The sequence below is a fragment of the Phoenix dactylifera genome, chromosome 2 (genome assembly GCF_051530095.1).
Source record: "Phoenix dactylifera cultivar Ajwa chromosome 2, Ajwa_hap1_PhDact_Kaust_v1.1, whole genome shotgun sequence".
In the NCBI taxonomy this organism is placed as follows: Eukaryota; Viridiplantae; Streptophyta; class Magnoliopsida; order Arecales; family Arecaceae; genus Phoenix; species Phoenix dactylifera.
This window is the reverse complement of record NC_143191.1, coordinates 20,014,192-20,085,674: the sequence shown is the minus strand read 5'-3', so window position 1 is coordinate 20,085,674 and position 71,483 is coordinate 20,014,192. Positions and strand designations below refer to the sequence as shown.

Sequence of the window (71,483 nt, the reverse complement as noted above, 5' to 3'; positions counted from 1 at the left end):
CTTCTTTAGTATTTTCTTTGTATACTTAATTTGATGAATGAAAATCTCTTTCTTAGTTTGCTTGATTTGTAATCCGAGAAAGAAATTAAATTCTCCCATCATACTCATCTCGAATTCTCCTTACATTAATTTAGCAAATTCTTTACAAAGACTTTCATTAGTAGCACCAAATATGATGTCATCTACGTATATTTGTACCGCTAGCAAATTTTTGTCTTTTCTCTTAATGAAAAGTGTTTTATCTACATTTTCTCTACTAAAATTATTATTTAACAAAAATTTATTTAGTCGATCATACCATTCTCTAGGTGCTTGTTTCAATCCATATAGTGCCTTATGTAGTCTAAATACATGATCAGAAAATTCATGACTTTCAAAATCGAGAGGTTGCTCTACATAAACTTCCTCTTCTATATAACCATTTAGGAAGGCACTTTTTACATCCATTTGATATAGTTTGAAATTCATAAAGAATGCAAATGCTAGTAGTAGTCTGATAGCTTCTAATCTAGCTACGGGAGCAAACGTTTCTTTAAAATCTATCCCTTCTTCTTGATTGTATCCCTTACCTACAAGTCTAGCTTTATTTTTTTGTAACTACTCCATTTTCATCTAACTTATTTTTAATGACCCGTTTTGTTCCAATTACTGAATTATGCTTTGGTCTTTCAATTAGTGTCCATACATTGCTTCTTTTAAATTGGTTTAATTCTTCTTGCATGGCATTAATCCAATTTATGTCATGTTCAGCTTCTTCATAAATTTTAGGTTCTATTTGTGAAACAAAAGCAAGATAATTATTCAAATTTCTTAGAGAAGATCGAGTTCTTACCCCTTGTGACGGATCACCAATAATTAGATCTTTAGGGTGTCCATGTGCATACCTCCATTCCTTTGGCAAGTCTTGAGATTGTGGTGGATTATGATCATTTTCTTTTTTCCTTTCACCTTCCTTTTCTTGATTTGGCACGTCATTAAGATTCAACTTTTCAAATTCAATTATCCCTGCATCATCATCAAGAATATCTTCTCTCCTAGGGGACTCACTATCAGACTCATCAAAAATAACATTGATTGATTCTTCAACAACAAGTGTTCTCTTGTTGAAGACTCTGTATGCCCTGCTAGAAGTAGAGAAATCCTAAGAAGATACCCTTATCTGACTTGGCATCAAATTTGCTTAAATCTTTCTTGCCATTGTTTAGAATAAAATATCGACATCCAAATACTCTAAAATATTTAGCAGTTGGTTTCTTATTCTTCCAAAATTCATAAGGAGTTTTCTTTGTTATAGGACGGATTAAAATACTATTTAAAATATGGCAAGCAGTATTTATAGCTTCAGCCCAAAAGTACTTTGGAAGATTTGACTCACATAACATAGTGCGAGCTATTTCTACCAAAGTCCTATTTTTTCTTTCAACAACCCCATTTTGTTGAGGCGTTCTAGGTGCTAAAAATTGATGAGAAATGTCGTTTTCATTACAGAATTCTTCAAAGTATTGATTTTCAAATTTGGTTCTATGATCACTTCGAATAGCAATTAAGGTAAAATTCTTTTCAGTTATAATATTTTTATAATATTTCAAAAATGCTAAAAATACTTCATTCTTATGTGCAAGAATGAAACCCATGTATATCTTGAGAAATGCACAATCACTAGTCCATACTTTTTCCCTCTTAAACTTGTAGTTCTAGTAGGTCCAAATAAATCCATGTGGATGAGTTCAAAAGGTCTAGTGGTTGACACTACATTCTTTGATTTGAAAGATGATCTTGTTTGCTTTCCTAATTGATATGGGCTACAAATTTTATCTTTTTCAAAAATTAATTTTGGTACATCTCTTATCAAATCCTTTTTGACTAGTTTTGATATTAAGTCCATACTAGCATGTCCTAGTCTACGATGTCATAGCCAACTTGTTTCATTTTTCTTTTCTTCATTAGTGATTAAACATAATCCATTTTTTTTGGCTAAGTCATCAAGATCTACCATACAAATATTTTCATGCCTATGCCCCATAAGTACAATGCTTTTATCTTTAGGATTTGTGATAATGCATACTGAAGCTTCAAAGGAAACTTTAAGACCTTTATCATAAAATTGACTTATACTAAGTAAGTTATGTTTCAAACCATTAACTAACAAAATATTTTCTATAAAAATAGATGAAGTGATATGGATTTTACCCTTTCCAATGATTCCATTGTCTCCATAAGTTACCACTCTACCATCTTTAGATTCCAAGGTGACAAATTGCTCTATGTCACCTGTCATGTGTCTTGAATAGCTGCTATCTAGATACCAACGTCTATTCTTGTCATCGGCTGTAAGACACACCTGCAATCAAAATCAAGGATGCATTTTAGGTACCCAAACTATGTTGGGTCCTTTAGGGTTAGTGTTTGATGTTCTTTTTGGAACCCAAATTTTCTTGTATTTTAGCTTGCTCTTTTGAGATCAAATCAACACTGAGATGGCCTCCTCCTCGGTCCGCTTCTGAGGATCTCTAGTTGGCGGGGGCGAGCAGAAGAAAGGGCCTTTTTTTATTCTATTACTCAATTTGTTATAGCTGAATTTTCTGAAATTACGTTTGTATGCTTTGTGTCCTACTTTATTGCAACAATAACAAGTTGAATTTTCATTTTTGGCTTTAACAAATATATTCTTTAAGTATTTTTGTTTTCTATTTGTCTTATATCTTAAGCCTATTTTATCATATACAGCTTTTTGACTATCAAAAATCATATTTAGTTTAGTTGAGCTAAGTCTAAACTTAATGTTTAAAATTTTTCTGCATCTTCTTTTAGTTTAAAATTTTCAGTAATTAGATTTTTGGTTTCATTAGTGAACTTTTTACTTAATGTTTTATAGTCATTAGATAGTTTCAGCTTATCTTTCATAAGGGATTGATTTTCATCTTTTAAAACTTTATTTTTATTAATTAGCTTCTTATGCTCTTCAATAAGATGTAAAAATGCATCATGTAATTCCTCTACTGTAAAATCACACTCAAGTTCAGAATTTACCTCATCTTCATTGGCCATGTAGCAGATTTGAGCCGTGTTTTGCTGATCTTTCTCTTCCGAACTTGACTCCTCACTCTCACTCCATTCAGCCATGAGAATCTTCTTCTTGAGTTTTCTTGTCATCCATTTCAATTTTGGGCAATCTATCTTGAAATGTCCGGGCTTGTTACACTCATAGCAAATTGGCGTTTCTTTTTCTTTCTCCTTGTCCTTTACCTTTTCTTTGCTTGAGCTGCCTTCGAAGAAAGGCTTCCTTTTATGAAACTCCTTCTTCCCTCTCATGAATTTTCTGAATTTCCTCGTGAGCATTGTCATTCCCTCTTCGTCATATTCCTCCTCTTCATCAAAGTCCTCTAATTCACTATCTTGTTTTGGAGTTGTGGACTTCAGGGCAATGGTTTTCCTTTTCTTGACCTCTTCCTTTGAATTTTGCTTTATGGTCAACTCATGGATCATGAGTGATCCTAGAGCTCTTCTAACTGTAGTGTGTTGAGGTCCTTTGCCTCTTGAATTGCGGTTACCTTGGCCTCCCACACTCTTGGTAGAGATCTGAGAATTTTTCGCACCAATTCAGAGTTAGTATAAGATTTGCCTAAACTCTTTAATCCATTTATGATATCCGTGAATCTAGTGAACATTTCAGTTATGGACTCAGTTGATTCCATTTTAAATAGTTCATATCTATGTACTAACATATTTATTTTTGACTCCTTAACTTGATTAATCCCTTCATGTGTGACTTCTAACCTATCCCAAATTTCTTTGGCTAAGGTATATGTAGATATTCTATTGAATTCATTTACATCTAAGTCTAGCCCCTGTGTCTGTTTTTAGGAATGATTCTAGAATCCGATTCAATATAAAATGTGGGTCCCCGGTATACTGTACTAATATGTGTAGGTCCCTGTAATTCGAGTGAGATTGTCATGGCGCAAAAGCAGATATGGTCCGGTATTCCCTTGTTCCCCGTATTGGTTATGTTCCTTATTCCTCGGAGAATGTAAAAATTAAAGAATTTTTGGTTGATTTATGGTAGAATAATAAACATCTAAAAATGTCGGAGAATAAGATGCTAGTGTCGGAGATACCCTAGGAAACATGTCGGGAAAGCAGATGCGGGAGTGAAGTGCTCGGTAGCTGTTATGATCCAGAAAGCGATTGACTTTTATGCCAAGAGCAGTAAAGTACATTAATGGCTTTAACATTTAGTTGCGCTAGCCTCTTATCACTGTCATCCCAATCTATTTCAGGTTTAGGAATGATTGTGCCATCTATGCTAATTGTGGATGTGTGTGGTCCTTTAGTTATGATATTCCACAAATCATAATCTAGAGCTTGAATAAATATCCTCATCATAGCTTTCCAGTATGTGTAGTTTGTGCCATTAAACAAGGAAGGTCTATTTGTGGATTGCCCCTCGCTTATAGAACTTTCTACTTGGGTTGCCATGATCTTTGGCTCTTGATCGTGATATCAACAAATACTATGAGAGCACCTGCTCTGATACCACTTGTTGCCCAAGGTAACAAGCCAAGAGGGGGGTGAATTGGTTTTTCTAAATTTTTAATCCATTAATCAAGTTGATAGATGTATGGGTAGTTTGGCTTATGTCAATTGAATACGTGTAGTGAAATTAAAAAGCACACAACACAAACACACAAGAAATATAGTGGTTCGGTGCTCTCCTAAGCACCTACATCCACTTTCCAAGTGTCCCCTTGAAATTCACTATAATCTCGTGGATTATAGTTGGATTGTTTTCCGGGCTCACAATCCAAAAATCTTTACAATTTGATTTTCCGGGATCACCAATAACCTATGTCGGTTTTGCAGGCTCACCAACAATCTACAATGTTGGTTTTACGGGCTTACCAACTAACCTTACAATAAGATTAACAAGTAAAGAAAGAGAGCTCCTAAGAGAGCAAATAAAGCAGTTATGAACAACAAAGAAGAGTTTAGAGAATGTTTATCGCTTTGAAGGAGCTATTCTTTTCTTTGTCAAGCTTGCTTCACTTCACAAGGGTTGGTGGAGCTGTTGATGATTCTTTGAAGCTGCTCAACCACTTTCTTTTGGCTTTATTGATGAAGCAATTAAATAAGGCTTTCTTTTCTAGGGTTTTCTCTTGAATAAGCTTCTTGATTTACAAATGATGCTTTCCTCTAATGAATATTATCTCTTAAATACTTCCCCAATCTTTATTAGTCACTCTACAGCTGTTTGAATTGAAAAACTAGCCGTTTCTAGCCGTTGGGAGCTCAAAAAGTACTTCTGCAGAACTAGCCATTGGGCTGTCACCCGTGCTGGGGTCAAGCCAAGCTTTTCTAGGGTCGGCTCAAGTTACTGTTCATCAGTCTTGGGGTTGACTCAAACTTCTCTGGGGTCGGCCCCTGCTACAGTGGGGTTGGCCTTCTCATGAAATACATGTTAGATGTATGCCCTAGAAGCCAATCTGGCTGACATATTGTTAATTTTAGGGACATAATTTTCTACTTGACTATTTATTATTGAATAAATAAAAGGCATCTTATCATTCATATTATTTATGTGTCTATGAATCGTCCAAGAAATTAATAAGATGATGATGCATATTCTCAAGAGTTGAGAATTTGAGGCATGTATCATTAGTGATTAATTTCTAAATGCTCCTGATCAATGGATCATCACGAGGACGGTGATCGATCCGATCAGTGCACAGATCACTTTCCTTCTGGATGGACGAGACTTGAGTCCATAGTGTAGGGACACTGAAGTGATAGTGCAGGTGCTTGTTAGAGAACAAGGGTACTGAGCGTGACCAAGACAAGAAGTCACTTGGATGTCTATCCACTCGTCAGTGACTTGCTTGATGTTGCAGTAGTATGACTGGTCCTTTGACCTACGGTGCTTCAGCTACTCACAGTGAGGTTATTGTAGTTTGACTACACGTATACATGGTCTCTAGTCATATGGGTCCTTGTAGTGTAGATTGGCTGCAGTAAGTTCACTGTAGGAGTAGGGTATGCACTTACATGGAATCTATCGACCTTGATAGAAGAGGAGTGATCCTATGTGATTTGTTAGACTGAGTTCTAAGACCTTGGCCAGGGCAGTAATATAAAGTGGAGAAAGAGTTTTCCACTAACGAACTCGAGTCGAATAAATCTTGACATATGACAGACGAAGGAGTTTGACGAGTTATCCATGACCTCCGTCCTGTAGGAATCCACGATAGTAGGACTATATCACATGATAACTGCACCTAGAGGTTCATCATTCCATTCTGCTGGGTAGCCACTACACGCTGCTAGGTGTCACTGGTGGATAGTGGGACTCACAGGAATTATCTCGATGATCGATAAACCCTAATGAGTAGAGTTGGAATTGTTCCGACCCATTGAAAGGAGTTTTCAATGATATTGTGATAGAGATTGCAATATATCTCACTACCAGCCAGAATAGAACCTATGGGGTCACACACACTAGAAGTATTGATCGATCCGATGGTTGAATCGTGATTAGGAATCACAAGTAATCAATTCGATTGATATTCAGTTGAAGAAGGAACAATGGAATTAATTAATTGGACTTAAACACAAATCCTACTTCGAGTAGGATTTCTAGAGTCCTAATTGGATTAGGACTGGGAATCCTAATTGGAGTAGGACTGGAATTCTTACTTGGAGTAGGATTCCTACAATCCTAATTAGATTAGGAGTTTTGAATTAAAATTGGATTCCTATTTGGAGTAGGATTCCTAGAGTCCTAATCGGATTAGGACTTCGGATTCAAATTAGAGTCCTAATTGGATTAGGACTAAAATTAAATAAATCCTAATTAGATTAAGATTTTTTAAGTCCTAATTAATTTTAAGCTAATTAAGATGACTCCTAATTGGATTAGGATTGAAGAGTTCAATTGAGTTATGGTTCACTTAAAATCCTAATTAGATTGGGATTTTGAATAAAAGATAGATTGGGTTCACCTAATCCTTTTTGGAAAGGAAGTAGGTTCCCATCCATGTGGCTACATCCCCCCCACTTAATATGATTAAGTGGGGGCATGAGAAAAGAGGGAAAAAGACCCCTCCCTTGATTCTTGGCGTGAGAAAAAGAGGGCCCCACCCCTTTCCAAACAAGAGCATCACACGGCATTTTAAAAGGAGGGAAAGAGGGTATGCCCTAAGGGCTCGTTTGGTTCGCGGGAAACATTTTCCTTCCTAGGAATATGATTTCTGGGAAACAAATTCCTAGGAAGAGGATGCCTAGGAAAGTACTTTTGGCATGTTTGGTTGACCATGGGAAGGTGACAAATTTCCAAGATGCTTATGTTTGGTTGGCCATCCACTTTCCTAGGAAAGTTATATATAATTCCTATTATGCCCTTAATAAAAATTAGGTTTTTAATGCCTCTTTGATGCTTCTTTAATGCTGAAGGGACTTTTTGGGAAAAAGTAAAAATGGAGTGATTCCCGCCTCATGGGAAAGTAACTTTCCCATGTTTCTCATGGGAAAGACTTTCTCATGAAATGTGGGAATCACATTCCCATGGGAATACAACTTTTCCTTCTCTCTCCTTTGAAAACTCCAACCAAACAAGAGGCATCTCATTACTTTCCCGTTGACCACACTTTCCCCCCTTCTTTTCCCGCGAACCAAACGAGCCCCTTAAGTGCATTAATCCTCCTCTCCTAGCCGTAAAGGAGCATTAACTCCCTCTCTTGGAAGCCACAAGCTACCTCTCTCCCTCCTTGTTTTTTCCAGCCGCATGGGAAAACAAAAATAAGGGAGTGGCGTTGGCTTTATTCATTCATCCTTCTTCCACCAAATCAAAAGGCAGCAAGCGTGTTTCTTTTGATCCTTCTTTCTCCTATTCTTCTTCCTCTAGAGAGAGCAATCAAGGTGTTGTTTGCTGCAAGGAGAAAGAATTTTATCCATCAAAACATATCTCTGCAAGGGAGCTAGCACCCCGGGGAGATTGGAGCGTTTGGATTGGTCCTCTGCTTCGTGTGGATACCCGTAGAGGCCGGGCACTTGAACGGCTTCAAGCGAACCTTCATCCTAAACCACAAACTTCAGTTTGCGGTGATCATCTACCCGCATAAGGTGAAGATCTGATCTTCTAAAGGTTTTAAAAACTTTTTAATCCTTATCTATCTACGAACGGTTTTTGAACAACGTTCATGCGATGAACGGTTGATCCCGCGCATGCCTCTTCCGCTGCATCTGAATTTTTTGAATTTTCAGCGGCATGTGTGGGGTTTCTAACAATACAAAATCTTGTTTTTCTGACTGTTTTCACTGGGGTCGACTCATGCTTTCTTGGGGTCGACCTATGCTACAGTGGGGTCGGCCCTCTCAGGGTTCCAGAGACATGGTTTTTGAGCACTCATCCTGGGGTCGGCTCCACTGGGGTTGGCTTAAGACTTCCTGGGGTCGGTTCCACCTGGGGTCGGCTCAAGGATTCTTGGGGTCGACCTTCTCAGTAATTTCCAGAGAGTTGTTTACTTGGAGTCCATAAGTTGGGGTCGGCTCATGGTCCTTTAGGGTCGGCTCCTCCTAGGGTCGGCTCAAGGAAACTTGGGGTCGGCCCTAGTTATTGTTCATCTGTGCCATGTTTGCAAGGATGTGCCAGATCATCCCAAAACGTGCCAGGATCGACTCCACCTCTTCTGGGATCGACTCTACTCTATGCCAAGTGTGTCACTCTGTGCCAGTGCATGCCATATGTATCAGGATCGACTCCAAATCTCTTTGGGGTCGACTTAACTCACAATTTCCTGCATCTTAAGACTAGGCTAGTTCATAGGATCAATAGAACATATTTCAAATAAATTTGAGTATATGGCACGATAGAGCTTCATACCCTTAACAATAAAAATTACAGTTTTGCCCTTTAGAGTATACTTAACTTGAAACTTGGCCGAAATAGATTTAAAAGCCTCTCTATCATTCTCTACTACATATTTTATCTCGTTGTTAATCTTTGAGAGTTGTCTTGACCGCATTTTCTTAATGTATCGTGAATGTATTAAGGATGTATTATTCCTTAATGATGTATCAAGTTAATTTGCAGTGCTAATTTGATATGCCCTCAATGGTTGTGCTAATCATCAAAATAACATTATCATCCTCATAATGAAGTCCTTAGGACTCTATTAAATGATAAATGAAGATTTATCTATGAGTTCTTAAACTAGTTCGCGACCAAACGATATGCTATCACTAGGACAATAGCATTATCAAGAATAGGTCATTGTGTGCCATATACGTTGGTTATCCTCTTAACCAAGAAGTATAGAGATACTGATATGTCACACAGGTAAAGTATAGGAGTACACTTCACTAAACGTGACCAGTTCCATAACGCTCTACTGTCAAGAGATGTTCCGAGTGGATATGGGTATAAGTATCCCTCAGACCTAAGATCACCACGGTGATTTGCAAGCAACTCACTGTACTTTGGTACTGAACTATCTGAATTTCTAATTCAGTGATGGAAGGCTACTAGGTGCAGTCAAGTACTTTCGAAGTCGGTGCATGAGTCAAGATGGAATTGACCCCTCCTGGTGACAGGAGATAATGCCCTTATGTTCAATTTAGCAAAACCTTGGCCAGGGTAATCCTTATGACAAGTCACATGATTTGTAAAGTTGAAACATATTTTGGATGCACTGATTAAAGAGTTGACAGAACTCTGAAGTCATCCTGGGCATTTAGAGTCATAGGGATTAATTATACGGTAACCATAGTCCAAGGGTTTCAGAATATTGCTTTGCAATTATTCGGCCTATCCGGACGTCAGGTATCATTGCTAGATGGTCATTTCGATTAGTACAATAAGTCGTTCTTGTGCTACTGATTTAGGTTCGAACCTATGGGGTCACACGCATAGAAGTTCTAGGTTGATCAAATGGTTGATCGACGATTAAGAATCGTATAGGGGTACATCGGTCAATTCGATTGACAAATTACCCTAAGCAAAAGTTGCAGTAAAATAATTATTAAATTATTAAAGAATTAATTAGCAATTAGATTGCTAATGAACTCAATTGATTGAATGATTGAGCTTAGGTTAAGCCAAATTGAATAAAATTTAATTTGGGCTACATTAGGGTTTCACCTAATTGGATTGGATTTGATCCGAGTTGATTAGGCTCGACCCAATTAATCGGACTTGATCCAATTGGATTGGGCTTGACCTGAGCATATTAAAAGTTCTTATTTGATAAAGATTCTAAGTTCAAAAATTCAGAAATTGATAAGAAGAAGAATCCCTAAATTTTAGGACCCTAGCTTTCTTTCTTAGAGAAGAAAAATAGCTCATCCTTATCCCTAAAATTAGTGGCGCCTATTCTTTTTTATTTTTGGCCAATTTTTGGCATGAGAAAAGAGGAGGCATGGGGATATTTTTCAGAAAAATATGGCGCCTCAAATCTTCCTAAAGAGATTGGAATAAAATCTCTAATTTGTAGGGACGCATGACGCATCAAGCAGGGTGGCGTGCAACTGAAGTTTGGGACGCATAAACCCCCTAATTTTTAGGGATTCATGGAACAAAATTAAAAGAGAATTTGTTCATTTTTTAGCTGCCGGTTCATCAGAATTTTTTGAAAATTTTATCAGCCAAATTCATTGGCCAAAATAGGTGAGACATGTGGGGGGTCTTTTGGCTATAAAAAAACCCCCATGCCTTGGGTTTAAAAGATATGATCTTTAGAAAGGGTTCTAAATTCTGAAAAAATTCTAAGAGCTAGCCATCCTCTCTACTTCTTCTTCTCCTTCATCTTCATCCTTCATCCTCTCAAAGAAGAATCAAAAGTTGAGTGCTTCAAGGGAGAAAAGTTTAGCCACTGCAGCACCTCTGCACGAGCTAGTACTCCTGTGGAGGAAGATCTTTCTAGAGCTTCGCATGGACTATCCGTAGAGGCCGGACGCGTGTGCGGCTATACAAGGTGATCAAGGCATCATCAAAGTCCTCAAAGCAAAAAGGTATGAGATCTGATCTCATTAAACATTAGGATTAGAAATCAACTAAGTTGCTAAAATTCTGCATGACTACATGTAAGACATAAAATCATGCATACTTGTTTAGGATGAATGTTTAAAGTCCTGAATCTATTTTTGTTGTAGAGATATGATCTCTAGCATACATAGGAATTAAATAGTTTTAATTCATGCTTCCGCTGTAAAATTTTTAAAAATATATGCATGCAACCACTAGGGTTCCCAACACTTCCGATGCTTAAGTGAGAGAGGGATTTTAAGATATTTTAATGGAGAGATGTTTTCTGGCGAGGTCGTACTTGCCGAGGCCATACTTATCGAGATTACACCTGCCGTCGGATTCGGGTGCTTTAATCATATGTGTGGGTGGTCCACTTTTTTCCCTATCAGTTCTTTTTTTTTTTTTTTTGTTTTCTTGATCAGAAGATGATTAGAACCATTGGCCTTTGAGTATTGTACCATCTTGATAACAAATACAACATGGCAGTCAAGAGTTCTGTACTATCATGATTTAAAAAGTCCGTACGTATCGGATGGTCTGACATAGAATAACAGCGTTCTGCTTCTAAGCTCAAAATTTACATTGCATCCCGCGACTTTATCAGATAATAATCTTGACCCTTATATTAACCCAATTGATTGGCTCCGTCTCTAATGGACGGTCATTATATGAGCCACGGATCCTCATTTAACAGGATGTGATCATTACGAAGCGCTGAAAAGGTAACTTCCGTAACGGAAGAAAACCGCCGTTTCGGTTTAGACGCCTAGAACTCTGCGACGCTGACGGACGGTAACGTGACACCGGGCCCTTCCAGTCAACGACTGGCGATGAACTCTACTCCGCGTCGGAACCGCGTTGAGGGCAACATTGGAATTTTATATTGAGGAGTCTGGGAATGGGACAAAATCCAGCGCAAGATTCCCGAAAAAGCTGTTATTAATTATATAAATAAGACAAAAAGTAATGCCCTTTCCACTAAATTATGAAAATACCCGACTTTCAGGGGAGTACTTGGCGTAGAGGACAGTTTCTGGCACTTGGAATACATTGGTGGGTTGTTGGTCATCTCTGGACCTCTGGTTGCATGACGACCTCATGCTCACCATCGAACGACCAGAATTTCGATACCTGTTTCATAGCCGCCTTCGTTCTTTGCTTGGATTTGGAGGGGTGAAGTACACGGAATCGAGAGTATGACGGTGACTTCGCAGTAACATCATATAGCGAAGGCAGCGGGGACCACCAGGTCATCTTTGTCGGACCGGTTCGCGGGATCAGGTGTTTAAAATCGTCAATTTAGAAAAGTAGACTCCACGTTATCTGTAATTGCATAAAAGAATAGGGGTACTTTTGTAAAAGATCGTTAACGTTTGGTTTCAGAGCGCTAGATGCCCAGGGGTGGTTCTATATACACCCCCCCTATTGCTCAGGACACCCCCCAAAAATTAAAAAAAAAAATAAATACTCTCTACACCCCCCATTTGCTAAGGACACCCCTAAAAAATTAAAAATACCTAAATTACCCCCCACCCTCCCCACCCCCTCACCTAAATTGCTCTCTACACCCCCCAAACCCCCCCCCACCCCGCTCTTCCCCTCCAAAACACCCGTAACCCTTCCGCCCAAAAAACCTCGCCGGCGGCCAAACCCCCTCCGTCTCCCCCTTCTCCCTCTCGTCGCCGGTCGGTGCAGTGCACCTCGCCAACGCCCAAAACCCCCCCGTTCCCCCTTCTCCCTCTCGTCGCCGGCATTCTCCCGATCTCCGACCACCTCGCCGGCTTCTCCCGGAACCACCTCCCCGGCCATCTCCCGAGCAACGAGAACCTCGCCGGCGCCTCCACGACCACCTCGAGGTAGCTCCCCCCCCCCCCCCCCGCCTCCAGTGCTCCGTTCGGCACTGGATCGCCGAACAGAACCCTTCTGTTCGGCTGAACAGTGCCGAACAGAAGCCCTCTGTTCGGCAACCCTCAACCGAACAGAAGGCTTCTGTTCGGCTGCACGGTGCCGAACAGAAGCCTTCTGTTCGGCTGCACAGTGCCGAACAGAAGGGTTCTGTTCGGCACCGTGCAGCCGAATAGAAGCCTTCTGTTCGGCACTGTGCAGCCGAACAGAAGGCTTCTGGTACCAAATCGCGTGCCGTGCTGAATTTTGTGCCGAACATTTATGTATGCAATTGAATTATTTTCTTTGATATAGCCTAACATTGAATTTCTATATTTTCAGACATGGATCCCCGTCCCGCCAGAGTTAGACCTACGGCGTCAGCTAGGAGACGTCGTGCTAGGATTGCTTCTCCCGAGCCTGCTCATATGCCATCGGACTCTCCTGAGTCAGAGCATGATGATATGCCCGCTAGGGGCGAAGACGATGAGTCCGTTGGACCATGTCCAGGAGGTCCAGAGGATGAGTCCGTCCTGATCAGTTTCAGGACGCATATAGCAGCTTCCATCTGGAGGCAACAGGTATTGTTTATTTGTTATAGCATTATATTTTGTTTATTGATGTTTTATAAAGTAGTAGTAATTATACATTTATATTACAGGAACGAGCTCCACTAAAGTGCATGAACCATACTGCCAAGGTTGGTGAATGGAAGTGGTGGTCTTCAAACCAACCAAATACCAGGTTCAGAGCACTATTGAGGCAGTCGGGCCTCGTAGAGTTAGTACAGTGCTCTTATCGATTCATCGATAAGATTCTGATTTCGGGCTTCGTAGAGAGATGGCAGCCCGAGACGAACACCTTCCATATACCATTTGGCGAGATCACTATCACGTTGGATGATGTATCCGCCATTTTAGGGATTCCTGTCGCAGGTTCCATCCCGTACCACGATGGACCATTTAGTGGTTCTACGTGAGTCATTGGACTTTTTGAGCATCGATGAGGTACGTATCATATTACCATTTGCTTGTGTTTGTCAGTACATTTAATATGCGATATAGTATAAAACTGAAATGGACCTTTTGTTTTACAGGTTATTTGGGATCCCCATCATCGGCTTCGGGGAGATCGCCCATATATACCCGTCGCATTTTTTAGTGGCTCCATCAAGTGCCTTGATATCGTAGAACCCTATCATCCAGAAAGGGTTCTTAGACAGTTTGGTCGTATTCAGACCATCCCTCGAGCGCCACTAGCCCCTACGCGAGCCAACAGAGGTTCCACAGCAGGCTCGTACCGGATACATTACTCCTATATGGATCAGCTTTGGGAGCGGTGGGAGGACCACGTGCTGAGCCAGGCGAGCAGGAGCCACCCAGTTACCCGGCCATCAGACAGCATACCGGGATACATGGAGTGGTATCTCCGTATCACGCACGTTGCAGTTCAGCCTCCTCATCTGCGCTCGAGTACTCATTCTGGAGCTAGGGGAGGTCATGATGATGCTGACATGCACCGGCGGCGTAATGCAGCTGCACTCGGTATCAGTACCGACATTGTACGGATGGGTCCCTCAGAGGCTACGTCACTAGGTGCCGGGCACCTATATGATGCTATTTCTCAGATGCATCAGGTACTTCTGGGTGATGAGCCTGGCCCGAGTACAGCACCCTCTCATTCGGATCCAGGACCCTCTCATTCGGACGTACAGCAGTACACGCGTCGACGATGGCGTCATAGGGATTGATGATGGAGCCTTTGTAATCTTTGTAAAGCCTTTGATATTAATGAAAAATATATATTTTTGGTACATTTACGTGTAATCTTTGTAAAGCCTGGCCCGTTCTATTTTACACAGGTATAACAGTGCACATAACAATCAATCTAACAATGCGAAGACAGATATTTTTTGATTTATATTGATGATGGAGTTTCAAAAATTGTACATATATAAACAATCAATCTAACTCTACTGTCTTGCCTCCACCTCCCCCTGAGGAGATGGAGTCCCGTGGGGGGTTTGACCCTGAATCTGATACGACTGATGTTCTGCCTCCACCTCCCCCTGAGGTACCTCCAAATGTTGTTCCAATCAAAGCTGACCCTGGACAAAGTTCCCCTCCAAAAAAGGCAGCAAAGCCTAAGAGGGTGCCAGTGGCAAGACCTGGCCTTGCAAGGAGAGGGCAGCCGATTAACCTCTTAACCAAGAACATCACAGAGCCCTCTTTTCCAACAAATATGTTAATCATCTGCTCAAGCTTGTCACCGTTAAGTTCTTGTACATCAGAAAGGTCTATTAGTTCCCCTGTTTGATTTGTTTGCTCCCACCAGCTCTTAAGTATGTTTCTGTTTACATCTGAAATCTCAACGGAAACAACAGTCGTCATATGTATTCCCAGCTGATGATGGAGTTTCACAGTACATGACTCTAAGAGCCCAAAAAAATTTACAACTTTCAAAAATTGTACATATATAAATAATCAATCTAACTCTACTGTCTCGCTAATTATAACATTAGGTGAGATGCTCTCTTTGAACTGTTGAATCCGTGCTTCATATGAATTTTCCCATCCGGTAGCACAAGGAAGATGATATTTTCGCCAGTTGGTCGCTACTGGCGGAACGGGATGTCCCGGCAACAAGAACACCTTCAAAATTAGAAATAAGAAAATATTAATAGCTACAAAATTATAAATAAGCAAAATTAAATAAGCAAAATTAAATATTCGCAAGTGTTGTGAACGTAGTACCTCAACAAAATGATTTCCATTTACGAATCCGATAGCGATATCTTTGCGGGATAGAAGAGGTACTGGCACAGAACGGAGAGGTAGGAAGGTCAGACATTGTTGCAACGAGAGATGGTATAGGACAACATTATAGCAGGATGCTATAAGATGACCTATGTCCGGCATAGTCATCCATCTGTCATATGGTGGACAATCATCATAATATGATAATGCATGAGTGATCTCAGCAATCGTCCCTTCCACACCATATAATGTGCGATAGTGGTCCGAATGACATTGCAACTCTTGCAATAAATCCTTCCTAACACGCACCCAGTCATCTTCTCCAAATCCCAGTAAGTCAGCTATTGCCCTAAATCCGCAATTCCCATCAGCTTTTACATCCTTGATATGCTGGATGTATGGTCTCAAGGCAGAAGAAATAGCATCAATATAGATAATGGGCGTATGTGACTGGGCTCTAGTACGAAAAACCTGCAAATAATATCAAATGATAGAAAATATGTAACAATGGCAGAACATGTCCCGTATCGGCACATCTCGGCACGGCACATCCCGTATCGGCACATCTCGGCACGGCACATCCCGTATCGGCACATCTCGGCACGGCACATCCCGTATCGGCACATCTCGGCACGGCACGTCCCTACATGTCCCGTATCGGCACATCTCGGCACGGCACGTCCCGACATGTCCCGTATCGGCACATGACATACCGGCACGGCACGGATCGTCCCGTAGACGTTGTGATACCTATTGTAAGGAAATAAATATTTGGTACTTACCTTTTGCTTGGGCCGCCTCTTTTGAATCTGAGTAGATGGATTGCGGATGGTAACTTTCTCAACACCAGGTGAATAACTATCCTGTCCAGATAGAACCAACTCAAACGCAGACGGGTCACGTCGAGTAGACGTATCAACCTTCATTGAAGCGCGCCCACGTGAACCGGTCTTCCGTTTTGCAGGCTCTAAAAGAGGTGTACTATCTGGACTTGCAATCTCTCGTAACTTCTTGATCATCTGCAATTGAGAAGCCCCATCTAACTTCTTGAATCGTAGCGCAATCAAATCTAACTCTGCATCACAACTCAACTGAATTGGCTGCACGGGGGGTAGGCAGAATATCAAGTTTCCTCCAATGAGGATCTATGCAGTCGAGAGGAATGGGTCGACCTTCCACCCTGTACCGCGCAATCTGGTGAGCACATGGTATACCATGTGTGCGTCGAATAGCGCACCCACAATTTGAATCATCAAACCCAACTGAATTGGCTCGTTTCGATTGGGCGAGGACATGATTTAACGCACTTATAGATATGAAACGCCGCAACTCTTTGAATTCAGCTGGCTTGAAGTTGTGCTGCACTACCAATAAACTCTTCTCCAATGAGGCTTTAACGGAGCTGTGCTGCAACTCAATCAATCCATGTATTCTAGTCCAAGATGACTCGAAACTTCCTTGGCTTGATCCAAGCTGCTTTTTGAGCTTTGCATGTGCACTCTCGACCCTAGTAAACAAATGAAAGTTAGATATAAGAACTGAGGCAAATTAAAATTAAATGAGTCTTTATTTGTGATACCTATTTGTCGTCACATTTCCGTAGTGCCTGCATGTATCCGTCCACGCCGCAACAAATCTTTCCTTGTATTTGCTCAGCCAAGTATCTGACACATACTGTAGTGCATCTGGATAGGTACCGAACTCTCTCTGCAGTGCACTCCAGCGATCATTATACTCGTCTTCCGTGGAGGACAGCACTAGTACATTCCAACTCATAATAAATTTATCCCATTTCTCCTTCAATTCGAAAAATTTTTTGCACTTGGCCAAAACATTCCTACTAATATGCCATCTACATAATAAATGTCTAGCAGTAGGAAATACTCTATGAATTGCATTCATCAAAGCCAAGTCTCTATCTGTAACAATCAACTCAGGCAAAACATCATCAGCTATGACACTGCGCAATCTCTCTAATGCCCAAGTATAGCTTTCTTCCCCCTCAGAATTTAAGTATACAAAAGCAACTGAAAATGTCATGTCAGTAGATGTCACCCCCACAATCTCTAAGAGCGGAAGACGATACCTATTCGTCTTGTACGTGCAATCCATTATCAACACACGGGGAAATGCACGGAACAAATCAATGCTGCCAGGGTGTGCCCAAAATAAGTCTTGCACAACATCCGTATTAGTACAATTCCTATGCCACTCAATATATTTAGCCTCTGATAATTTACCTAATAGATGTTGCATTTTAGACCTCCCGGCTTTCTCTGCAACCTTAAACCGTTGACGTACATTGTAGATAGTCTTGATAGTCGTAACATTGAGGGCATCTCTTTCCTTTAATGTGGATAATATGTCCTTTGGACGAACCAAACTCTTCGACATATCCACTAACAATTCCGTCTCCTGCTCAGATAATCTCCCTGCATATGAGTGCCCCTCCAGATTCTCTGCAGCGGGATGATTGTGCACTCCACATACGACCAGTAATATCCAATCATCCGCAGTATCCAATTTCTTTCCTCTTAATGCAAAAGGGCATCCACACTTCTTTGTCCCACAGGCAGTCTTTATTCGCTTTTCTTTTGTGGTTCGGTACGTCCCACCCCTCTCACAACCTAACGTAATTCTGGGTTTCTTAGAAATGGTACCTGCATCGGATGATTTGATTACAACAACAAAACCATTTCGCCTCCCAGCTTCACGACACCAATTACACAAGTCCTCTCTACTCTTGAAGATCTATACATTAAACAATTTATGTAAGTACACAGTTGTAAAAATAGCTCGCTAAACTAATACAAAATTGCACAATATATTATAATACCTCGTAAGTTGTAAATTCGCTTGTGTAATCCAGTACAAATTCTGATCCAATTATACTCGATCGGTTGTAGCATAGCCCTACATATAAAATAATTTATCACCAAGAATTAATGAATCAGAGGATCTGTTCGGCACAAAATTCAGCACGGCACGCGATTTGGCACGAGAAGGCTTCTGTTCGGCTGCAGAGTGCCGAACAGAAGCCTTCTGTTCGGCTGCAGTGTGCCGGACAGAAGCCTTATGTTCGGCACTGTGCAGCCGAACAGAAGCCTTCTGTTCGGTAGAGCGTTGCCGAACAGAAGGCTTCTGTTCGGCACTATGCAGCCGAACAGAAGCCTTTTGTTCGGCGATCCAGTGCCGAACGGAGCACGAACCGTGAAAAAAAAAAACTTTCGAAACAAGGTGGAACACGTACCTTTGCGGCCGATTCTTCGTCCCAAATCACTAGTTGCTTGTCCATGCTTCGAATGGGGCTTAAATCTCCTTCAAAGATCGCCTAAACGATGTAAATGGATCGAGGGGTTTAAGGGGGGTTTGAGGGGTGGTTTTTTTTTTCCTTTTCAAAACGAAACGGAGGAGGAGACGGAGGAGGAGGAAGGGGGGTGTACTGAGAAAATTTCAAGGGCAATATGGTAATTACACTAAAGGTTAGTTTGGGTATTTTTTTTTTGGTTTTTGGGGGGGTGTCCTGAGCAATCGGGGGGGTGTATTTAGAACTCCCCTGAGCAATAGGGGGGGTGTATATAGAACTACCCGATGCCCAGGGGCTTGGCGAGGCCACCAAGCCCGTATAAAATGACCCTAAATTTTCCGAGGCCGAGGGCAGAAGGCGCTCGATTCCTTTTTTCTCCTTCGCCTTCGGCGTCAGATCTCTTCTCGGTTCTCTCTCTGTTCTCGATCTCGGAGAAGCCATGGCGGATCAGCTCACGGACGACCAGATCTCTGAGTTCAAGGAGGCCTTCAGCTTGTTCGACAAAGACGGAGACGGTCAGATTACTCCTCTTATCTTCCGCTATATCATTTCCTTGCCTTCTTCTCCGTTCGATCCGTATATTGATGTGATTTGTTTCCTTTTCCGTTGGTTCTGGGATCTTTCCGCTCGGATCTGGCGGTTGATCTGATTGTGTTTCTATTATTTTTGTGGGTGTTACAGATGCAGGGTTTCTTCATTGTTTTTAATTAATATCACAAGATAGGTTGAAGTATATTGGTGTTGTTCGTTTAGATACGATCTTCATAGATTCTTGATTTTTCTCGCGTCGATTCTTTTGGGAATTTGATTTTTTTTTTTCACATGAACTTTAAGGATGCTGTGTACGGTTTGATTGCCTATTTGTTACTCGCAATCCAGATTTATTTGAGTTTAGAATTATCTATTTATTTATTTATTTTGCTTGAATTGATGACTAGTAAATGCTTCTTGATCTCTGATGACATCTCTTATAACTTGTGTTTGTTGATCTGAGATTTTTCCGGGCTACATTTTCTTTTTCTGATTTTTATCCGGGACCAGTCTAAAGTAGTGACAGATGCTACCCTGTTTTAACAATGGTCACATTGCTCGTTGGGAGCTACGATCATCATAGTATTGATAGTGTGTTGATGGATTGAGATTTAAATACTAAACCTGGTACTCGATCCATCTAACTCGACATTGTTCATGACAACGTTACACTTGTTTGGCATAATGACTAGTTAATCATTGAATTGTTTCCTCCTGATTTAGTATGATTTGCTAATTTTGAAAGGGAACTTGATATGACATCCTGCTCCTATCCTTGCAAGGCACCCAAGGGTTGCTCTTCAAAATTTCCTGGATAGCAACTTTTTGAACAGTGCTACAACTTTAGATACTGTTTATGGATGTTATATGGATAAACTGCACAAGGGGGCGGAAGTATGCTTGCTGCAATAAATTGTCACTTAGTTAGATCGATCCATATGCAGAAGGCTTGACCCATGGAGTTCCCTTTTATTTTTTTGGGTGAACTGGGACGTCAAAGACCTCAAGAAACAACTACATAAAGCGCAAATAGGTGTAACCTAGAGCATCATACTGAATCAAACGAGCCAAATTTGAAGGAAAAATTTAGTGTCTGACGAGGTCTAAATTTTGTATGCCTTCCAGAGAAGTTAGCTTCTCTGAATACATGATGCACATCAAAATGATGTAACAGGAATATGGTTTGACTTGTATCTTGAAGCAAAGGATGAAGTAGGCTGACTGTGGAAGCTTCTGATATCCATTTAATAACAACATCAAAGTCCCCTTTTAGGATGATCTTACTGCACTGTAATCCATCAATAGTTGACATTAAACCTTCCCATGCAGCCCAAAGCTCAGATAGAGGAATTGAAGCAACAGAAAAAACTCTGGAGCCAGCCAACAAGGCTTGACCAAGATGATTTCTAATAAAAAAACCAACACCAGCTGGTCCTTGTACAAAGGAGCCATCGAAATTGACTTTAACTAAACCAGGGGGATGGGGTACCCAATGAACTTCCTTGTTAATTAATTGAGATGAGCTACTGGTGCTACATGTATCCTGGTGCCCTAGAGTAATTGTAGTATCACCTTCAATGCCTCATGAAATTTCAAATTCAGATTGATTGCTGAATTAGCCAACTACCTTAGGGTAGTATGTGAACCTTGAAAAAGCTTGTTATTTGTTAATTTCAATGACAGCCAACCACAATAAGGGACAATAGATTGACTGTGAAAAGATCTCAAATTAAACATAGAATGTAAGGAATCCATGGAGTCAAAATTGAAATCAGCGGACAAATGCTCCCAAAGATGATTCCAAGTTGTTATAGCTGCTGAAGGGGTGATTAATACATGTTCTAAATCCCCTTTTAAACCACAAACATCACAAGCAATGGCCTGTGGCTGGAGGATGCCTCTCTGAAACAATAAGGTTTTGCAGGGTAGTTGACACCATAAGACCTTCCACCAAAACATTTGAATTCGAGGTGCTGCTTCCAACTTCCAAGCAGAGGTATAAAGCTCAACGGATTGAGAATTCATTTGCAATTCAAAACTTAGCTTCTTGTGTACAACAGATTGTGGTGGAACAGCATACTGGTTAACAATATTTCTATATGGTTTCTAAAGAAGGAAAACAAATAAAGTGTAAATCTCCTCTCTTGTGGCTTTTTTTCTCAAAAAAATCCTATGGGTCATATCCGCCATATAACTAAATTAGGGATCTTAGGTGCCCTTATTGATTTCACATGTCAAGAACCCCCATGTTTTGGTTGAGCCAACATCAAGTTGTGACCGATAATGATTCAGAAAGCCCTCCAATAACCAAGTCAATGAACCACACATCTGTCTACGTATTAAAGCTTCTTTGATCAAATTTTAGTTTTCTGAAAGTTCAAATCTTCCAGCTAATGATAATCTTCTTGCAGTTAGCTCAGATGTTGCATTTTGAGCTTTCTTCAGGATTTTCCAACTATACCCTAGTAGTAATAAATGTTAATCTAGAGCAAAGAAAGCCGTACCGGCCTGTACCGGCCGGTACGTACCGGTCCGGTCCTTGACCGGTACCGGAAATAGATGAAAACTGGTATTTTTCGGTTTTCATCTGCGAACCGGCCGGTACGGAGCCCGTACCGGCCGGTACCGCTTGGTACCGGCCTCGTACCAGTGCGAACCGGCCGGTTTGCACCGGTACGGTTTTTTTTTTTTGGGGGCGAACCACAGCGCAAGGTGGTTTTTAAAACCACCGCGTGGCGCGTGGTTTTAAGGAAAGAAGTGGCCCACGGGCCACTTCTGTCAAAAAAAAAGCCGGTTTTTTTTTTTGGGAACCACAGCGCCACGCGCTGTGGTTTTTAAACCACCGCGTGGCGCGTGGTTTTAAAAACCACGCGCCCGCGCGTGGTTTTAAGGAAAGAAGTGGCCCGTGTCTGTCAAAAAAAAAAGCCTTTTTTTTGGAGGGGGGACCACAGCGCCACGCGCTGTGGTTTTAAATAAAACCACGCGCCCGCGCGTGGTTTTAAGGAAAGAGGGCCACTTCTGTCAAATAATAAAAAAAAAAGCTGTGGCCGAGGCCACAGCTTTTTTTTTGATGGGAAAGGAAGTGGCCTCTGGCCACTCATTCCCATAAAAAAAATAATTTTTTTGAGTTGACAGCTTCGCTCGTTCGGTTATAAAAACCGAACGAGAGGCTCTGTTAATAACTCCAGAATAACTAAAATCCAGAAATGAGCCTCTGAAGAGTAATCAGAGATGGGAAGATTTGAAAGATAGCCCACAAATTGAGGAGGAGGTCCTGCCCAAAAAATCTAGCGGAGACTATTTAAGGTGCGGTTTTTTTGTCCTATGTTATTTCATTAATTTTGTTAATAATTTATTTAAAAAAATAGTTTATAAATTACTTAAATAATAAGATAATGCAAAAATTTACTTTATTAGCTTAATTTTTTGATAAGTTGTCCTTTTATGATAGAAATGGAGCCATCAAGAAAAACGAACCCTGCAAAGCGTGATATTGGCTGGTCTTATGGACGAAGATTTGGAAGTGAGGGGCAACGACACCAGTTTCAATGCAAGTTTTGCGACAAGATTTTCAAGAAAGGAGGGGTAACCAGGTTGAAGCAACACTTAGCCGGAAATTCCGGTGAGGTTGCTACGTACCCAAATTGTCTTAGCGAGATTCGTGTGCTGATGAGGCAGAATCTCGCTGAGGCCAAAGAAGCGAAGGAGATGGCTTCCAAGAAGAGGACGGAGGTCGATCGCCAAGCGGCAGAGCCACCTTCTTATCACTCTAGGGAGCCAGAGGAAGTCGAGGATCTAGATTAGGAGGCAGATATTCAGGCGGCCATGCATGCAAGTCTGGATGATCAGTGGCAGCAGGAGGAGGTGGCCAGGCATAGGGCTCGATTTGGGCCCTCCGCATATGAGTCGGGCGGCGGTTCTGGGAGCACTAGATAAGATCCAGAGTTCTTGAGGGCAACTTCAGTCAGCAAAGAACGTGGCCGAATTGCATCTATGCTGGGTAGTTTTGGTAGCCGAAAGAAGTCATCTAGAGGAATTTCACAAGGTGCGACAATTCATGATGTAGATCCGCATGCTCTCTCCAGTAGAGATTCAAGGCAGCAGAGGGTAGACACAATGTGGATGAAGGATAAGAAGAAAACTATGTGGCGAGCTATTGGATCCTGGTTTCACTTCAGCCACATCCCAGCGAATGTGGCAGACAATACATACTACAGGTCTGCCATTGCCGCCATACAAGCTGCCGGTCCCGGTGTAGCTCCTCCAGGCCCGAAGGACATATACGGTGAGCTTCTTGACAACAATAAGGAGCTGGAGAATTGGATTGACTCCTACAAGAGCAAGTGGCCCATATATGGACTAACCATCATGTGCGATGGTTGGACCGGTCCAACCAGACGGAGCATCATCAACTTTCTGACATACTGTGATGCTAAGACCTTCTTCCACAAGTCGATTGATGCTTCGGCTTATGTGCACAACACCTCGTACATGCTGAAGCTTATGGAGGATGTGATTGATCTGGTAGGAGAGGAGAATGTCGTGCAGGTCGTCACTGATAATGGGCCGCAATATAAGGCTGTCGGGTAGGTCTTGATGGAACGGCGGCTACATATTTTCTGGACCCCATGTGCTGCACATTGTATCGATCTTATGTTGATGGACATTGGAAAGATCCGTAGGGTGCAACAAACAGTGGAGATAGCCCAACGCATTACCAGGTATATTTATAACCATAACTGGGTCCTTTCATTGATGAGAAAGTATGCAGGGGGAGAGATTCTGAGATCAGGAGTCACACGGTTTGCTATCAACTTCATCGCACTTGATAGCATATTCGAGAAGAGAGGAGCCTACGTCAGATGTTTGCCAGTTCCGAGTGGTATGATAGTAGATATTCTTATGCCGGCACTGAAGGAAGCAAGATAGAAGACTTGGTGACGAGACAGCCATTCTGGCAGCGGGCTACTACAATAGTCAAAGCTATCAAACCATTATATGAAGTGCTGCGGGCCGTAGATAGCGAGATCTACCCCTAGATGGGATTTTTGTATCACATGATGGTCAAGGCAAAGGATCAGATTATGGAGGCAGATCCAGCATATGGCCGGTCATACATCAACATCATTGAGCAACGGTGGGGAGCGCAAATGGGTACGGAATTACATCTAGCAGGTAAGCTAAGATATAATTATAGTGACAATTATAGTGATGGATATAATTATATAATTATGCTAAGATAGTCTCGTACATGTGCAGCATACTACCTAAACCCCCGGTTTCAGTACAGCATAGATGGAATTGGTATGGATGAAACACTTCTAGATGCTTTGCGTAATGTGATTTACAAGATGGAGGCAGATCCAGAAAAAGCGGCCCTATGTCTTGAAGAGGTAATTATGATTTAGTAATTACCAGCATGTGTAAGTATATCGGCATCTTCAATTATTAACGTGGTTTTCTTATGCTTATTTTTCACAGAGCAAATTATTTAGAGAGGGTAGCTACAGTTTTGGCCAACGAGTGGCTGTCGTCAGCAAACACAATATGAATCCAGGTACGTGACACATTAGGAAAACATTCACATGGTGTTACTTAGTTACCATTATGGAACTATCATATATGTAATTTTTATAAATATTTTTGCAGCTGAATGGTGGGTGCATTTTGGCGGATCCGCGAGAAATCTAAAGCGGATAGCTATCCGGATCCTCTCCCAAACAGTCTCCTCTAGTGGATGTGAGCGCAATTGGTCCACCTTCGTCCTTATCCATAGCAAACAAAGAAACCGTTTGATGCAAAAGCGCCTCAACGACCTTATTTATGTGCATTACAATTTGCGGTTGAGGCTAAAGTGCATCCAGGAGGAAGTGGAGCTCAAGTATACAAATCCGATTTACGGATCCTTCACCGCTGATGACGATGATCCACTACTCGGCTGGCTTGTAGGCCAGCAGCAGGAGCCCGAGCTTGACGAGCCAGGATCGCCTCCACAACCAGCTACCTTCATAGCCACCGAAACTGGGGTCGATCCAGAGCAATGGGCTGAGCGCAATATTCCACGCACTTTCAGAGCTGATCAACCGCAGGCACAGGGGAGCCAGACAGAGAGGGCCAGGAAAGAAAAACAAAGAATCCCAATGGAGAGTGTCGAGGAAGAGACTTGGACTAGCAGCGATGAAGGTTCTGGTGGTGATGGATCTTCTAGCCATGGAGGGAGCGGAGGACAGTATGGTACTCATGAGACACAGCCGGAGGGTGGTCTTTATTTCACCGGTGAGTCCCAATTTATGGGTGCTACACAGGATACGGACCACGGTCGACCACCTGATAGATTTCGTGAGGATATTATTGGATATAGAAGACGGGCTCTTCGAGGTCGTTCAGGAAGACAGGATACGACTGCAGATCCGACAACATACGGATATGGATTCTATTATCCACAGCCTCAGCCTGACGAATATGGATATGGTGCATTGGATTTTGCTTCCGCCATATTTGGATGGGCCCCTACACAATCAGAGGACACCTCTCAGAGCCAGAGCATGAGCGAGAGATCCGACAGTTCTTATAACCTGGCGTGCGTTTCTTCTGATTGGGTTGATTTGCCTCCTCCTGATTATACTTATAATCCAGATATCTACGAGAGCCATCGGCACTCGTCCCGATTTTAGATATCCTAGAGTACTTTAAATGTATGTAAATGATTGTATCTTAATTTGAAGATATTTTATGTGTATGATTTTATCATTTGGAACGGGAGAAAAACATAACATGCAATCATGCATCATATATGTTTCAAATTTCAACTCTAAATTTAAATATAAAAACATCAAAAATCATGAAAAAAGCAATAAAAAAACATCAATTTTCACTTAATTTAAGATCCAACAGAGACAACATTTAAAAAAAAAAAGTTTGGCTCGCGGTACCGGCCGGTACGGTACCGGTCCGGCCGGCCACCGATACGCCGATCCGGACCGGTACGGCGGACCTTGATCTAGAGAAACATACTACATTAACTTTCCATCATGTAATTTATTTAAAAAAAAGCTGAATCAGAGATGGAACATTGGGATCATGAAGATTATTTTGTCACACTTATACTGAGGAATGTTTAGTTTTGCAAAGGCCTTTTGACTAAGCACTTTTAGAACAATTCTGTGGGAAGTATTTTTTATGGTGTTTTTGTCAACCGGATTATAAAGAAAATTTTGCAACCCATGGATGCAAAAACTGGACAGAGTAATTTGGATGAGTCTAGCTATGACCAAATGTAGCTAAAACTAATTAGATTGAGGTTTGACCTCAAACTCAACCCATCAATTAATTGGTCAGACTTGAGGTCAGATGTAGTTTGTGTGAAGCTCATGTAAGTTTTTGTTTTACATGTTCAGCCTTGTATTAGGAGCAATATTGAGTCTGTTTTAGTTGTTGATAGCTTGCTGCTTCTTTTTTTTTTTGTGGGGGTGGGGTGGGGTTGGGGGGGTGGGGGTGGGAGAGGGTAACCATTGAATGCTCTTAGGATCAATTTAATTTACTGAGAGTTTGAAATATCTTGCCAAATGGAAATTTGGAATTTATGATTTATTGATTAGTCAGTGAAACAGATATGGCACATCATGATTATAATTTAGGCCCCATTTGGGGGATCTTTTGGAGGGCCAAAAAGCACTTTCTGGCCCTCTAAAATCACTTTTAGATGAAATAGGAATGTTTGGTAAAAATTTTAGAAAGCTGTTTTAGCTTTTTCAGAAAGCTAAAATAGTGTTGCCCAAGATAACAACCCAAGAGGGGGGGTGAATTGGGTTTTCCAAATTTGTAGGATCTTAATTTAGTTGATAGATGTATGAGTAGTTTAGCTTGTGTTAATTATATATGTGCAGTGGAACCAAAAAGAACACAATGCAAACACACAAGAAATATAGTGGTTCGGTGCTCTTCAAAGCACCTACATCCACTTTCCAAGCGTCTCCTTGGTAATTCACTATAATCCCGCGGATTACAGTTGGATTGTTTTGCCGGACTCACAATCCAAAAATCCTACAATTGGTTTTACGGGATCACCAATAACTTAACCGTCGGTTTTACGGGCTCACCAACAACCTACACCGTTGGTTTTACAAGCTCACCAACAAAACTTACAAGGAATAAGTAGAGAAGAAGTTTAAAGCTCCTAAATGAGCAAGTAATACAATAATGCACTTAAAAAAGAGGTAAGAGAATATTTATCGCTTTGTAGATTGCTCTTCTCTTCTTTGCCAATATTGCTTTACTTCTCAATAGGTGGTGGAGCTCTTGAAGACACTTAAAGACTGCTCAACCACCTTCTTTCAGAATTTGAATGAAGCAAATTAATGAAGAACACTTAGACTTTCTTTTCTCTTGAATGCACTCTTGATTTTTGTAAAAGGTTTTTCTCCCTGATGAATAGTGCCTGTTAAATACTTCTTTAACCTCAAACGATCACTTTCTAGCTGTTGGAATGGAGAAACTAGCCGTTTCTAGCCGTTGAAGACTCAAATTGTACTTCTGCAGAATTAGCCGTTATGCTGTCAGTTGTGTTGGGGTCGATCCGAGCAAATCTCGGGTTGATCCGAGTTACTGTTTCACAGATTGGGGTCGGCTCATATTTTTTTGGGGTCGACTCCTGCTACAGTGGGGTCGACTCAAGCTTGGCTGGGGTCGGCCCTCTTAGGAATTCCAGAACCTTGTTTTTCTGACATTTTGGGCTGGGGTCGACTCAACTTTTCTTGGGGTCGACTCGAGCTACAGTGGGGTCGACTCGAGCTTATTTGGGGTCGGCCCTCTCAGAAATTTCAGAGACTTATTTTTCCGACTCTTTAGGCTGGGGTCGACTCATGCTTTCCTGAGGTCGACTCATGCTTTCCTAGGATCGATCCGAGCTCTGTGCCATTTGTGCCAGTTGTGCCAGATTGTGCCAAATTGTGCCAGGATTGACTTCATTTCTTTTGGGGTCGACTCCAAACCTATGCCAAGTGTTTCAAGGATGTGCCACATTGTGCCAAGGCGTGCCAAATGTATCAGAGTCGACTCCAAACTACATGGGGTCGACTCTAACCCTGTTTATCTACACTTTAAGGTTAGTTTAGCACATTAAAGCAATAAAAAGATATTCTAATTGATTTAGGATGAATGGCACATTTAAGTTTCATTTCTTTAACTAACAAAAAGACGGAATTATCCCTTATCAAGAAAACTTCACTCTTAATTTGGTCAAACTGAAAATTAGATTTTCTCTCAAGTTCTTCTAATAGAATTATCCTTGGATGAATTCTTGAAGGTCATTTTGAACATAGTAGATGAGTGTATCATGAATGTATCAAGATTGTAGGATGTATCGAGAGTGTATCACTTCTCTCTTCCTTGAGTGTCTATTTACTTGATTAAGTTTGTTAATAGCATTGGTACTTCCATATGGCCTTCATGGCTTTGTAAACATCAAAATAATATTATGATTCTCAATCTTCCTCTTTTTGATGATTACAAAACATTACTTATGGTCAATTTGCCATTCATAAGAAAAATTTGATTTAACATCATAGGATGCTTTTGATTCAAGATTTTCAAAATAGTCTAATTTTGGAGTATGTATCAAAGAACCAAGAGCTCCCCCTATCTTATTCATATTGATGCCAAATTTGTTTTAGCTTTACTCCCCCTTTCTCTTATGTTTCATTGAGTCAAAATTTTCAAGGATTTATGCCAAATTAAGAATTTCAAGTTATATATCGAGGCAATGAAACTTTCTATAGTTGTGTGCCAAAAGCTTATGTATCATACCTTCTTGAATATCTAGACTTATACATTGTGAGTTTCCATGTACCATAAGTTATGTATTATGAATTCTCATGTATCGAAATTTCAAAATTCAGATGTTTATTTAATGAAAATTCAGATTTGCATGTTGTCAATATTCTCCCCCTTAAATATAGATATCCTTTCCTATATTTTTCTCCTTATAATTTCTTCATATTTTTCTTTCTTATAGAGTCTTATAGAGTATCTTTCATATATTTCTCTCTTATATGTTTCTCCCTTTTCTTATATCTTTCTCCCCCTTTTTGTCATCATCAAAAAGAATATATAATACAAAGGTGAATAGCATGCCAATGACAAAGATCATAATTCAAAAGAAGACATTGTATTTTATAAAAGCCAAAATTACAATGTTCTAGAAATTCAAAATGCCATAAAAGATAACATTGTTTACAATCAACAAAAGGCAAAATACATAGAGAACTAGAACGTCTCTAGGGACTAGTCTAAATGTGCTCCTGTAGTGCTATCAGTAGGCCTAGAGGCATCCAAAGGCTGTGACTTGGCTCTAGATCTCCTAGTGTAAGTGGCGAGAGGAGGTATGGTCTGATACGAATGGGATGGTCTGTGAGCCCTATGAACTGGCTGGCTCTGTGCTGAGACCTCTGACTCAGCTGCTCGAGCTCCAGGGGGACCAGGGAACTCTCTCTCTAAAGTAGTCATCCGATCCGAGAGGCTCGTCACCTGAGTGGATACTCTCCTAATCTCAGCCGTAATACTGTCTGACTGACTCATCATCCTATCGGAGAGACTCATCATCTGAGCTGATACCATCTCAGTCATCCTACTCCAGTACTCCTCTGTGTATCCAGTAGGTGCAGAAGATAACTGTCCTGCCTCTGCATGTGATGAAGGATGGTCAGCAGGCATCTCGGGCTCTGGAATGAAGTCTCTGGGCTCTGGTATACCAGGCTCTGGTGCCTGTGGCCCTGCACCTCCGCGCACCCAGTGACCATTCAGCTTCTCGTACCCCATGCGCTTAAGTGAGTGCAGTGTAGGTGTCGATATGCAATAAATCTCTGGAGATCTCTCCTACTAGACATATGTCATACTGTCTAAAAATCAGTGGGAGTACCATGCCATAGGGTAAAGAAGCCCTCGCCCTAGTCACGGCCTCACGCATCTGTCTGATCATCATCACCAGGAGATTCAGGGGAATGCCCTGAATAACATGCTCCATAATTGCCAAATCTCTCTCAGACACATGGTCGAATCTCCCGCTATTCGGAAACAGTATTCGACCTATAAAGTTGTGAAGCAATCTCATCTCAGCTGAGAAGAAACTAGCTACCAGATCATCAGAATAGTCTATCTCATCTCTCTCCATGATCATCTGTAGAGCTCTAATCCTGTCCTTTGGTCTATCTGGTATGGCACCCTCACATGGGAGATGGAGCAGATGTCCTAGGCTCTCCTCAGTAACATGGATCTGAACCCCACGTACCTCGGACACGAGCCCTCCCGCACCGACCCGTAGGAAAGCATAAAACTCACGGACTAATCTCGGGTAGGTCTGTAGATCTAGGGAGCAGAGGTACTCCCATTCCTGTTGGATCCATCTACGCAATCTAAATTCCTCTTGATCCAAAAAGTCAAAATTTATGCGTCTACTTGTTGTGACCGGTCTCCCCGCATACTTGGCAAGCAAAACCGAAGGGGAAGAGGGTTGGGGAGGCTCCACACGAGGTCTAGCTTGTGGAGGAACTGTAGGTGACCTTCTAACTTCCTCTTCAACTGTAGATGGGCGTGTTACTCTCTTAGATCGCTTGGCCACGGCTCGTTTGGGTCCCATTTTCACCAAAACCTTCCTTGCAACTTGATCTAACGGCTTGGGAGAGGGTGGAATGAGGTTTTACTGGTGATTGGAGGTGAATGGAGGAGAGGAAATAGGGTTTCTAGAAGTTTAGGAATGAGAATAGCCCCCAAAATGAGCTTTCGGCCGGCCCTAAAAAATGAGGGACCCGCCGTCGAGGCGACCCCAGCTTTTGCTTGGGTCGGCTCGAGTCGGGTCGACCCCAGCTTTTGCTTGGGTCGGCGTGAGTCGGCAGGGCCGGCCCGAGCCCTAGGCGACCGAGGCGGTCGCCTAAGGCCCCGGGCCAATGGAAGGCCTCCGGGAGCAGAAGCTGGCTACGAGTCTTCCCCCGATGGAAGGGAGGTGGAGGGTTTCCTGGCCTGCAGAGGGGCAATTGGGGAAGTTGGGGATAGTAGTTTTGTTTTAGGTGGAGAGAGAGAGAGAGGAGGGATTTGGTTGGCTTGATACACGCCTGAAGCCACTCTTATCTTTCATCCCTTCTCTTTTTTGGTTTTGGTCTTGGTTTTCCTTCCCTCACAAGTCATTACTCCTGAATCCTGATCCAGCTGGGCCATCAGGAAGAAAGATAGGGGGATTGGAGATGGACTTCTTGGAGGGTGGAGATTCTTTTAATTTTCTCCTCTCGGTTTCTTCTCCCCTCTTGGGTGGTAGAGAGAGAAAAGGAGGGAGGGGGTTGAATGGCTGCTGTGCTGTGATGTTGCAGTTGCAGCTTCGGTGCTCACTTGAAGGGGGAGATGGTCTTTAGCAAAAGAAAAGGAGGGTAGAGAAAGAGGAGGGAGGGGGGGTTGAATGGCTGCTGTGCCGTGATGTTGCAGTGGCTGCTTGGGTACTCACTTGAAGGGGAGATGGTAGGATGGGACTTTTATTAATTAGATGGAGTGAATTTCCCATAATGACCCTACTTTCTCTTATAGAGAGGTCCCTTTCTGGACAAATTCTTTGACCGTGAAGCGCCATGGGATGGCCTTTTCCTTGCTCTCGCTTCACATGGTAAACAGTATTGCCAAGAACAGTTTCATGGGCCCTTTTTTTTTAAGTATTTTTTTTAATATTTTTATTCAAAAATTATATTAAACTGAAGAGACTTTTTGTCTACCTTTATTAGATTCATGCATCTTTGTTGAAATAGTGTACTTGACAGCAATCTATTTCCATAACATTTTTTTAAGTATTTTATATTTATTAAAAAAATTTATTATTTAAAAAAAAGAGACCCCATTTACTGAATTCGCCTTAGGCCCCCAGATGTATTGGGCCGCCCTTGTGAGTCGGGTCGACCTCTCTAGGACCTCGGGTCGACCCGAGGTCAGGCCAAAAACAAAATTTTCTTTTTAATGATTTTTTACTCTTCTGATTTTTACCAAATTTTCATAGGTCAATGATATTCATGAGAGGAAGCTCTAAATCAAACATTTTACCAATGTTTCACAGAATTTAGGAGATGAGAGGAGCGTATCATGAAACATTTGACCTTGTTATGCAAAAGGATCATCTATTCCTAATTCTCTCCTAAGCATGCAAAATCTATCTTCACTAAGAGGTTTTGTAAATATATCAGCCAATTGCTTTTCCATGCATACATGTTCAATATTTATATTTCCATTTTGCACATGATCTCTTATGAAGTGATATCTTATTTCAATATGTTTTGCTCTAAAGTGTTGAACTAGATTTTTGGTTAAATTGATTGCACTTGTGTTATCACATTTTATGAAAATCTTATCAAGCTTAATTCCATAATCCTCTAATTGTTGCTTAAGCCATAATACTTGAGCACATCAACTTCCAGCTGCAATGTACTCGGCCTCAGCCATTGATAGTGCAACTAAATTCTGCTTTTTGCTAAACCATGAGACTAGATTAGCACCTAAGGATTGACATGCTCCACTAGTGCTTTTTCTATCTAGTCTGCATCCAGCAAAGTCAGCATCTGAGTATGCAATAAGTTCAAAACAAGAATCTCTAGAGTACCATAATCCTATGCTACTTGTACTTCTTAGATACCTAAGAATTCTTTTAACAGCAGATAAATGTGATTCTTTAGGATTAGACTGATATCTAGCATACATTCCAACACTAAACATAATATCAGGCCTACTAGCAGTAAGATAAAGTAAGGATCCAATCATACCTCTATTAATTTTAGTGTCTATGCTCTTACCTTTTTTATCTTTATCCAACTTACTAGTAGAATTCATCGGAGTTTCCATTTCCTTGTAATTTTCTTTCCCAAACTTCTTGAGGATTTTTCTTGTATATTTAGTTTGGTGAATGAAGATCCCTTTCTTAGTTTGCTTGATCTGGATTTCGAGGAAGAAATTGAGTTCTCCCATCATGCTCATCTCGAACTCACCCTGCATTAACTTAGCAAACTTTTTGCACAAAGAATAGTCAGTAGCACCAAATATTATGTCATCTACATTACTACATATATTTGCACTACAAGAAGATTTTTATCTTTTCTCTTAATGAATAGTATTTTATCTACATTTTCTCTATTGAACTTATTATCTAGCAAGAATTTACTCAATCTATCATACCAGGCTCTAGAAGCTTGTTTCAAACTATATAGTGCCTTATGCAATTTAAATACATGTTCTTCAAAACCAGGAGGTTGTTCTACATATACTTCCTTTGTTATGTAACCATTTAGAAAGGCATTTTTACATCCATTTGATATAATTTAAAATCTATAAAACAAACAAATACAAGTAGTAATCTAATAGCTTCTAACCTAGCAACTGGGGCAAAAGTTTTCGCAAAGTCAATTTCTTCTTCTTGATTATAACCTTTAGCCACTAGCCTAGCCTTGTTCCTGGTTACTATTCCATTTTCATCAAGTTTGTTTCTAAAAACCCATTTGGTTCCAATGATGGTTTTGTTTTTAGGTCTTTCAGTTAATGTCCATACATTATTTCTTTTAAATTGATTCAATTCTTCTTGCATAGCATTGATCCAATTTATATCATATTCCGCTTCTTCATAAGTTTTAGGCTCTATTTGAGATACAAAGGCAAGATAGTTATTAATATTTCTTAGGAAGGATCGAGTTCTTATCCCTTGTGATGGATCACCTATTATTAAATCTTTGGGGTGTCCATGTGCATACCTCCATTCTTTAGGTAGGTCCTGATGCTGTGGTGAACTATGATCATCTTCCTTTTCTTCCTCATCTTTCTTTGATGTATCTTCTTGTTCATGAGTCGGTGTATCATGAATGGTTAACTTCTCAAGCTCGAACGTTTTTGTATCATCATCAAAAACACTTTCTTTCCTAGAGGACTCACTATTAGTTTCATCAAATATAACATTGATTGATTCTTCAACAACCATAGAGCTCTTGTTGAAGACTCTGTATGCCCTGCTAGATGTAGAGTATCCTAAGAAGATACTCTCATCTGACTTGGCATTAAATTTACTTAAATTCTCCTTGCCATTATTTAAAATATAGCATCTACAACCAAAAACTCGAAAATATTTGACAATTGGTTTCTTATTCTTCCAAAGTTCGTAGGGAGTTTTCTTTGTTATTGGACGAATTAAAACACGGTTTAAGATATTGCAGGAGGTGTTTACAGCTTCAGCCCAAAAGTATTTTGGAAGATTTGACTCGCATAGCATAGTGCGAGCCATTTCTACGAAGGTCCTATTCTTCCTTTCAACAACCCCATTTTGTTGAGGCATTCTAGGAGCTAAAAATTGATGAGAAATTTCATTTTCATTACAAAATTCTCAAAGTGTTGATTTTCAAATTCGGTTCCATGATCACTACGAATTGAGATTAAAGTGATGTTCTTTTCAGTTATAACATTTTTGTAATATTTCAAAAGGCTGAAAACGCTTCATTTTTATGTGCAAGGAATGACATCCATGTATATCTTGAAAAATTATTTACAATTACTAGTCCATACTTTTTGCCTTCTAAACTTGCAGTTCTAGTTGGTCCAAATAAATCCATGTGGATGAGCTGTAATGGTCTAGTAGTTGAGACTATGTTCTTAGATTTGAAAGATGACCTTGTTTGTTTACCCAATTGACATGCACTAGAAATTTTATTTTTTTCATAAGTCAATTTTAGTAAACCTTTCACTAACTTCTTTTTGACTAATTTTGAAATTAATTCCATACTAGCATGACCTAGTCTTCGGTGCCATAGTCAACTAGTTTCACTTATCTTATCCTCATTGGCAATTAGGCATAATCCATTCTTCTTGGCTAGATCATCAAGGTCTACAATGTAAATGTTTCCATGCCTATGTCCTATGAGTACTATACTATTGTCTTTGGGACTAGTGATTATACACGCTGAAGACTTGAAAGAGACTTCAAAACTTTTATCACAAAATTGACTTATGCTTAGCAAGTTATGTTTTAGACCATCAACCAACAAAACATAATCGATAAACGTAGATGGAGTGATACGGATTTTACCCTTTCCAATAATGTGACCTTTGCCATTGTCACCAAAGGTTACCACTCCACCATCTTTAGATTCCACGGTGATGAATTGATCCTTATCATCTGTCATATGTCTTGAACAACCACTATCTAGATACCATAGTCGATTCTTCTCATTGGTTGTAAGACATACATGTAAGCAAAATTAAGGATCCATTTTAGGTACCCAAACTATGTTGGGTCCTTTAGGGTTAGTAGTTATCGTTCCTTTTGGAATCCAAATTTTCTTAAATCTTGGTTTGCTTTTTTCATTTAATTTGTTGTTATAGTTAAGTTTTCTAAAATCACATTCATAGTCTTTATGCCCTATTTTGTTACAACAATAACATATTATGTTTTCATTTTTGGATTTAACAAACAAGTTCTTTAGATGTTTTTATTTACTATTTGTTCATAACCTAATCTTGCTTTATTGTAAACGGCTCTTTGACTATCTAAGATCATATTCAATTTTTGTTGAGCTGAGTGTGAATTTATCTACTAAAGATTTATATTTTTCAACATCTCTCTTTAGTTCACTGTTTTCTTTAATTAATTTTTCAGTTTCATGAGTTAATTCCTTACTTAAAGTTTCATGATTATTAGATAGTTTTAATTTTTCTTCCATAAGAGTCTGATTTTCATTCTTTAACATTTGTTTTTGTGAATTAGTTTCTTGTGTTTTTTCATTAGGTCTAGAAAAGCATCATGCAATTCATTTACAGTAAAGTCACAATCAAGTTCAGCATCTACCTGATCGTCGTTTGCCATGTAGCACAATTGAGCTGTATGTTGCTGATCTTTCTCTTCTGAGTTTGATTCCTTACCCTCACTCCATTCAGCCGTGAGAGCTTTTTTCTTGAGTTTCCTTGCCATCCATTTTAATTGTGGACAATCTATTTTGAAGTGCCCGGGCTTATTGCATTCATAACAGATTGGCACTTTTCTTTCCTTTTCTTTGTTCTTACTCTTTTCTTTGCTAGTGCTGCCTTTGGAGAATGGCTTCCTTTTATGAAGTCCTTTCTTATTTCTTATGAATTTTCTGAATTTCTTGGCAAGCATCGCTACTTCTTCTTCATCGTACCCTTCTTCATCATTGGACTCATCTGACTCATGGACTTCAAGGCAATTATCTTCTTTTTCTTGACTTCTTCAGAGTTTTGCTTCATTGTCAGCTCATAGGTCATGAGGGACTCTAGAAGCTCTTCTAGCTGAAATGTATTGAGGTCCTTGGCCTTTTGAATTGCAGTCACCTTGGCCTCCTACATACGCGGTAGAGACCTGAGAATTTTGCGTACCAATTCAGAGTTAGAATAAGATTTGCCTAAGCTTTTGAGACCATTGATTATGTGAATCTTGTAAACATTTCAATTATACTTTCAGAGGATTTCATTTTAAATAGTTCGTATTTGTGTACTAGCATATTTATCTTGGATTCTTTAACTTGATTTTTGCCTTCATGTGTAACCTCTAATCTATCCCAAATTTTCTTAGCTGAATTACATGTTGATATTCTATTAAACTCATTTGCATTAAGTGAGCAATAGAGGACATTCATGGTTTTTGCATTAAGTTGAGCCATCCTCTTATCATTATCATCCCATTCCTTTTGTGGCTTAGGGATGACCATGCCATCTATGCTAATGGTGGGTATGTGTGGTCCTTCGATTATGATTCTCCATATGTCATAATCTAGTGCTTGTATAAATATTCTCATTCGTGCTTTTCAATACGTGTAATTAGTGCCATTAAATAGGAGTGGTCTATTTGTTGATTGTTCCTCGGATAGAGAGCTACCAATATGAGTTGTCATAATTTTTGGCTCTTGATTGTTATATCAACAATTAATACAAGAGCACCTGCTCTGATACCACTTGTTGCCCAAGATAACAACCTAAGAGGGGGGTAAATTGGGTTTTCCAAGTTTTTAGGACCTTAATTTAGTTGATAGATGTATGAGTAGTTTAGCTTGTGTTAATTATATATGTGCAGTGGAACCAAAAAAAACACAATGCAAACACACAAGAAACATAGTGGTTCGGTGCTCTCCAAAGTACCTACATTCACTCCTAAAGCGTTCCTTTGGGAATTCACTATAATCCTGCGGATTACAGTTGGATTGTTTTGCCGGGTTCACAATCCAAAAATCCTACAATTAGTTTTACGGGATCACCAATAACCTAATCGTTGGTTTTACGGGCTCACCAACAACCTACACCGTTGGTTTTACGGGCTCACCGACAAACCTTACAAAGAATAAGTAGAGAAGAAGTTTAAAGCTCCTAAATGAGCAAGTAATACAATAATGCACTTAAAGAAGAGGTAAAAGAATATTTATCGCTTTTGTAGATTGCTCTTCTCTTCTTTGCCAATATTGCTTCACTTCTTAAGGAGTTGGTGGAGCTCTTGAAGATACTTGAAGACTGCTCAACCACCTTCTTTTAGAATTTGAATGAAACAAATTAATGAAGAACACTTCGACTTTCTTTTCTCTTGAATGCACTCTTGATTTTTGCAAAAGGTTTTTCCCCCGATGAATAGTGCCTCTTAAATACTTCTTCAACCTCAAATGATCACTCCCTAGCTGTTGGAATAGAGTAACTAGCCATTTCTAGCCGTTGAATACTCAAATTGTACTTTTGCATAACTAGACGTTATGCTATCAGTCGTGCTTTTGCTCGGGTCGACCCGAGTTACTGTTCCACAGATTGGGGTCGGCTCATTTTTCTGGGGTCGACTCAAACTTGGCTGGGGTCGGCCCTTTCAGAAATTTCAGAACCTTGTTTTTCTGACATTTTGGGCTGGGGTCGATTCAACTTTTCTTGGGGTCGACTCAAGCTACAGTGGGGTCGATTCAAGCTTATCTGGAGTCGGCCCTTTCAGGAATTCCAGAGACTTATTTTTTTCTGACTCTTTAGGCTGGGGTCGACTCAACTTTTCTTGGGGTCAACTCGAGCTACAGTGGGGTCGACTCAAGCTTATCTGTGGCCGGCCCTCTCAGGAATTTCAGAGACTTATTTTTCTAACTCTTTAGGCTCGGGTCGACTCATGCTTTTCTGGGGTCGACTCAACCTGAGGACGACTCATGTTTTCTTGGAGTTGGCCCGAGCTCTGTGCCATTTGTGCTAGATTGTGCCAAATTGTGCCAGGGTCGACTCCATTTCTTCTGAGGTCGACTCCAAACCTGTGTCAAGTGTTTCAAGGGTGTGCCGCATTGTGCCAAGGCATGCCAAATATATTAGAGTCGACTCCAAACTACATGGGGTCGACTCTAACCCTGTTTATCTACACTTTAAGGTTAGTTTAGCACATTAAAGCAATAAAAAGATATTCCAATTAATTTAGGATGAATGGCACATTCAAGTTTCATCTCTTTAACTAACAAAAAAGACGGAATTACCCCTTATCAAGAAAACTTCACTATTAATTTTGTCAAAATGAAAATTAGATTCTCTCAAGTTCTTCTAATAGAATTATCTTTGGATGAATTCTTGAAGGTCATTTTGAACATAGTAGATGAGTGTATTATGAATGTATCGAAATTGTAGGATGTATCGAGAATATATCACTTCTCTCTTCCTTGAGTGTCTATTTACTTGATTAAGTTTGTTAATAGCATTGGTACTTCCATATGGCCTTCATGATTTTGTAAACATCAAAATAACATTATGATTCTCAAATAGCTTTTTAGAAGAAGCTTTATTTTGGAGCTTTTCGGAAAAGCACTTTTAGGCCTGGTCGAAAAGCTATTTTTTTGATCAAAATACCCGTGATAAAATATAACAATTATTAAAAATGTCCCTTTAATAATCGTAACCAATTTATCACCTAGCTAGAAAATTTGTTATATTATGAAAAATTACTTTATGCTAATAATTATAATATTTTATATCTTTATTATTGTACTATACTATAAATATAATATTATATTACATTATATCATAATATATTGATATGTTATGTTAAATAATTTAATATTATATTAAATTATTATGCTATAGTATACAATATTATATTACTATATTATAATAATATTATATTACATTACAGTAATATTATATTATATCATATATTTATGTATTGTATGTTATTATGCTCTGTTGAATAATACTATGTAATATTCTTTATAGTCATTTTGTCATGCCAAAAATACTTTTTTAGTTTATTTACCAAACACATGTTAAAGTGGCACAGTACTTTGGAAATGTAGTTACCAAACAGTAAACAGCTTTTTATAAAAGCTCTACTTTAGAAATCTCTACTTCTAAAAACTCTACTTCCAAAAGCTCTACTGCCAACAACTCCCCCAAACAAGGCCTTACTTGGATAATGATTTCACTAAATACATCAATTAATTAGACCACTATAATTGATATATGAAAACAGAAAACTAGAAAAGTAGAAGGATAACTAGGATATCATTGTTAATATTAGTAAGTAAATACCAATTATTTCTCAAAATAGCAATGTTCTTTGTGGAAAATGTTGCATGTTAAGGTTTATGATACTGTTGCATGTTCAACCTTTGAGGAATCTAGCCATCTTAGTTTTGTTGTCCAACATATCACCTTGTGAAATCTTGTGGAGACCCGATGTTCATTATGATGTTATGAGTCCGACACCTTTGGTCTGATTTTTTATTTGTTGTGTTCAAAAATATTCACGAACTATATTAACCAATCAATTTCTGTAATTTTGATAATCACATGCTGGAGACTTTCCATTTTTTGTGTCATGAAGATTGAAATATGTGAGTGGTCTAAATGGAACATTTAGATCTGGTCAAACCTACGAGCTAAGCTCGACTAAGATTAGAGTTTTAGCTCAAACTGAACCCATTTTGGTAAAAGTTTGGCATAGTCTTGAATAGATTGAAAAAAAAACAAAATCCCAAGTATGGAATCTTGTTCATGAATGATATCATATTGAAAATGTGCATATGCTTTTCATCCTTGGAAATATATATTGGATCTGATGAAATAGGATGAGTTGAAGTGGTAATTCTAGATGTGTAATTACCTGAATATATTAATTGTTTCTCTGCTTTTAATTAGCAAAAAGGGATAAACAAGATAAATTTAGACATCGACCAAAAGCTGACTAACCGAAGGTTGTTGAATGATCCATTGGAATTATGAATTAGCAAATCCAGGAACAGATTGCTTTTCTAATATTGCCAAAGTTGGAAATGTATGTGCATCACTTTTTTTAATCAGAAAATGGATCTTCCTATTGATTTTGTTTTTAGTATGTGTGTCAGTTCACACACTGTCTGCTAATTAATGTTTTAGGAGCCTGGCCTTCTTAAATCCACTATCTCACATGTCTTGTGGAATTTTGAGTGCCCCAACATATAATATGATGTACTAAGTGCCCTAATCTATAATATGATGTATGAGTGCCCTAGATATGTAACATGTCTTGTGGAATTTTAAGCTAACTGAATGGACTGCTTTCCTAATATTTCCAAAGTTTGAAATGTATGTGCATCACATTCTTTAATTAGAAAATGGGTCTTCCAGTTGATTTTAATTTTTAGAGTAAATTACAAACCCCCTTGAGATTAGTGGAAAATTACACTTACATCCAATAGTTTGAAAAACTTATGCTTACCTCTGAGGTTTATTTTTATCTAACACTCTAACCCATAACTTAACAGGACGCTAGTCAAATCATTAACCTTAAATAGGACCCAAATACCACATTAAAAAAAATTTCAAAAATGACCAAAATAATTTTAAGTGACATAACAAATACCCAAGGATATAAGAAAATGTGTGTATCCTTCTTTCCACCTAAAGGCAATTTTGATTTTTCACATGAGGTAAATAATTTTACTAACGCCGTTAATTTAAGTGGGTGTAAGTGTAGATTTTACAAACTATTGGGTATATGTGTAATGAACGTAAACCTCAAGGAGGTTTTTGTAATTTACTCTTATTTTTAATATGTGTGTTAGTTCACTGTTTCTATTAGTTAATGTTTTAGAGCGTGGCCATCTTAAACTCACTATCTAACATGTCTTGTGGAACTTTGAGTGCCGTAATGTATAATATGATGTAACGAGTTCACATCTTTGGTCTGTTTTCTTATTTTTGATGTATAGAGTTGTATTAGGACTGTTTAAGAAAACCAAAGCTCCTATTGGTCCCAGACCAACATGGGTGTATATGCTTACAGGCTGATGTCAGTGACGATCACATTTCTTAGCTGTTAGGCTTTGTAGCAGCTCGCTACACCCACACCCCCCCCACCCCCGCCCCGCCCCTACAGCGCCGTGTACGTGTGTTTTAATTTCATGGCCATTGCCATTTCTGTCTTCCTATATTTTGTTCTATGTATTGCGTAGGAAATCTGAAATGGCTTGAGAGGAGCAGTGAATAAGTGGATGAGAATCAAATTTTTAATAGGCAATGGCATGATTCTGATTCTGCAGGAGACAAGGGAGGTAGCAGCATACAAGTTTGGCTAGTCCTTCATATAAAAAGACAGTCATTTTGAAAAGCATGCATTCTCAAAATTTGCAAAAAAAATTCAGAATACTGCTATTGCAAGAAACTCTCATAGTGCCCCCCTTCTTTTTGAATTGCTTTTCAATGAAGGATGAACTAATTCTGTTTACGGATTTATCGATTATTGAGCACTAATCAGTACTTTTATCTGTTCTATAGAATTGCTAGTGCAAGAAATATAGAAAAGCAAGCCATAGGATCAACGATCAGGTAGTTGTCCTTGTCAGATCAGAAAGCAAGGAACAATTGCAAACATCTGACAACTAAATGCTTCTTCTGAATTAAGGTTTGAGTATGCATGTGCAAAGTTCACATTTAGTGGGTCATGATTGACCAATTGAAAATCTAAGTATTAAAGCAACATGATGTAATATATCATAAAATGACCGATTCCGACTTGACATGTTCCCACCATGTCATGTGAAGGTATCATTGTGATTTGATTTTTGTGCACTTTGTTAAGGTAGCTCAAAGATCAAGCAGAAAATTTTAGGCCAACTGTTGCTGTTATGTATGAATACAGTGTGCATTATATAACATGTAATGGATGTTGGATGTAGAGTATGTGAGATCAGTGGACTAGAATTTTTACCAATATACCTTCATACATTTGATGGATGTTGCTTAAACACTAGATGATTGGTTTAGGATAACATGAGCTTCTGCAAGGAGAAGTAAGTGATTTATGACAAGACAGTCAGCTGCACCAATTCCAGCTTTGGTGTTAGCTGATTGCCAAGGTATTGTGAGAATGCCAGGATGGTATTTTCCTAGATTTCTTTACAAGAAGTTTCACAATGATAGCTTTTTCCAATGGAAATTGTTTTTAGGCTTTTTTTGTTTGCATTCTATCGAATCAGAACTAGAGAGGGAGAGAGAGAGTGAGGCTGTCCTCCTGCCTATCAATCTTCTACATCCTAGGTCTCCTCATTCCGTCATCTGGCTTTGGAGTTGATCCCCATCCCATCTTTCAGAAGAAGACAACTTGTGACCCAGCTATCTCTCGCTAGGGTAGGGTGTTCAATTGCTTCAGTCGTTGGGGATTTTTTTGAGGAAAAGTTTGGTCTTCATGGTCTGCCCTCATCCGATCTGGGTAGCACCACTCTTGGTCATTTTCCTTCTTTCATTTTGAAGCAGATTTTTTTTTTGCTCTTTGGTGCAACTTTCAGACTTTTCGATCTAACTTGCAGTGTTAGGTAGTAGAAGTGAAGTGTTTTACTGCTTGGTTGTGAATCATTGTAGCTTTTACTCGTTTGATGGCTTTCTTGCTTGAGAAAGGATAAGTAAGATATATATTTTGGAAAGAGCTGCCTGAAGTCCCGAACTCGGTTTGGATATTCGTTTGATGATTGTATGCATGTTATTTATTGTTTGATCAATGAAGTCCTTGTCATCGCACTTTCTCGTTCTGCTTCATTGGACTTTGGATGCCCAGTGTCGGCCTTTTTGAGTAGTGGTTGGCATTTGCGGTAGAAATTTTTGTATAGGCTCTAATTATTTATGGCTGGTCCTATTCAGGCATTCATGCCTTGGGGCTTTGTGCATCGTTCAATATATGTTATTGCAAGTTGAAAAGCAATTTGTAGTTTGTGGGTCTTTACCTGAAAAAACGCCTTTGTAGTTGCAATCTCTCAGCTATTATTTCTGAATGAGTCAGGCCATAACAGTTAATGAAATTAAGTCACCGTTTAGCTGTAGCTTGTGAGTAGTTTTAAGTTGCAAACAGGGTCCCTGCAATCCCGCAACTGAGAGGGGCATCTCTTGCTAGAATTCACAATATTCTTCAGCTAAGTATTTATCTTGTTTCAGAGATGTTAGTACATCTCCAGAAGTAGTATTCATGGTGGGCTTTGTTATAACAGAACCTTTCTTAGGAGGTTTTAAGGGGTCCATGATGTATAAGCAAGTTTTCTTTTTATGAAAGATTATGATACCTATAATACGAAATAGTGAATTGCCGACATTGGAGGTGAATTCTTGCTGTTCAATCTTGTATATTCTTGCTAAAAGATGGATTTGTGAATTCGGTGTTATTTTAAACATGTTCTGTCTATGTTTCAGTTGTGCTAGATTTGCAATCATTAGTTTGTTAATATGGTAGGTGATGCTCTAACCCCAAAGCATTATGGATTGCTTTGGAGATAGAACACAAGGTTGCAGTTTTTGTTTTTAATTGTTTAACTGAATGATATAGTGGATGCCGATAAGCAGCTAGCAGGTGCTGAATCTGCTTGTGTCAAACTTTGTTAGGAAAATAAAATCTTAGAAGTGCAGTTTGTTTTGGGTGAAATTTGAACAGGTTGCATCACGACTAAGGAGTTGGGAACTGTGATGCGGTCACTGGGGCAGAATCCAACTGAGGCAGAGTTGCAGGACATGATAAATGAGGTTGATGCTGATGGCAATGGAACTATTGACTTCCCAGAATTCCTCAACCTGATGGCCCGTAAGATGAAGGATACTGACTCAGAGGAGGAACTCAAGGAGGCCTTCCGAGTGTTTGACAAGGATCAGAATGGCTTCATCTCAGCTGCTGAGCTCCGCCATGTCATGACCAACCTTGGTGAGAAGCTGACAGATGAGGAGGTTGACGAGATGATCCGTGAGGCTGATGTTGATGGTGACGGCCAGATCAACTATGAGGAATTTGTCAAAGTCATGATGGCCAAGTGACCTCTCTGACATGAAAAATATGAGGAAATATCACGGAAGATATGCAGTAAAATGGGATCCCATTCCCTCTTATGCAGGTAGTTTATCTGGATAGCTTTAGTTGTGAAACAAAACAGGGATGCCTGTTGCTCTCTCTTCTTTTGTGTCTTGTGTGGTACTGTTCATTGTACTATTCATCCATGGTTCTGTGATTTTGTCCTGTCTGTTTCAATCTGAGTGTTTTGGTTTTGCTTGAATCAATATGTAGTCCTATTTCTGCATCACCCTTTTCCCAACTTCTGCAAACTGGAACAATGAAGTCATCCTCTTTCTTGACCTTTTTCTATTAAATTGATATTTTATTCTGTCATGATTACCTTGTAGCTGTTTTTTTTATCTCATTCTGATACTTGAAAGTGCTGTTGTTATTTGGTGCTTTGGTACTTCTAGTAATCAGGTATATGCCTTGTCTTGGAAGTGTCAAGACAGTTGGCGTTCCTTTTTGTGTTAATGTAAATCTCATGTGATGACTGGGCGCTTCTAGTTGCAGTAGAGGCAAAGACAAGCTGTTACCTGGATCATTGGGTACTGAGTGGTTTTTATTTTTATTATGTTGAAGTGCAATCTGTAATAGTTCCATGGTATCTAAGTTGGTGCTCTCCTGAGGTCAAATCTGTAGTTGGTGCAAGCCGATGACAGGGTCTTATCAGAAGTTAAACTGGATCATTTATTGTACTGGTTACTCCAATATTGATGGTCTTAATGGTGTCTGGGTTACGAAAGTCTTGAGTGTTTCGAACATGTTGATTTGAACAGAAATATCTAACTGTTTTGGTGGCTGGTGTGTGACAGTTACATTCTGTTTGTCGTATATCAGTCACAAGGCTGTGTCTAACTCTTTTAAACATTTAGCAGCTCTGGTTTTTGGGTCTATGGGTCTGGTTTCAGTTCTATCTTGGGCCAACATTCGTTAGCCAAGAGAAACGGTGAGGTTATGGAGGCCAGACACGGTATCTTGGGAGACTTGGCGTCGCACGAAAGGAGGAATATTCTGGAAGGGTGATGTGATCGGTAGAGTATGCCATCTGTCCAAATTCTAGGGGTGAGGGGAGCATGTGATTACTTGCAGTTGAGATTAAGAGTGATGATTTCATTAAAAAAAGATTAAGAGTAATCAGGTGTGTGGATAATTTGGATGCATGATGTGAAAGAAATCTCATAATCCAAGGTAAGGTATGCCCAACCTGAAGATGGTGCGCAAATAGACAATGACATTACGATGACTACCATGTGATCAAGGATAAGAAGAATTAGGGGTGCAAATAGGTTGGGTCGGACCGGATCAATTCCATTTCTTGTTTGTGTCTTAATATTGGACCCAAACCCAATCAAATGGAAGATTGGGTCGAGTCGGGTCTACGGCTAAAATTATTGATCCAATGGGTCATTCGGGTCGGATCAAGTCCCTATATAACTCGGTCCCAATCCAAAAAAATCAGGTCCGGGTCGGCTCTGGGTTGGGTCTGGGTCGGCTCCGTGTACTTATTATTCTTTGTGCTTGGTTTCTTTTACAATGAGTGAAAATTACAAAAAGTAGGTTATGTATGACTATACAAAAGAAAGTGTCTTTTTTTTTTTTGCTACAATGGATAACACATACAATTCTAGTATGAGTACATCCAAAAAAGTCAAAATGTAATAAGTGACGGAGCGCTCTAGGCAGCTCCCCCTCACCAGTCCAAAGAACTCTAGTAGGATGGTTAGCCACAAAAGAAGCCACCTAGTTTGTAGCTCCATACCACCACTCTAGAGTCTGAGCCTTTGATCACAAAATTCTCTCTATGACGAACCTTGGTGTAGGACTGCTCTCTCCAAAAATTCAAGCATTTTTGCCCAGCCAAATATGGTAAGCAATATACGTTGCCCTGATGGCCATATACCGGGTCTGAGGTGTGTCAGATTGGGTGAAGAAGTCAGACTAGCACAGAGCATCTAGCAGGATATCAACAAGCCTCCACACCCTTATGGCTCGATCGCACTAAAATAGAAGGTGGCCATGATCTTGATGGAAACCAGGATGCAGCCACCAAACAACCTAAGGAGGGACTATCCAAGGCCGTGGGAAGCAAGGAGCAATGTATGGAGCATTCTGGTCCGATACATCTTGATGATCCATTACAAACTGGTGGAGGACCAATCACTCGGTCCAAAGCTAAAAGAATGAAGGAAGCACTTAATGGGCTGATTGAGGAAGCTTGGAACCAGCAAGAGGCTATTGGAGTGGATTTGGACGTGAAGATAGCTTGTGGACTAGTCAACATGATCCATGCAATTATTAGGCCAAATTAGATGCTTACTTGGTGGAAATATTGCTGGAGTTTTCAGATTTAGTTTTATGTTGCTGAATTTCTAAAGGCTAGTGGAGCTTCATTAATGTTCTAGGAAATTGTCTTCATTAATTTCCTAGGAGATTGAACTTTGACTAGTGGAGTTTCATTAATGTTCTAGGAAATTGTCTTCATTAATTTCCTAGGAGACTGAACTATGACTAGTGGAGTTATTATTGTTCTAGGGATTAGACTTTAATTAAAGGCTGGTAGGTTTCCCTTTGGGCTATAAAAGGGGTGTTCCTTATGTAAACAGGCAGATCTCAATTGGAATGAAAATTGTGAGGTTATTCACTTCTTTGGTTCTTCATTGAACTTAGAACTTATCAAGGCAACCCTTGTGGCGTTCAAGTGACTTATCATCCTGATCTTATTAGGGTGTGGCGTCAACAACCTTCTATACCTTTGGTTCATGTTTTGCTAAACATCGGGTCAAGGTTCTATCTCTTCCAAACTGATTTTCAGACTTTCTTGCTTTATTCATCAACTTGTTCGTGGGTTTCTAAGAATCTATCTTACGGGGTTCACATCAGTTGGTATCAGAGCATAGGTCTTCTAAATCAGTTTCTATCCTTGGTACTTCTTATTTTATTTTGGCCTTTTCATCTTCTTCATTGTTGCTTTCCATATTTTCAATTTCTATTCCTTGAAGTTTAAAGTGCCTCTATTGTGCTTTATATAAATAAAAAAAAATCAGAAAAAAAAATTGTGAGGCAAAAAAAAAAAAAAATTGTGTGGCTTCGGTTTGGGATTCTAAAACAGATTTGAACTGAAAAAGAAAGTAAGTATTTGACTTGTTATTCTTGATCCTTTTCAATTCTTGTCCACCCTCTAAGTTTCGTGGATAAGTTGTTTATACATCGCAAGGTAATTGCTTTGATTTGAGTTTCTCTAGTTCCTTGAAGAACTAATTTAAGTGAATTGAGAGGTAAAAGGCAAGAGTGAAACACTTGGTGAGTGACATATCATTGGGGTAAAACACCTGGGGGGGAGGGAACTTGTGAGGTTTTCTTAACATTCTTGACAGGTTACTACAATGATGTCAAGTGGCGAGGAAGAAAGGACGGCAGAGACACTTGAACAACGAGCTATGCGACAACATTTTGAGCGCATGGAAGTCAGATTTGGTGAAATTTTGGACAGGTTGGAAAGACAAGATGCGAACATTGCTGCGTTGCAAAGGAACCATGCACGTGAAGGTCCTAATGTGCAAAGGCAAGCAAGGCGTCAATTCCAAGTTGAGCATGAGGATGCGAACGATGATGTTTTTGATGAAAGAGCGTCTTATAACATGTCTGACCATGCTAGAGTTGATAGAGGTGGTTGGAGAGGAAGGCGGGTAGATGATGTTGATCGCAGCTTGGGAAACATTAAAATGAAGATTCCTTCATTTCAAGGCAAGAGCAATCTTGAGGCATACTTGGAATGGGAAAAGAAAGGGGAGTTGGTTTTTGATTGCCACAACTATTCCGAAGAAAAAAAGGTAAAACTTGCTGCTGTTGAGTTCACTGACTATGCTATTATTTGGTGGGATCAACTTGTTTTGTCTAGGAGGCGAAACCGTGAGAGACCCATTGACACTTGGGAGGAGATGAAAGCTATCATGAGGAGGAGGTTCATTCCATCCCATTACTATAGGGACTTGTACCAGCGGTTGCAAGGCCTAACTCAAGGGTCCAAAAGTGTGGAAGAGTACCACAAGGAAATGGAGATAGCCATGATTCGGGCTAATGTGGAGGAGGACCGAGAGGCAACCATGGCACGGTTTTTGCAAGGCTTGAATCTAGACATTGCCAATATAGTGGAATTGCAACATTATGTGGAGCTTGAGGACATGGTACACATGGCTATGAAGGTTGAAAGACAACTCAAAAGAAAGGGTTCAACAAGGCATGAACGGAATTTGGGGTCTTCCACTTGGAAATCAAATTGGAGCAAAAAGGATGACAAGGTTGAATCCAAGAGTAAGGCTGAAACTTCCAAAGGCAAGGATGCGGGTTCTAGCTTGGATAAAGGTAAATCTATTTCCCAAACTTCTAGAAATAGAGATATTAAATGTTTTAAGTGCTTGGGAAGGGGACATATTGCATCTCAATGTCCAAATAAAAAAATGATGTTATTAAGGGAAGATGGGGATGTTGAGACAGCAAGTGAATCGGATAAAGATGAAGAGCCCATGCCACCATTGGAGGAGAGTGATGGAGAAGAATATCCGGTTAATGGTGAAACCCTTGTCACCAGGAGAGCTTTGAATGTGCAAGTAAAGGAGGAGGATGATGCACAGCGAGATAACATCTTTCACACCCGTTGTCACATCCAAGACAAGGTATGCAGTATGATAATTGATGGGGGTAGTTGCACTAATGTGGCAAGCACTGTTTTGGTTGAAAAGTTGAACTTACCTACTATTAAGCATCCTAGACCTTATAAGCTTCAATGGTTGAATGATTGTGGAGAAATTAAGGTCAATAAGCAGGTGCTGGTTTCATTTTCCATTGGGAGGTATCATGATGAGGTGCTCTGTGATATAGTGCCAATGCATGCTGGACATATTCTTTTGGGCCGACCTTGGCAATTTGATAGAAAGGTTATGCATGATGGGTTCAAGAATCGGTATTCTTTTGTAATGAATGGCAAACCTATAACTCTTATACCATTAACACCTCGGCAAGTGTATGAGGATCAAAAGAAAATCAAAAGTGATTGTGAGAAAAGAAGTGAGGCCGAGAGGAGTGGTAAAAAGAATGAGAATGAAAATGAAAAAGAGGCTAAAAACAAAAAGAAAGATAAAAAAGAAAAGCCTCAAGAGCAAGAAAAAAAAAAGGAGCTTTTTATGCAAAAGAAAGTGAAGTTAAGAGAGCTCTTTTTTCAAAACAGCCAATGATTATACTTCTGTACAAGGAGGCTTATACTAACGACCTTAACCCTTCTTTGCCTAGTGTTGCTATATCTCTTTTGCAGGAATTTGCTGATGTTTTTCACAATGAGGTTCCCAATGGATTGCCACCACTTAGGGGAATAGAGCATCAAATTGATTTCATCCCTGGTGCATCAATTCCCAACAGGCCAGCCTATAGGAGTAACCCCGAGGAGACAAAGGAACTCGAAAGACAAGTTGAGGAGTTGATAGCAAAGGGGCATGTTAGAGAAAGCTTGAGTCCGTGTGCTGTTCCTGTTTTGCTTGTGCCTAAGAAGGATGGAACTTGGCGAATGTGCGTTGATTGTAGGGCTATCAACAAGATTACGGTAAAGTATCGCCACCCCATTCCTAGGTTAGATGATATCTTGATGAATTGCATGGTTCTTGCATCTTTTCTAAGATTGATTTAAAATCCGGTTATCATCAAATTCGCATGCGTGAGGGTGATGAATGGAAAACTGCTTTTAAAACTAAATATGGTTTATATGAGTGGTTAGTTATGCCTTTTGGGTTAACTAATGCCCCTAGTACGTTCATGAGATTAATGAACCATATCTTGCATGCTTTTATTGGTAAGTTTGTTGTTGTATACTTTGATGATATTCTGATTTATAGCAAAAGCTTAAATGAGCATCTTGATCATTTGCATAAGGTTTTAAGTATTTTGCGAGATGAGAAGTTGTATGCTAACCTCAAAAAATGTTCTTTTTGTACTAGTCAAATTGTATTTCTTGGTTATGTTGTTAGTACTAAGAGAATTGAGGTTGATGAAGAGAAGGTTAAGGCTATCCGTAAGTGGCCTACACCTAAAACCATAACTAACGTACGTAGCTTTCATGGGTTGGCTAGTTTGTATAGAAGGTTCGTTAAGGCTTTTAGCACCCTAGCTGCACCTTTAACTGAAATTGTGAAAAAAAGTGTTGGATTTAAATGGGGAAGTGAACAAGAATCGGCTTTCAATTTGATCAAAGAAAAACTAAGTTCAGCACCATTACTTGCTTTACCTAATTTTGCTAAAACTTTCGAAGTTGAGTGTGATGCTTCAGGTATAGGTATTGGAGCTGTCTTGCTGCAAGAAGGCCGACCCCTCGCCTATTTTAGTGAGAAACTCAATGGGGCAGCTTTGAACTATCCAACTTACGACAAAGAGATGTATGCTTTGGTAAGAGCCTTGGAGACTTGGCAGCATTATTTGTGGCCCAAGGAGTTTGTCATTCATACGGATCATGAATCCTTAAAGCATTTGAAGGGCCAAGGTAAGCTGAACCGACGCCATGCTAAATGGGTGGAGTTCATTGAGTCATTTCATTATGTGATCAAGTACAAACAAGGTAAGGAAAACGTGGTTGCGGATGCTTTGTCTCGAAGGTACACTTTGATCTCTACTTTGAATACTAAATTGTTAGGATTTGAGTACATTAAAGATTTGTATTCTAATGATTCTGACTTTGGTAATGTGTTTGAAGCTTGTGAACATGCGGCATTTGGAAAATTTTATAGGCATGAGGGATTTCTATTTAGAGAAAATAGATTATGTGTGCCTAATTGTTCTTTGAGAGAGTTATTAGTTTGAGAGGCTCATGGTGGGGGACTAATGGGACACTTTGGTGTGAGGAAAACCTTAGATGTCTTGGTTGAACATTTCTTTTGGCCACACATGAAACGAGATGTAGAGAGGGTTTGTGCGAAGTGCATCACTTGTAAGCAAGCTAAATCTAGATCTTTACCTCATGGATTGTATAAGCCATTGCCAATACCGAGTGAACCTTGGGTAGATATTTCCATGGACTTTGTGTTGGGTTTACCGAGGTCAAAAAGGGGTATGGATTCTGTTTTTGTGGTTGTAGACAGATTTTCTAAAATGGCACATTTCATTCCATGCCATAAAACTGATGATGCTAACCATATTGCAGATTTGTTCTTTAAAAAGATAGTGCGACTACATGGCGTGCCAAGAAGCATTGTTTCAGATAGAGATGCTAAGTTCTTGAGCTACTTTTGGAAGACTTTGTGGGGTAAGTTAGGTACTAAGCTCATGTTTTCTACAACTTGCCACCCACAAACTGATGGGCAAACCGAGGTAGTTAATAGAACTTTATCTACTTTATTGCGTGCCATCATTCAAAAGAATTTGAAGAATTGGGAAGAGTGTTTGCCACATATTGAATTTGCTTATAATAGATCCGTGCATTCTGCTACTAACTTTTCTCCTTTTGAAATAGTGTATGGGTTTAATCCTTTAACTCCAATGGATTTGTCACCTTTACCTATTGATGAGCGTGCTAGTTTAGATGGCAAAAGGAAAGCTGAAATGATGAAGCAATTGCATGAGAAAGTTAGGCAAAACATTGAGAAAAGAACTGAACAATATGCTACTCAAGCCAACAAAGGGCGGAAGAAAGTGATCTTTGAACCAGGAGATTGGGTTTGGGTGCATATGAGAAAGGAAAGATTTCCAGCAAAACAGCGTTCTAAGTTGCACCCTAGAGGAGATGGGCCATTTCAAGTCATTGCTCGCATTAATGATAATGCATATAAGCTTGACTTACCAGGTGAGTATAATGTTAGTACTACATTTAATGTTTCTGATCTTTCCCTTTTTGATGCAGGTGATGAAGATTCGAGGACGAATCCTTTTCAGGAGAGGGAGAATGATGGAAACCAGGATGCAGCCACCAAACAACCTAAGGAGGGACTATCCAAGGCCGTGGGAAGCAAGGAGCAATGTATGGAGCATTCTGGTCCGATACATCTTGATGATCCATTACAAACTGGTGGAGGACCAATCACTCGGTCCAAAGCTAAAAGAATGAAGGAAGCACTTAATGGGTTGATTGAGGAAGCTTGGAACCAGCAAGAGGCTATTGGAGTGGATTTGGACGTGAAGATAGCTTGTGGACTAGTCAACATGATCCATGCAATTATTAGGCCAAATTAGATGCTTACTTGGTGGAAATATTGCTGGAGTTTTCAGATTTAGTTTTATGTTGCTGAATTTCTAAAGGCTAGTGGAGCTTCATTAATGTTCTAGGAAATTGTCTTCATTAATTTCCTAGGAGATTGAACTTTGACTAGTGGAGTTTCATTAATGTTCTAGGAAACTGTCTTCATTAATTTCCTAGGAGACTGAACTATGACTAGTGGAGTTATTATTGTTCTAGGGATTAGACTTTAATTAAAGGCTGGTAGGTTTCCCTTTGGGCTATAAAAGGGTGTTCCTTATGTAAACAGGCAGATCTCAATTGGAATGAAAATTGTGAGGTTATTCACTTCTTTGGTTCTTCATTGAACTTAGAACTTATCAAGGCAACCCTTGTGGCGTTCAAGTGACTTATCATCCTGATCTTATTAAGGTGTGGCGTCAACAACCTTCTATACCTTTGGTTCATGTTTTGCTAAACATCGGGTCAAGGTTCTATCTCTTCCAAACTGATTTTCAGACTTTCTTGCTTTATTCATCAACTTGTTCGTGGGTTTCTAGGAATCTATCTTACGGGGTTCACATCAGATCTCCTCCACCTCACACCTAGAGTAGTGTGGTTGGATGCTCAGTCCGCACCTACTTAGGACAGACGTCGTTGGTAGCCAACCTCGGGTCACCTTCCAAAGAAACAAGGCTACCCTCGGGTGAAGACCAAACCTCCAAATCTAGGTGCAGTCCTACCTTAGATGTTGCTAACTCTGAAGAAAGTCGTAGATATTCCTCACTCTGACTCTAAGGCTGCAGGATGTACACCAAACCCTCACATCTGGAACAGCACACCCCAGTACCATCTCAGCAAGGTGCTCTCCAAATAGACGGCTGATCCGACTGTAGTCCTACCCTACCTCGTCAGGGTGGAGGACTTCGCTAACCAGCAAACCATCCATGGCCTCAACATTGACCATGGTTGGCCAGAGCCTCATCAGAAGAGTATTCACCCAAGGATCCTCCACAATATCCACGCTGCACCCGTCTCCAATCAACCATCTTCTGTTAGCCAAAGCATGTTGAGAAAAATAAGACTACACATGTGTGGTATAATGTTTTAATGATCAAAAAATCATCTGGTTCAAATTTTGCTTATTATGTGTGTAATGTTAGAAGTATGCCCTAGAAGCCAATTTGGCAGATACATTGTAATTGTTCTGGAGGCATGAAATCTGTACTTGATCTTTTTATTAATTAATAGAATCAGGCATTTTGTTCATTCGTGTTATTATGTGTCCATGAATCGTCCTAAGAATTAATAACATGATAACACATATTCTCAAGAGTTGAGAATTTAAGGCATGTGTAATTAATAGTTAATTCCTGAATAGCTCCTGATCAATGGATCATCATGAAGGACGGTGATCGATCCGATAAAATTAGTGCATAGATCACATTCCTTGATGGACGAGTCTTAAGTCCATAGTGTGGGGACACTGGGATGATTGTGCAGGTGCTTGTTAGAGAACAAGGTCACTAAGCGTGACCAAAGCAAAAAGTCACTTAGATGTCTATCCATTCGTCAGTGACTTACTTGATGCTGCAGTTGTATGACTAGTACTTAGACCTGCGATGTCTCAGCTAATCACGGTGAGGTTACTGTAGTTTGACGAGCACATAAACATGGGCCCTAAGGATCCTTGTGGTGCAGATTGGCTACAGTAGGTTCACCGTCGGATTAGGGTTGCGTCTAGATGGGATCTATCGACCTTGATAGATTAGTAGTAATCCTATATAATTTATGAGACTAAATTCGAAAGACCTTAGCCAGGGCAGTTCTGAAAAAAGAGTTTTTCAATCTCAAACTTGAGTCAAATAAATTTAACATAAGACAGACGATGGGGTTTGACGAGTTATCCATAACCTCCGTCATGTCAGGATTCATGATAGAGGTACTGTATCATATGCTAACTGCACTTAGAGGTTCATCCATTTTGTTCTGCTGGGTTGTCACTAAATGCTGCTAGGTGTCACTAGTGGATTGTGAGACTCGAAGGTATTCACTTGATGATCAGTGAATCCTAAGAGTAGAGTTGAAATCATTTCAACCCATTGAAAAGAGTTTCGTATGATAGAGATCATAATATATCTCATTACCAGTCAGAATAGAACCTATGGAATCACACACATTAGAGGTTTTGATCGTTCCGATGGTTGGATAGCGATTTAGAATTGCAAGTGATCTTGATTGTCAATTTGATTGATAATTGGTTTAACCCACTAAGAGTTAGTGAGCTAAAAAAGAAGGATTTGCAATTAAATTGCAATTTAATTGATTTACTTGGACCTAATTAAATTAGGCTTAACCTTATTGGATGAGGATGGGAAAACCTAATTAATTAGAACTCCTTATTAGATAAGGAACTTAATTCATGAAGACCAATTTGGATCCTAATTGGATTAGGATTCACATAAATCAATTTGGAGGATGCATTGAGTTCTAATTGGATTAGAATTCAATTGATCAAGTGGGACCATATAATTCCTAATTGGATTAGGAGACCCATGCATGAAAGGAAGGAAAAGATCTCTTCCTCCATGCGTGTGGAGCAAAGAAGGAAAGAGGGAGGGGCGTCCGCCCCTCCTCCATCTCACACACATAAAGAAAGGAGGGGCGTTCGGCCCTCCTTTCATTTTATGGTCCACACGCCAAGAGGAGGGGCGGATGCCCCTCCTATTGGGAACCCTAGTGGTCGCATGCATATAATTTTAAAAATTTTACAGTGGAAGCATGAATTAAACTATTTAATTTCTATGCATACTAGAGATCATATCTCTACAACAAAAATAGATCCAGAATTTTAAGCATTTATCCTAAACAAGTATGCATGATTCTATGTTTAACATGTAGTCATGCAGAATTTCAGCAACCTAGTTGATTTCTAATCCTAATTTCTAATGAGATTAGATCTGATACCTTTTTTGCTTTGAGGACTTTGATGATTCCTTGATCACCTTATGTAGCCGCACACGCGTCCGGCCTCTACGGATAGTCCACGCAAAGCTTTAGGAAGATCGCACAGAGGTGTTGCAGTGGCTGAACTTTTCTCCCTCGAAGCACTCAACTTTTAATTCTTCTTCGAGAGGATGAAGGGTGGAGATGAAGGAGAAGAAGGAGGAGAGAGGGCGGCCGGTTCTCAGAATTTTTCCAGAATGTAGAACCCTTTCTAAGGACCATTTTTTTCAAACCCTAGGCGTGGGGGTCTTTTTATAGCCAAAAGACCCGCCACGCCTCACACCTATTTTAGCCAATGAAATTTACAAAAAAATTTGGTGAACCGGCAGCTAAGAGGTGAACAAATTCTCTTTTAATTTTGTATCATGAATCCCTAAAAATCAGGGGTGTCATGCACCTCAAACTTCAGCCGCACGCCATCTTGCTTGATGCGCCATGCAGTCCCTACAAATTAGAGATTTTATTCCGATCTCTTTAGGAAGATTTGAGGCACCGTATTTTTCTAAAAAATAGATCCACACCTCCTCTTTCCTCATGCCAAAAATTGGCCAAAAATAAGGAGGATAGGCACCACTAATTTTAGGGATAAGGATGAGGTGTCTTTCTTCTCTAAGAAAGAAAGTTAGGGTCCTAAAATTTAGGAATTCTTCTTCTTATCAATTTCTGAATTTTTGAACTTAGAATCCTTATCAAATAAGGACTTTTAATAGGCTCGGATCAAGCCCAATCCAATTAGATCAAATCTTGATGTAGCCCAAATTGAATTTTATTCAATTTGCTTTAACCTAAGCTCAATCATTCAATCAATTGAGTTCATTAGCAATCTAATTGCTAATTAATCCTTCAATAATTCAATAATTATTTTACTGCAACTTTTGCTTAGAATAATTTGTTAATCGAATTGACCAATGTACCCCTGGACGATTCTTAATCATTGATCAACTATTAATCAACCTAGAAACTTCTATGAGTGTGACCCTATAGGTTCGAACCTAAGCCGGTAGCACAAGAACGACTTTCTGTACTAATCGAAGTGACCATCTAGCAATGGTACCTAATGTCCGGATAGGCCGAATAATTGCAAAGCAATATTCTGGAAACCTTGGACTATGGCTACCGTATAATTTTAATCCCTATGACTCCAAATACCTAGGATGACTTCAGAGTCTGTCAGCTCTTTAATCAGTGCATCCAAAATGTGTTTCAACTTTACAAATCCTGTGACTCCTCATAAGGATTACCCTGGCCAAGGTTTTGCTAAATTGAACATAAGGACATTTCTCCTGTCACCAAGAGGGTCAATTCCATCTTGACTCATGCACTGACTTCGCAAGTACTTGACTGCACCCAGTAGCCTTCCATCACTGAATTAGAATTTCAGATAGTCCGGTACCAAAGTACAGTGAGTTGCTTGCAAGTCACCATGGTGATCTCAGATCTGAGGGATACTTATACCTATATCCACTCGGAACATCTTTTGACATCAGAGCATTTTGGAACTGATCATGTTCGGTGAAGTGTACTCTTATACTTCACCTTTGTGACATATCAGTGTCTCTGTATTCCTTGGTTAAGAGGACAACCAATGTATATGGCACACAATGACCTATTCTTGATAATGCTATTGTCCTAGTGATAGCATATCGTTTGGTCGCGAATTAGTTTAAGAACTTGTAGATAAATCCTCCTTTATCGTTTAATAGAGTCCTAAGGACTTCATTACATTACTTGAGTTCATAAAGATGCAAAATATATAATGAAACAATGTGTTTGGTCCGCTAATGTGCTTTTGGTTCCTCCGCTTGAGCAATGGCTACAGTGCTATCACAGAATAGTGAAACTGGACCATCAATGGAGGGTGCCACTCCAAGCTTGGTGAAGAACTTTTGCATCTATACAGCTTCCTTGACGGCATTGGATGCAGCAATGTATTCCGCCTCGCACACTGAATCAGCCACAGTATGTTGTTTGGAACTTTTCCAACAAACAGCAGCACCTTTAAGGGTAAAGATGTAACCCGACATATTTTTGCTATCATCCTGATCTGACTGGAAATTGAAATCAGTGTATCCCACTAATTTCAAGTTAGTATCTCCATAGACAAGCCACTGGTCCTTAGTATTTTTTAAATACTTAAGAATGGTTTTTACAACTTTTCAGTGGTTGCTACCTGGATCAGATTGGTATCTACCACTACCCCTAGTGAGTATGCCACGTCTGGTATGGTACATGTCATTGCGTACATAATAGATCCCACTGCTGAAGCATATGGAATTCTATTCATAGTCTCTCTTTCTTGAGGAGTTGTCGGACAATCCTTTTTAGAGAGCTGAATTCCATAACCCATCGGAAGATAGATTTTCTTGAAATTCATCATGCTGAACCTCTTCAGCACGGTATTATGTACGTGGATTGGGATAATCCAAGCAACCTTTTAGATCTATCTCTATAGATCTTCATCCCTAGGATGTAGAATGCTTCTCCCAAATCTTTCATGGAGAATTGTGATGATAGCCAAACCTTTATTCCTTATAATGCAGGGACGTCATTTCTGGTTAAGAGAATGTCATCCACATACAAAACAAGAAATACATTCACTGAACCATTAGCCCATTTATATATGCAAGGTTCTTCTTTATTCTTAATGAAGCCATCCATTCTGATCACTTTATCAAAACATATGTTCCAACTCCGAGAAGCTTGCTTTAACCCATATATGGATCTCTGAAGCTTGCATACTTTTGATTCATCTGCGGATGTAAAACTTTCAGGTTGTATCATATACACCTCTTCTTCCAAATCTCCATTTAAGAAGGCAGTTTTCATATCCATCTGTCAAATTACATAATCAAAATGTGCTGCTATCGCAAGCATAATCCGAATAGATTTGAGCATTGCCATGAAAGAAAATATTTCGTCATAGTCAATACCATAACATTGACGATATCCCTTGGCAACCAGATGGGCTTTGTAGGTCTCCACCTTTTCGTCTGCATCCCTTTTTCTTTTGAAAATCCATTTGCACCCTATGGGTTATATTCCTTTGGGTGGGTCAACCAATGTCCATACATTATTGACCTCCATGGATTCTATTTCGGAATTCATGGCTTCCAGCCATTTTTCGAAGTCGTACCTCTGCATTGCATCCATATAGGTGATCGGATCCTCATCATTTTCATCAAGCTCAACAGGATCCCCTTTTCGGACCAAGAAACTGTAGTATCTATTCGACTGACGTGGTACTTTACCAGATCGCCTTAAGGATGCTTCTATAATAGGTTGTGGGCTTGATCTAATCAAATCAGATTCTAATGGTTTAGTGGATGGTGTCGGTTCTTTTACATATTGAATTTCTTCAAGTTCAACATTAGAGCTATTAGTTCCTTCTCCAAAAAATTCCATCTCCAAGAAGACAGCTAACGAACAACTTTTGTTCTTCAGCAAGGTAGAAATAATAACCCTTAGTTTCTTTTGGATAGCCGACAAAGAAACATCTATCAGACCTAGCTTGGAGTTTGTCTGCTTTCAAACGTTGGACGTAGGCCGGACACCCCCAAACCCTAAGGTGAGTGAGCACCGGTTTTCGCCCTGTCCACATCTCATGTTGTATTTTAGTTACAGACTTACTCGAAACCTTATTAAGAATATAACAAGTTGTTTCAAGTGCATATTTCCAGAAGGATATCGGCAGACTAGCATAACCATGTCTAACAAGGTTCGATTCCTTCTTTCTGACACACCATTATACTGTGGTGTTCCAGAAGGAGTTCACTTAGAAAGGATCCCATTCTCTCATAAATATATCATAAACTCACTGGTGAGGTATTCACCTCCTCAGTCTGACCGAAGAGTTTTAATACTCTTTTCAGTTTGTTTCTCTACTTATTACGGAATAGTTTGAACATTTCAAATGATTCAGACTTATGTCTCATAAGATAGACATACCTATACCTAGATAGGTCGTCTGTAAACGTAATGAAATAAGAATATTCATCTCTAGCTTTTGTGCTCATTGGCCCACAAAAATTTGAATATACTAGGCTCAATATATTATTGGCTCGTTTACCTTTTTCAGTAAAAGGTGACTTGGTCATCTTACCAAGAAGACAGGATGCGCAGGTGGTCAATGATTCACAATCATGAACATTGAGGATACCCTCTTGAGCTAACCTGTTTATCATTTTCTTGTTAATGTGACCTAGCCTACAATGCTAAAGGTAGACATCGGAGACACTATCTATTCTAGGGCGCTTGCTTGACGTGTACATTACATTAACAGATTGCGATAATATGTAAATGCCATTTCTCAATTGTCCATTCATTATAGTAACACCATTCATAATGATATCACAATAACTCTTCTTTATTGAAATTTCAAAACTATTCTTGGCCAAAAGGCATGCAGAATAACATTCAATAAAAACGTTGGACAAAAGTAACAATCACTCAAGACAATTACCTGAGAATTGAAAACTAATTTGAGAGTTTCTAAAGCTAGAACTGGAACTGATCTTCCATCTCCAACATTCAGGAATCTTTCGCTGTCTCCAAATTTCTCACTGACCTGAAGTATCTGCAACGAATTGCAAATATTAAATGGACTTCCAGTATCCAATACCCAGGTCAAATTATCACAAACAGAGAAATTACAAGGTGTTATCATATAAGTACTTTGATCTGCAACTGATTGCACTTTTCTCTTGCTCGGTCTGTTCGGATCAAGTGAGGCAATGTACTGAGGACAGTTCTTCTTCCAGTGCCCCTGTTTCTTGCAGTAGAAACATTCTGCCTGACTCTGGTCAGCTTTCTTCTTGGTCTGACTGTGCTGAGATTGCTTAGCACGCTGCACTTTATTTTTGTTTTTATTTTTCTTCTTGCCTTTCTGAAAGGGACGATACCCTTCCGATGATCCTCCCACCACATGCACCGACTCCTTATGGAGCTGATGGTCCTTCTCAAAAGTCTGAAGTAATTCCAGCAATTCGTGGTAATTAACTGCAGGCTTTGTCATTCTAAAATGAGTAAGAAAAGAGCGGTAAGTTGTAGGCAGGGAATTCAGAATCGCATCCTTTCCCAACTGATCGTGCAGGAGAAACCCAAGCATGTCCAAGCGCTCAATCAACTCGTTCATGTACAGTATATGATCAGTAACTGAGACCACATCCTTCATTCGGGCCCTGAAAATGGCACAACTAGTCTTGTGCCTTTCAACATCATCGGGAATGCCAAAAGACTCGTTCAACATATGAAGCATGTCTTCTGGTTGAGCATTCTCGAACCTTCAACTGAACTTGTCGTTCATAGCAGCCAGCATAATGCACCGAACCATGGCTCGGTCATTAAGCCACTTCAAGTAAGTGTCTCGGATCGCTCCCTGTGCATTCGGAGCATGCTGCTCAGGTGCCGGATCTGTCAGAATGTACAGAATCCGTTCGTGCTCTAAAACAATCTTCAGCTTTCTATGCCAGTTATTAAAGTTGGGTCTTGTCAGCTTGTCACTATCTAACAGGGATCAGAGCGACAAATTTGTGGCCATTTCTGCATAAAGAAAAATCATGAACCTTATTAGTATATGAATTAATTAAGCCTAAAGACTTGAACTTTAGTCTAGAGGTTCTTCCACTATTTTATACAAATTGTTAATCTCTACATTCAATTTGAAGAATTATCCTAATCCTTTAGTGGGCACTAGAATCCACATAATCGCATATGGGCCCGCGTGTGGTTCGGCTAACCCATGTGCATCAATGGGTAGGTTTTTAACCAATTGTTTCATCTAAACAATTTCTAGTGTTAATTTGCCCCAGGCACCTCTTCAACAGGCGTGTGGTGCCTCCAGTGAAAGTCCAGGTTAGGTCCAACCAATAACATGATAGAATTCAATGTAACTCACTAACAAATAGCCAGGCCCGAGTATGGCTCGGCTAACCTGATTATCTATCAAAGAGCACAATTGAATCATCATATTATGGATGATAATTCCAATGGCCGATAAGCACCGGGTGTGTGGCGCCTCCAATGATTATCAAACCATTGGACCCATTACATTCAACTTAATGGGAGGCTTTGAGCTAGTTATCTCTGTAACTATTTCATTTTAGGGACCTAATAATTTTAGAGAATTTGATTTAATAGAGAGAAGAGAAGAGAAGAATCAGTTAATCTTGATTCTCCCACTGACTTTACCAAGTCAGATTAAAAAGAAACTAGATTCAACCCGGTTCTTAGGCACCTAGATCAGTCACACTGATTTTTCTTACAGGCATTGGTCAACTCGAATCATTAAGTGATCTAATAAAAAATGATTGACCAAGTCGGCTAGATAAGTGAGATCGGTGGGAGGGATATGCCATTAACTCGACAAAGACGAATCAGTGCGAGTAGCTTCCAATTAAAAACCACTGGTCAAAACTGCCAAACTTACCTTAGACACTGACTGGTTAATCAATTTTGATTTTGACCGTCCTAATGACTCGGGCTCAATCAAGTTTCATTTGGTCTAATCAAAGACATGGACTTGATCAAGTACAACTATTATATTTGATTGAGTATCCTTGACCTAATCAAATTACTACTTTGTTAGATTTGATCAATTACTCCAATTAGTCAATCTTTGATTTTAACCCTAGGTCTAATCCAGTTCATTAAAACTTGATTTAAGCTAACCCAAATACCCCCACAATTGTAAATCACTTAATTCTCAATTAAGTGTAGATTTATGAAAAAATTTTAGATCATTGCATAGGTCTTGAATCACATGTTAATTACAAACTTTTAGTTCTTAAAACTTATTTTCATATCTGAGTTTGTCAATTAAATATGTTTATTTCAGATTTAATTCATGTTTAAATCTTATTTAATTTATGTTCATACATCATATATACAAACTAACATGAATTTAATCTAAACAACATACATCATATGCATTTGATTTTTAGATTTGATTTATTATGTAAAAACAGAAATTAAATCAATCATAAATCTTTTTTAGATCTAATCTAAACATATCTATGATTTCAGATTTAATTATAAAGACTAAAACTACTTTCAATCTTCTTTTCGTGGTTCATCTTCAAGGATTGGATCACAGTGGTACCCCTACACGCCATAAGAGATCCCATTGAATGGGAAAAGAGGGTTATGAACCCTTCTTTCTCCTATGACTGGACGGCCTGGTGATCATTCCAATCGATTACTTGACTACTAGGATTAGAAAACTTATTTTAGGCATAAATGTTTAAATTACTTTGAACCTATAGCTCTGATACCACTGTTGGGAACCCCAGTGGTCGCATGCATATAATTTTAAAATTTTTACAGTGGAAGCATAAATTAAACTATTTAATTTCTATGCATGCTAGAGATCATATCTCTACAACAAAAATAGTTTCAAGATTTTAAACATTTTTTCTAAACAAATATGCATAATTCTATATCTAACATGTAGTCATGCAGAATTTCAGCAACCTACTTGTTTCTAATCCTAATTTATAATGAGATCAGATTTCATATCCTTTTGCTTTGAGGACTTTGATGATGCCTTGATCATTTTATATAGCCGCACACGTGTCCGGCCTCTACGGATAGTCCACGCGAAGCTCTAGGAAGATCTTCCTCTGTGGGAGTGCTAGCTCGCGCAAAGATGCTGCAATGGCTGAAATTTTCTCCCTCGAAGCACTCAACTTTTGATTCTTCTCCGAGAGGATGAAGGATGGAGATGAAGAAGAAGGAGGAGAGAGGGCAGCTAGCTCTTAGAATTTTTTCAGAATTTAGAACCCTTTCTAAAGACCATTTTTTTCAAACCCTAGGCGTGGGGGTCTTTTTATAGCCAAAAGACCCCCCACGCCTCACACCTATTTTAGCCAATGAATTTGGCTGATAAAATTTTCAAAAAATTCTGGTGAACCGGTAGCTAAGAGATGAACAAATTCTATTAAAATTTTGCACCATCAATCCCTAAAAATCAGGGGGTTCATGCGCCCCAAACTTCAGCCGCACGCCACCCTGCTTAATGCGTCATGCAGTCCCTATATATTAGGGATTTTATTCCAATCTCTTTAGGAATATTTGAGATGTTATATTTTTATGAAAAATAGCCCCACGTCTCCTCTTTTCTCACACCAAAAATTGGCCAAAAATAAAGAGGATAAGCACCATTAATTTTAGGGATAAGGATAAGGTGTCTTTCTTCTTCAAGAAAGAAAGCTAAGGTCCTAAAATTTAGAAATTTTTTTTCTTATCAATTTCTGAATTTTTGAACTTAGAGTCCTTATCAAATAAGGAATTTTAATAGGCTCAGGTCAAGCCCAATCTAATTAGGTCAAGTTCGATTAATTGGGTCGAGCCTAATCAACTCGGATCGAACCCAATCCAATTAGGTCAAACCCTGATGTAGCCCAAATTGAATTTTATTCAATTTGGCTTAACCTAAGCTCAATCATTCAATCAATTGAGTTCATTAGCAATTTACTTGATAATTAATTCTTCAATAATTTAGTAATTATTTTACTGCAACTTTTGCTTAGGATAATTTATCAATTGAATTGACCGATGTACCCCTGGATGATTCTTAATCGTCGATTAGCCATTTGACCAACCTAGAAACTTCTATGCGTGTGACCCCATAGGTTCGAACCTAAGCCGGTAGCACAAGAACGACTTTCTGTACTAATCGAAGTGACCATCTAGCAATGGTACCCGACGTCATATAAAGGGCTGACAGCACCTTATGGGCGTGAATTGGAAGCAACACCATCTAATGCGATTGTTTTACATTCACCTAGCTCGGAAAGGATGGATGATTCTGTCCACGCTTCCATTCATTGCTTTTGAGGACCTTCAGGATAATGTGGAATTTGAAGAGGGAGAGTGTTATTTTTCTGAAAATGATGTTGAAGAGCATACACCCAAAATGGATGAAGCTACTCCACAACCGCTTGCTATTTGTGCTGATGGTGCTACTACTCCTGTGGCTAATCAGTTGGCTATTAAGGCAAAGGACTCGCTTGAAAAAAAGAAGATGAAAGGGTCAGGTGGCAAGGGCAAGAAAGGGCGGAAATACTTCTCCCCGATGGGGGGTAAATGGAGGTAATCCTTTATGGAGCTTGATTTCTCTCTCTTTTCTTAGTTTTAATGATTATTGGCTGTTGGAATGTTAGGGGTTTGAATGATCCTTTCAAGCATTTAGAAGTGCAACAACTTATTCGAAAGGAAAGATTGTCACTTTGTGGTTTGGTGGAAACTAAAGTTAAAGAGAGAAATAAAGAAAAGGTGGCGAACACCATCTTTCAAAATTGGGGTTTACTGTGCAACTATAATGCTTCTTCTCATGGACGGATTTGGATTGGTTGGAATCCTCAGGAGGTTGATGTGGTTCTTATAAATTCATCCGACCAAGTGATGCATGTACATGTTAGGGATCTTGCTAAGAATTCCTCTTTCATTGTTTCGATTGTGTATGGTGATAATTGCCCTATTAAGCTGAGTGAATTGTGGGCTGATTTAGTTTCTCGCAGTGTGGGATGGGAATCTTCTCCACGGGTGCTCATGGGGGACTTCAATGCTATAAAGTCACGAGAGGAGATGGTTGGGGGCTCTCATAGTTGGCCTTCTTGGCAGAATGACCTTACTACTTGTTTATTTCAATCTGGCTAAGTGATTTACGACAAAATGGCTGTCTCTTCATGTGGTCTAATCGACAGGACAAGGCTCCTATTATGAAGAAGCTAGATCAGGTCCTTGCCAATTTGAGATGGGAGTGTGACTTTTCAGGCTCTGAAGCTTACTTTCCTCCCTCCGGTGTTTCGGATCATTCTCCAATGGTGGTAACACTTGCTGCCTTACCTTCGCGAAAAACACTATTTAAATTCTTTGATCTTTGGGCTGAGCATCCGCAATTTCTATCCGTGGTAGCTAAGGCTTGGGCTATAGATGTAAAAGGAAGTCCGATGTATCAACTATGCCATAAGTTGAAGCATTTGAAAGGGGAGTTGAAAAAGTTCAATAAGGAGTTCTTTGCAAATTTGCCTCGACGAGTGGTGCGAGCTAAAGAGGCTTTGAAGGTGGTACAACGTATGATTCAGCGTCATCCCCTTGACTCGACTTTTCACACTGAGGAGTCAAGGCTCATTAAGGATTATTTGGAGTTGAGCAGAGCGGAAGAAAGTTTTTTGAAGCAAAAGGCTCGGGTTCAGTGGCTGAATTTGGGAGACAAGAATTCGAGGTTCTTCTTCCAATCTATGAAGCTTTTTCAGAGTCGTAGCAAGATCACATCTATTTCTACTGATGATGGGGCTCGGGTGGAGACTCCGGGTGAGGTCAGTGACACCATTGTGCAGTTCTTTCAGAATCTTCTAGGTTCTCATGCGGTTGCGGGTGTTGATGAGGACATGCTTCAACGAGTCCTTCCAAAGCGACTCACTGAGATTCAGAGGGAGGATTTAGATCGATCTGTTTCAGATGACGAAATAAGGATGGTGATGTTCTCTTTGAAGGACAACAAGGCTCCCCGTCCGGATGGTTTTAGTGCTAGCTTCTTTAAGGCTTGGAATATAGTTGGGGCAGATATCATAGCGGCTATCCAATCTTTTTTCTCCTTCGGGCACCTTCTGAAACAAGTAAATGCTACAACACTTTCTTTAATTCCTAAGGTTCAAAACCCTACAACACTTTAGACCAATTTCTTGTTGTAACACTGTTTACAAGTGTATTGCTAAGCTCATAGCGAATAGGGTGAAGGTGGTACTTCCAGGATTGGTGGGACGTTTCCAAACGGCCTTTGTTGCGAGTCGACGTATTAGTGATAATATTATCCTCTGCCAAGAGTTAATGTGAAACTATCATCGCTCTGGTGGCTCTCCGAGATGTGCTCTTAAGGTGGATCTAATGAAGGCATATAACTCCATTCGGTGGGATTTTTATTGGCTGTATTACGTGTTATGGGGTTTCCGGATAGAGTTGTTAGATCGATTGCGGAGTGTATCTCCACTACTCGATTCTCCATCTCTATTAATGGCGAACTTCATGGATTCTTGCCTGGGGGTCGGGGCTTGCGGCAAGGGGATCCTATGACACCTTATCTTTTTGTCCTAGCCATGGAGGTCTTTTCGGGTCTGATGGCTAATATGGTAAGGGACAATGGTTTCAAGTATCATTGGCGTTGTGAAAAGGAAAAGATCTCTCACTTGTGCTTTGCAGATGATCTTATGCTTTGCAGATGGTCTGATGGCTAATATAGTAAGGGACAGTGGTCTTCAGTACCATTGGCATCCCCTTGGTCCTCTTATTGAGGTGTTTGGGAAAAGGTTTATCTATGATTCTGGCCTTGGGCAGAATGCCAAGGTGGAGGCTATTATTGACGGCCAGGAGTGGCACTGGCCAATCTCTCGTTCCCCTGCATGGCTTGAGCTCATTAGTAGTACTCCTACTTCATTCCGGCCAGATAGCAGAAGGCCGGATGTCTTGCAGTGGATTGATGCTCCGAAGGGTTCCTTCTCTGTTCGTAGTGTTTGGGAGTCGTTGCACCCGCGTCATAGTAGAGTGGACTGGTGGAAGCTTGTTTGGCATAGCCAAGCTATTCCAAGGATGTCCTTTATTCTTTGGTTAGCCATCCAGGATGCCTTGTATACTCAAGCTAAGCTTATATGCTTTGGCATTATTCAGGTCGCCCAATGTGTTTTGTGTGGGGGTGGGCATGAGGATGTGGATCATTTATTTTTTGAGTGCCCATTCTCTCAGCGCATCTGGTCCATTCTTTGTGCCAAGTGTAATATTTCGTGGGCCTCGCGTAGATGGATGGATACGATCTCTTGGCTTTCTCAAATGGATGGTCGTTCACTCTTGGGTCGAACTGCAAAGCTTATGGTGGCAGCTGCGGTCTACTACATTTGAAGGGAACGTAATGTTCGTTTGCATGGCGATGACCCTACACATGAGTATGTTCTTCTGAGAGAGATTACTTTTTGTATTGTGACTCGGATTAATCTCACATGGGGTGTGATTCCATCTCCTGCTAATAGATGGCTTCACAGTTTGTGGGGATTCTCTGATGATATCTTTTGATACTCTCATCATTTTGTTCTTACAAGCTTTGTAGTTAGTTGTTGTGGCTAGAGGGGTATGCCCTCCTAGCCTTTGTTTTTTGGGGTATACCCCTGTGCATTTATACGTCATTTCTTCAATTAGGATATATACACACTTATCTTTATCCAAAAAAATGGTACCCGACGTCCGGATAGGCCGAATAATTGCAAAGCATTATTCTGGAACCTTTAGACTATGGTTACCATATAATTAATCCCTATGACTCCAAATGCCTTGAATGACTTCAGAGTTCTGTCAGCTCTTTAATCAGTGCATCCAAAATGTGTTTCAACTTTACAAATCCTGTGACTCCTCATAAGGATTAGCCTGGCCAAGATTTTGCTAAATTGAACATAAGGGCATTATCTCCTGTCACCAGGAGGGTCAATTCTATTTTGACTCACGTACCGACTTCGCAAGTACTTGAGTGCACCCAGTAGCCTTCCATCACTGAATTAGAAATTCAGATAGTCCTGTACCAAAGTACAATGAGTTGCTTGCAAGTCACCGTGGTGATCTCAGGTCTGAGAAAAACTTATACCCATATCCACTCGGAACATCTCTTGACAGCAGAGCGTTCCGAAACTGATCACGTTTAGTAAAGTGTACTCCTATACTTCTTGTGTGACATATCAATGTCTCTACACTCCTTGGTTAAGAAGACAATCAATGTATATAGCACAGAACAACCTATTTTTGATAATACTATTATCCTAGTGATAGCATCTCGTTTGGTCGCGTACTAGTTTAAAGACTCGTAGATAAATCCTCCTTTATCGTTTAATAGAGTCCTAAGGACTTCATTACATTACTTGAGTTCACGAAGATGCAAAATATGTAATGAACATTGCCAAATAACTTTTATTAATTTTATTAATTCATATACAATTCAATCATTAACAGGCTGACGATTGTCTTTCAGGACACAATACCCAACATCTCCTCCTCCTTGTTCACGCGGATTGCCACATGGCATGAGCACGTCCCTTGGATTCTCTCCAATCACTTTTAAGTAAGGGTTGTGATAGAATTAAGTAAGGAGTGTAGCTGATTTTAGAGGGATGAATTAAGGAGTGATTGATTCTTGAAATTATTTCTTGTTTGTATGGGCATGAGATGCTTATTTAAAAGGACATGGCGTGATGCATAGAGGAAACAGAAGACCCCTTGAAGTTGGCCACCCTTCCTCCTTCTTCCTTCTTGTCGTGAGCAAGAGAACAAGAAGAAGAAGCGTCTTCTTCTTCCTCGTCTTCGTCCTTCGTCGTCCTCCTCCTTCTTCCTCTCAATGTAATAAAGGAGTTGATTAAAGGGAGAGGAATTCAGCCATCAAAGGTGATCTCTGCAAGGGAGCTAGCACCCCGGTGAGATCTTGGAGCGATCTATACCTCATGTGGATGTCTGTAGAGGCCGGACACTTGTGCAGCTTCAAGGGAACCAAAAATCCTACGATCATCAGATAGCGGTGAAATTCTACCTGCTCAAAGGTAAAGATTAGATTTTTATAAATTCTATATAATTAGAAATTGTAGTAGATCTGAAATTAGTCTAGTCTTTTAATTTTAATCTTCCTTTTAGATTTTATAAATTTGAGTTAGCGAATTCCAGAAATTTTTTGAAATCTACGTTCCCTATAACGTTCATGAGATGAACGACCATGAGCGTCTTTCTGCTGCGATCGTCGCAACGCATGCGGGGGTAACCCGACAGTGGTATCAGATATCATGGCTCCTTGAATCGGGGCTGGACCGGATACGGATCAAGGTATAAACCAGATCAGGTCGCTGGATGGGTTTGAGGTCTGACCGTGCCTTTTGGAGATTTGGGCAACTTGGAGACCAAATCTGGGCCCTAGGATCAACTAGGAAAACGTGTGCAAGATCTAGGAGTAAGAATACATGCTGGTTCATCATTAGGAGGAAAGCTGCTGCAATGAGTCTGATTCAGTGTTGTGGGCTTATCTCGAAGCATGGACTGAATTCGAGAAATTGGGATGCATAGAAATGTGTGCCACTGATGGAGGTGCATGGCATAAGTCTCCAGAAGGCAAGGGACACATTTTAACACGCTTTCATAACTGAAAGATGGATGGTTAGAAAACATGGCTGTAACGCTGTTTCCACGCATTCACGTTGAGGGGCATTTTGGGAACCCTATAGAAGTCCGTTCAAAGTGAGAAAGATGCCATCTAGAAGGATTTTTCATCCCGAATCCGACGAATCCAGTTTCGTTGTAATCCGAGTTCGGTTGGGGCACGAACTTAGCCGTTTTATCTGATTGCGTAGAATCTTGCGGGAATGGGAGTTTTCCTATCTTATCTAGGATTCATCCTTATCTTGTACATGGGAAGTTGAGTTCATGAGGGACTTGTAATTCGAGGTTTTTCCTCTATAAGAGGACCCTCAAAGGGGAGAGATTAGTATCGGGTAGGGCTCGAGAGACTAGAGAGATCAGGAGAGCTTATTGTAATCAGTTGAGTGGTTATTCAATAAAGTTCTCTTCCCCTGTATTTCTCTCTCTCCTTTGTGGTATTTTTTGATGTCGTGCTTCGCTGTATTATTGTTGTTAGGCGTGACCTAAGTCATGGAGACTAGGTTCCCACGCCACGAAGGCTGATCGGTTATGTTCGGTAGATCGAGCCGCACGTTGTAGGGATCCGCTCTGAAATCCCTTCGTACGTGACACTTGGTATCAGAGCCATACCAGAACGACCTCTACGGTAACTTCCATGTTGGGAATGGCGGACGCATCATCCTCGACCGTGGATCCCAATTCAACCTCAGGAGGAGGTACGGCGATGGGTGGAGCATATCCAATTGATGATTTTCTGTATGGGTTACGTATTGCATCTCCGGTTATCTCCGCCGACAATCGATTACGGAGGTGCGAGGCCCAAATAGCTAAGGTTGAAGGGCGGATGGAGGACCTTGAGGGTAGGGACGCAACCCTCCAAGGTGAGATCGCCGCTCAGCTGAACCAGATTTCCTTCGATATGGAGTGGGGTTATAAGGAAGTGCTGTGGCGTAACGAGGAGTTGGAGATCATGGTGAAGGCTCTCCAAAATCAGGTGGTTGACCTTTTAAAGGAGGGTACCACCACACGCGTATCCTCTTCTCCATTAACAATGGAGGTCGCAAGAGAGGCTACGCGCCCCCTGCACAAGCTTGATGTTCCCAAGCCACAGGAGTTCTACGGACAACGGTCCGCGAAGGAGGTGGATAACCTTTTTTTCGTCATGGAACAATACCTGCAGGTTACCGGCATGAGGGAGGAAGCCATGAAGGTGAGCATGGCGACCATGTTCTTGAGGGACGTGGCGATGCTTTGGTGGCAACGTCGGGCTGACGATGTGAAGCGAGGGGCTGTTCCAATGACCACTTGGGTACAGTTCCAAACTGAACTTCGAAAGCAATTTTTTCCCG

At 40.0% G+C, this 71,483-nt stretch overlaps 5 protein-coding genes across 6 annotated transcripts; 4 read left to right on the top strand and 1 right to left on the bottom strand.

Moving 5' to 3' along the window:
- Nucleotides 1–15,145: 15,145 nt before the first annotated feature.
- Nucleotides 15,146–19,196, bottom strand: LOC148714587 (uncharacterized). 2 transcript variants are annotated; one of them, XM_089928774.1, is made up of 4 exons: nt 18,494–19,196; nt 16,440–18,408; nt 15,655–16,128; nt 15,146–15,552 (listed from the first exon to the last, which is right to left on the bottom strand). In XM_089928774.1, exons 2-4 carry the CDS (start codon nt 16,674–16,676, stop codon nt 15,385–15,387), a joined length of 879 nt encoding a protein of 292 aa, XP_089784900.1. In that variant the 5' UTR covers nt 16,677–18,408; nt 18,494–19,196; the 3' UTR covers nt 15,146–15,384. The 2 variants fall into 2 exon arrangements, with proteins under 2 accessions (XP_089784900.1, XP_089784899.1); XM_089928773.1 differs by having other exon boundaries at nt 16,440–19,196.
- A 72-nt stretch (nt 19,197–19,268) lies between these two features.
- Nucleotides 19,269–45,119, top strand: LOC103697431 (calmodulin-7). Its single transcript, XM_008779280.6, has 2 exons — nt 19,269–19,479; nt 44,397–45,119. The coding sequence occupies exons 1-2, from the start codon at nt 19,404–19,406 to the stop codon at nt 44,768–44,770; spliced, it is 450 nt and encodes a 149-aa protein (XP_008777502.3). The 5' UTR covers nt 19,269–19,403; the 3' UTR covers nt 44,771–45,119.
- On the top strand, nt 19,486–26,287 carry LOC120109126 (uncharacterized). Its single transcript, XM_088715559.2, has 4 exons — nt 19,486–24,670; nt 24,755–24,888; nt 24,977–25,052; nt 25,145–26,287. Exons 1-4 carry the CDS (start codon nt 24,535–24,537, stop codon nt 26,167–26,169), a joined length of 1,371 nt encoding a protein of 456 aa, XP_088571685.2. The 5' UTR covers nt 19,486–24,534; the 3' UTR covers nt 26,170–26,287.
- Nucleotides 45,120–64,780: 19,661 nt separating the features above from the next.
- Nucleotides 64,781–66,656, top strand: LOC148714586 (uncharacterized). Its single transcript, XM_089927846.1, has 3 exons — nt 64,781–65,070; nt 65,142–65,568; nt 65,685–66,656. Exons 1-3 carry the CDS (start codon nt 64,781–64,783, stop codon nt 66,654–66,656), a joined length of 1,689 nt encoding a protein of 562 aa, XP_089783972.1.
- A 463-nt stretch (nt 66,657–67,119) lies between these two features.
- On the top strand, nt 67,120–67,872 carry LOC120109124 (uncharacterized). The gene has a single exon (XM_039122873.3). It carries the CDS (start codon nt 67,120–67,122, stop codon nt 67,870–67,872), a length of 753 nt encoding a protein of 250 aa, XP_038978801.3.
- The last annotated feature ends 3,611 nt before the right edge of the window (nt 67,873–71,483 follow it).

Bases quoted from the DNA above. Each gene is read 5' to 3' on its own strand.
- LOC120109124 (XM_039122873.3), top strand. From the start codon at position 67,120: ATGGTTTCAAGTATCATTGGCGTTGTGAAAAGGAAAAGATCTCTCACT.
- LOC120109126 (XM_088715559.2), top strand. From the start codon at position 24,535: ATGGGATTTTTGTATCACATGATGGTCAAGGCAAAGGATCAGATTATG. The intron at 24,671-24,754 runs GTAAGCTAAGAT...GTACATGTGCAG, and splicing joins TACGGAATTACATCTAGCAG to CATACTACCTAAACCCCCGG. The intron at 25,053-25,144 runs GTACGTGACACA...ATATTTTTGCAG, and splicing joins CAAACACAATATGAATCCAG to CTGAATGGTGGGTGCATTTT.
- LOC103697431 (XM_008779280.6), top strand. From the start codon at position 19,404: ATGGCGGATCAGCTCACGGACGACCAGATCTCTGAGTTCAAGGAGGCC. The intron at 19,480-44,396 runs GTCAGATTACTC...AAATTTGAACAG, and splicing joins GTTCGACAAAGACGGAGACG to GTTGCATCACGACTAAGGAG.
- LOC148714586 (XM_089927846.1), top strand. From the start codon at position 64,781: ATGATTCTGTCCACGCTTCCATTCATTGCTTTTGAGGACCTTCAGGAT. The intron at 65,071-65,141 runs GTAATCCTTTAT...TTGGAATGTTAG, and splicing joins CCGATGGGGGGTAAATGGAG to GGGTTTGAATGATCCTTTCA. The intron at 65,569-65,684 runs GTTGGGGGCTCT...TCTAATCGACAG, and splicing joins TAAAGTCACGAGAGGAGATG to GACAAGGCTCCTATTATGAA.
- LOC148714587 (XM_089928773.1), bottom strand. From the start codon at position 16,676: ATGATCAAGAAGTTACGAGAGATTGCAAGTCCAGATAGTACACCTCTT. The intron at 16,129-16,439 runs GTAAGTACCAAA...TATTATTTGCAG, and splicing joins AGAGGCGGCCCAAGCAAAAG to GTTTTTCGTACTAGAGCCCA. The intron at 15,553-15,654 runs GTACTACGTTCA...CTAATTTTGAAG, and splicing joins ATGGAAATCATTTTGTTGAG to GTGTTCTTGTTGCCGGGACA.